The following is a 62,008-nucleotide window of genomic DNA, read 5'->3' as shown; positions in this document are numbered from 1 at the left end:
ATTATTACTGCTTAGTGAAATTATTTCTGCTTAGCGAAATTAGACATGATGTTATAGTTACCACTTAATGGATGTCAACATGATTGTTCGGAAAATACTTATAGATTTGTCAAACCCTTTGATCATTTGCTGCAAGAGTTGACAGAATATTGCTTAGAAAATGACTACTGCTTAGTGAAATTAGACACGATGATTAATTTTCTGCTGAAATTTTGCTAAGTAGGATTTGAAACTTTGCATGGTGGAAATACGACATAGTAAAGATTTGCAGTAACACAAAGTAATGATAATCTTTAACTGAGTTAGGTTTTAATAGAATATTGCTAAGAAAATGTCTGCTTAGCAAAAGTAAGCAGGATACAAATAACAGACGGTGTATGTGACAGGATGTTAAGCTGGTAGCCATAATCTCGGCCCAGTTTTGAATTGCTGCTTAATTATAAAGAATAATGCCTGTAAACAGGTCAAACAAGTATGCCCTGAAATTTCCCAGGAAAGTGTAGTGTGAAGGGGGCTTGAAAACTGGGGTCCTGTGTGAAGGGGGCCTATAGAAACTTGGGTCCTATCATTCATTCTGTTAAAGTTGTTCGTCTTTCAAGGGAGGGAGGGGTCTCCAAAACACAATATTTTACCAAATTTCCCATGGAATGTCCCAGGGAAATTGTGTGTAGTGTGAAGGGGGCTTATAGAAAACTGGGGTCCTGTTGCTGAAGGGGGCTAATAGAAAACTTGGGTCCTATCATTCATTCTGTTGAAGTTGTTCGTCTTTCAAGGGAGGGAGGGGTCTCAAAAACACAATATTTTACCAATTAAAATCTGAGTCGTTTGGGAATTAAGGGCCCCCACCCAACTGTAACCACAGTTTATACTGACAGATATAACTGAGACGTAATTCTACAACAGTTTTAGGAAATTATTAATTATGGTAACCCAAATGTGTTTCATGGCCGTCGTAAACCCGAAGAATTGCTCGTAGGAAATGCGGTCATTGATTTGGAATTCCGGTTGACTGTCGGGGAGGAATAATAAGTCCAGCTTTCTCCGGCCTGATGCTCCTTTGTAGATTTAATAATTCGAGGGGAGGAGAACTATTTTGGAGCTTACTGGAGCTAAATATAGCAATTGTGGAAAAATGAAAACAATTTTTTTTTTTGAGGGAAACGTCCATCTGTTTTGAGTCTCTGTAATTAATCTAAGATGTTTTATTAACTTTAGAAGATTAATTAGTTACATGAGCTGTTTTATTGACTTTCACTTCTTTGAGAAGTTGTTTCCCTTGGGTTTTTTTCTTATTGATTCGAATAACCTTGTCAAATTTGGAATGCGAATCGGCTTTTGTAAAAAGTTTAACTAACTTGATTAGCCGAGTCAAGTAGAGGTTTAATTAACTGAAAACTTAGTTAACTTGATAAGTTTAATTAACTTGAGAAGTTTAATAACTTGAGAAGTTTAATTAACTTGAGAAGTTTAGTTAACTTGAGAAATTTAATTAACTTGAGAAGTTTCAATGACTTGAGAAGTTTAATTAACTTGGGAAGTTTAATTAACTTGAGAAGTTTAATTAACTTGAGAAGTTTCAATGACTTAAGAAGTTTAATTAACTTGAAAAGCTGATCAAGTCAACTGGAGGTTTATTTAACTTCAAACTTAGTTAAAGCCATTGGACACTTTCGGTAAACAGTTTTGTCCAAGGCCCACACTTCGTGTATCACAACTTATATATTAAATAACAAACCTGTGAAAAATTTAGCTCAATTGGTCATCGGTGTCGGGAGAAAATAACGGGAAACCCACCCTTGTTTCCGCACGTTTCCCCGTGTCATGACATGTGTTTAAAATAAATCCGTAATTCTCGTGATATTGTTTTAAAGTTTCCTCAAAAAGTAACGCATTTCATGAAATACTATTTCAAGAGAAGTCTTTCATCATTACCTTCATACCCTGTAAGCTATTTGTAAATCTGTGAACTTTAAATTTTTTGTTTTGTTCCGAAAGTGTCCAATGGCTTTAACTTGAGAAGCTTAAATTACTTGAGAAGTTTGGTAAAACAATACAATACTAAACGACCAAAGTTTTCTCAAGAACATCCAAACACTTTTAAATCCTACCGCTTTGGTCAAACTCTTTTAGTCCGGCTCAAGTTTTGAGTTTCCTCAGCCACATCATGTGGTCCCTCACCCTGTCACATCTTGTCCATACTCCCTGCAACAAAAATCAATTCTGTTGGAGTATCTTTTCACAAAATGGTTATTGTTTTATACTGAGTAGACTTTTGCCTTCATCTTGACTGCTGATGCGAACACCCTTGAGCAGTTTGACTGTGGTTTCCCTCAAAGGGGGAAAAATCCAACCAAACCAGGAAAACCACAATCAAGATATAAAGTGTTGCGCGAAATGAGCTGTCAAAAACCACAGTGTGTGCGGACAAGTGTTTCTATTAATGTACTGATGAGATTGCAAAATTTATGAACGCCAATAGTCCAGCAGATAGGGTCTATAGTTTGACAGATCCGTGCACTTGTTTGTTCGTCCCATCAAGGGAGCTCATCAAACTCCCACAAGGGGATATAAACACCAAGCTGGCAACAACCAATCTCTCTCATACAAACATTGGTTTAACAGCTAATGATTATGAATTACACCAATCAAGAAATTGTGATTCGGTAACTAGCGACAATAATTATTATAGTAATTGTGAAATCAGTGGTTAGCTGGGGGATTTGAACCCACAACCTTGTGATTGCAAGTGCAGTTTAACCACTTGACCCACTTGGGGAGGGGGAGGGGGAACATCAAGGGCAAAGAAATATTATTGAGAAGATATTTGGGGTTGTCCGATTGGTGTAGTGGTATCATATACGTGGCTACCACCTCTAAACTAGGACCCTGGTTCGAATCCTGTTGAATGCACTAAGTGCATTGGGTTTTCAGTCCCTATGTGCGTTGGTTTTCCCTGAAATATTTCTCTGTGAATATATTTTCTATCTAAAACTAAAACTACCTTCATTGATTTCTCTCAACAGGGTTATTGAGTCCTTGGCATCACATTCAGAATAAAACAATTAAACAAAATATTTGACTTTAAAGCCATTGGACCCTTCGGGTTCACAGATTTACAAATAACTTACAGGGTTTACAGAAGGTAGTGGTGAAAGACTTCTTTGAAATATTTTTCCATGAAATGCTTTACTTTTTGAGAAAACAGTAAAACAATATCAATTCTCGATATCGAGAATTAAGGATTTATTTTAAACACATGTCATGAAACGGCGAAACTTGCGGATACAAGGGTGGGTTTTCTCGTTATCTTCTCCCGACGTCGATGACCGATTGAACCTAAATTTTCACAGGTTTGTTATTTTTGATATAGAAGTTGTGATACACAAAGTGTTGGCCTTGGACAATACTGTTTACCGAAAGGGTCCAATGGCTTTAAATCGGACCAGACATTTTCTTAAATCACATTTTGGGGGAAAGAGGGGAGCAAGATTTCTGAGCGGGGTCTGCCACTTTGTGATTTCCATTTCAAAGCACTGCATGTAAAAAGGTGACATAACCGAGGGTGAGGGGGCTTGTGCACCCTACCTACCCCCCCCCCCCCCCCGATTTTTTTCCAATGTCCTCATTCAACTGTGAACCTAAACACATTCTCAACTAATAAAGAACAAGGGAAACTGACTGTAAAAATGTTTTCCCCCTCAACGAAAAAATGCGTATATAATTTTGGCTTAACTGTCTTTACTGCTACCTAGAGATAATGACTTGTATTTTGCAAAATATTTTTGTAAAAACAAACCCGTAATTGTACTAGGCCCAACTCTTTTTCTCTACTGTCCAATCCTTGTTTTGCGGGAACAATAACTGTCCCACCCTTTCGTAGAGGTCGCCTTGTATAATTTATGCCCCCCTGGGACCTCGCACAATGGGTAGTTTCCACCTACGAATTTCGCCACGAGGAAGTATTTTATTAACTTGATTACAGGTTAGTCTAGGAGTTACCTCTCTGCATATAAAGGTTTTTTTCCTTATGGTTAAAGGTCCTGGATACGTTTAGTATTCATTCAAAATATTTAGCAAAAATAAGTTTCACGGCGTAAAGGTTAAGACAATGAAACAGCGACCTTGATAGATGTGACATTGAAAAGAGGTCACCGGAATGTTTCTACGAGTGCTGTTGATCTCAATTTTAAAATGCCTTATAAATAGTTTTAAAGTTGATGATCTTCGTGAAATTCAAAATAAAATCATTTAATATTATGTCAAGTACCTTTAAAGGCACTGGACACTATTGGTAATTGTCAAAGACCAGTCTTCTCACTTGTTGTATCTCAACATATCATAATATCAAACCTGTGAAAATATTAACGCAATTGGGCGTCAAAATTGCGAGAGAATAATGGAAGAAAAAACACCCTTGTCTCACAAGTTGTGTGCTTTCAGATGCTTGATTTCGGGACCTCAAAAACTAATTCTGAGGTCTTGAAATCAAATTCGTGGAAAATTACTTCTTTCTCGAAAACTACGTTTCTTCAGAGGGAGCCGTTTCTCACAATGTTGCTTTTTACCATTGCTTGCTACCAATTATTTTGAGTCATTACCAAATGTGTCCAGTGCCTTTAAGAGAGGACCTTCTAGTTTCTAACATTGTGTCATCATGGCTAGCTTATAGAGGCTCTCCGTAAGAGTGATGTCCATTCTAAATCTGAATTACCAAGTTATGGCAGGTTGATGATTTAAAGATTAGCTTGTTAATCACCAAGGCTAAGGGTAGCTAGCCGAACGGACGGCCTGCGATTCGATGTAGGAAATGACACATGCATGAAGGGTGCTCTAGCAAAGGATCTGGGCCCACTTTCATAAAGCCTGTAAGCACAAAAACTTGCTGCTAAGCACAGAAAAGTATTGCTTAACAGAAACAGGTCTGCACCGATTTTCATAGAGCCTGTTAGCACGAAAACTCAAAAACTTGCTAAGAACAGAAAGTATTGCTTAATAGAAACAGGTCTGCACCCATTTTCATAAAGCCTGTAAAAATGTTTGTTGTTAAGCACAGAAAAGTATTGCTTAACAGAACAGGTCTGATCCCATTTTCATAAAGCCTGTAAGCACACTTGCTAAGCACACTTGCTAAGCACAGACAAGTATTCCTTAACAGAAACAGGTTACCAGCTAAAGTTACATTAAGTTTACATAGTAAACTGGTGCCCCACTCAATTTTTGCTTGCCAGAGAAATTTTTTCAAGCAGTATTTTCTGCTTATAACACTTCACAGCTTAATGAAACTGGCCCTCACACCAATTTCATAGAGCTTTCCGCTCTACCGGCCTGGCTTCGGATTGATGATACCCAAGCCTACGTCAGTATGGACTGTAAAAGGGGTAACCCTGTTTCAGCCCTAGGTGGCAACGGAAAAAAAAGAAGTTGTAGCCCACACCTTGAAGTGGCCTTCAGGCCTTGTGTATCTGGCAACTTGCATTCGAAATTTAAACCTCTTCCCATTACTCGTTACCAAGTGAGGTTTTATGCTGAGAATTATTTTGAGTAATTACCAATAGTGTCCACTGCCTTTAACCGTTATGATTTGTCCTTCGGCATAAAGCCGTTAGTTCTGTGTGTTGTGTAACTCACGTAAAGAACCCAGTGCAGTTATTGTAAAAGAGAAGGGGTTCGCCCGGTGTTTCTGGTTTGATTGGCTGCATATTGCGCCACACCACCTTGTAATGGTGCTATGTAAAAGGAGACCTATGTAGGTCTCATCATTCAAACGTAGTCCCACATACCTTGCAGGGCAAATACTGTATGTTTCAGCGCCTTGAGCATAATAATAATAACAAGTTCTTATATAGCGCATTTCACAATAAACCGTATCAATGCGCTTTACATTATAGTCCCCTGGTCATTGGGCCAATAACATCCGTTTAATCTTTCTCAGCTCCCAATAGGGAGTATACAGCCCCTAGCTGCCGTGGCGCTCCGAAGGCTTTTTCATACACAATATCAACCTCTACCCTCTCAGGTACCCATTTATACCCCTGGGTGAAGAGAAGCAATTATAGTAAAGTATCTTGCTCAAGGACACAAGTGTCACGACCGGGATTCGAACCCACACTCCGGTGACTTAGCATCAGAACTTGAATTTGATGCTCTTAACCACTCAGCCGCGACACTCTACAGCGGCAACACTCTACCTGAGTGATGGATAATGGATTGCACCCCATATGAGAAGCCACTTTTAATGAAGGAAGCCATTATGGCCGCCAGTCTCTAATTGCTAGACTTCTTGGTCTACTTTTCCTTGTTCCAATTTCTAAGAGGTCATCTATATAGCCTCAGGGAGCGAACCCGGAGGACACAGTCAACCACCGCCCTAAAGAAAACTAAGCTCAACCCCTCTGAAGAAGGAAGCTTGAGAGAAAAACCAGAAGAAAAGTATTAAAAGAGAGGGAAATTAAAACATTTAAAGTTTGAAACATTTATATTTAGCTGGAGTCACCAATCCTAGACTTGAACATAACAAGGGAGTGCTAGACATTTGAAGATGTTAGGGCTAGGGCCCAGATGCATAAAGTTGCTTAGCAGAAAATACTGCTTGACAAATTTCTTTGCTAAGCAAAAGATTAGCGGTGAACTGTTTCTGTTAAGCAATACTTGTTTTTGCTTGCAAGTTTGTGTTCTTACAGACTTTATTATGAAACTCAAAATTGGGCAACCAGTTCCAGGCAATCTCCAAGAAGAAAATCCATTAAGATTTTAAAGGCAGTGGACACTATTGGTAAATACTCAAAATAACTGTTAGCATAAAAACTTGGTAACGAGTAATGGGGAGAGGTTGATAGTATAAAACATTGTGAAAAACGGCTCCCTCTGAAGTGACGTAGTTTTCGAGAATGAAGTAATTTTCCACGATTTTGATTTAGAGACCTCAAAATTAGATTTTGAAGTACCGAAATCAAGCATCTGATAGCACACAACTTCGTTTGACAAGGGTGTTTTTTCTGCCATTATTATCTTGCAACTTCGACGGCCAATTGAGTTCAAATTTTCACAGGTTTGTTTTGAGATACACCAAGTGAGAAACTGGTCTTTGACAATTATACCAATAGTGTCCAGTGTCTTTATTGTTCACATTCTCAGGAATTGGAAGACATTATTTGAAAAAATAAATCATGTGATACCAGAGCGGTTTGCATTTTTTAGTTGGTTGCATCCAAGTTGCCTGTAAAAAGTGCCTCGTGTGACAAGGCGATAAGGCTCTGTTTGAAATTTATGGCTGTGCTCTGCCCCTAAGGACAGTCGTAGGCTCAATTGTGTGATTTTTTTGTTTTCGATCTTTGCTTTGTTCTGCACACCCTAAAATCATTTTAAAGTTATGCACTGTTTAACGGAACTGGACACTTTTGGTAATTGTCAAAGACCATGTATTCTCACTTGGTGTATCCCAACATACGCATAAAGTAACGAACCTGTGAAAATTTGGACTCAATTGGTCGTCGAAGTGGCAAGAGTTAATGAATGAAAAACACCCTTGTTTGACAATTTTTTTGGCTTTCAGATGCATAATAAAAAGCTTCAGCTGTAGTCTGTTATTTATATAAGAAACTACCTCTTTCTCAAAAACTTTGGTACTTCAGAGGGAGTCGTTTCTCACAATGTTTTTTTATTCTGCTAACATCTCTCCATTGCTTGTTACCAAGTAACTTTTATGCTACAATTGTTTTGAGTAATTACCAATAGTGTCCAGTGCCTTTGCTTATTGCAGACCGTAGACATAAATAACAAGGATGCACTAATTAGAACAATTGCAAAACCTTTTGAAATCTCGCAGACCGAACAAACCCAAACGATGACCAGACCATGCGGCCACCACGGTGTGGGTGATAACAGTTGAATTACAGCGTGCTTGGGTGACCATGTCTGGGTAGTGGTATAGTGTGTTGATCTGGCCGACCACAAACCTTGGGCAGGGCTTTGACCCCGCTCTCTAGCCTAGATTATAATGACCACAGATTCTGATCTTATTAACCTATTACAAGGGTCATAAAGAATTGTTACAGGTACTTTGGTAAAGGGTCATTCAGAATAACCAATTTTTAAAGACACAGGACACTATTGGTAATTGTCAAAGACCAGTCTACTCACTTGGTGTATCTCAACATTATACATAACATAACAAACCTGTGAAACATTGAGCTCGATTGGTCGTCGGACTTGCGAGATAACTATGAAAGAAAAAAACACCCTTGTCACACAAGTTGTGTGCTTTCAGATGCTTGATTTTGAGACCTCAAATTCTAAACCTGAGGTCTCGAAATCAAATTTGTGGAAAATTACTTCTTTCTTGAAAACTACATCACTTCAGAGGGAGCCGTTCTCACAATGTTTTATACTATCAACCTCTCCCCATTACTCGTTACCAAGGGAGGTTTTATGCTGATAATTATTTTGAGTGATAACCAATAGTGTCCACTGCCTTCAAAAAGTTTTATTTTCTCTTGAAATTATTTGTTGGTGGTCAGAAGAAAATCAAAAATAACTAAAAATCAAAATGTAACAGGCACTGTGGTAAAAGGGCCTTCAGAAAAACGATTGTTTAAAAAAAAGTTCTATCTTTTTCTTTTCTCTTGAAGTTATGGGTGGTTGCTCAAAAGAAATAACTCAAAATCAAAATTAACTTTACAGTTAAATTTTTTACCCATACACCGATGTGTGTTAGCACTGTATACTCAGTACTGTCCAGAGTCCTGTGAAAAAAATATCACAGGCATGTTACTCGGGTGGGATTCGAACCCACGACCCTTGCAATTCTAGAGCAGTGTCTTACCAACTAGACTACCGAGGTTGCCCGGTAGCTAGAGGCAGTTCGAATCCTATGTTTTGGCAGCGGGTACCGCAACGATATAAGAGGTGTTAAATTTGCATCGGGATAAAGAAAAAAAAAGAAAACAATTAATTCTATTAATTTTGGTTTTACCCTAGTGAATAGATCTATATACTTGATAAAAATTACTCAGGTGGGATTCGAACCCACGACCTTTATAATTCTAGAGCACTGAGATTTATTTTATCTGAAAGTTGATTGAGTGCAAAGATTATTTTATATTTATTTTTTGGGGGGGAGTCTACTTACAATATGTCTGGTCATTTAGTACAGTCTCCTGACGATGACTAGAGCAAGCTAGTCGAAACGTTGAGACCAATTCAGAACTGACTCCGCGGCAGTACAGTTAATTACGATCCTATAAGCTAAAGTAGTAGTCCAGTCTGTTTTCTATACCATCCGCCCTGGTAATAGTTAAAAGCAGGACAGTTCTTTTCAGAACTGAGAAGTCTCCCGACCCTCCGATTATCTACTCCATGGCAGTAGAATAAAGCAAGACAGTTCCCTAAGAACAACTCTACCTGGCAAGTAGATACACACATGGTGTTACCGCAAACCAAATACATACAAAGATTAATTTATATTTATTGTTTTTGGGGGGAGTCTACTTACAATACGTCTGGTCATTGTTCAGTTTGAAGGCCATTTCCTAAAGTTGACAAACTTTGGGTTTTTCCCCAGGGGTAGGGGGGAGTGAATAAAGGGGGATAACCCAGGTCCTGTTTGAAACTCAACTTTAAAGATGCTGTGTCAGATTTTTGGTCCCAAACATTAAACTTTTTTGAGTGAATGGTATTTCAAAGAGTATCACCCGCTCTAACAAAAAAAAGTTTAACTTTTACTTTTAATGGTCAGGAACCATGACAAAAATTTAAAACGTTTCTTATAAAACACATAAGAATTGGTCACGTGATATATTGTCGGGATCCCGACACAAACTAATTTTGACCGCTTTATTTCATTGCTACTAATAATTGGCAGACTTTTTCGAGCAATGGCTCAAATGAAAGCTTGTAACTTTCTCGACCCCCATCAAAATACCTTGGGTCAAATCGGCCAAAAATCTGACATAGCATCTTTAATATAATAGGCAAATGAGTAGTGGGGGGGGGGGCTGGGGTCCCACGTGGCAACAACCACATTTGGGTTTGTAACTGTGCTTCTTAGAGCAGACAAGAACTAAAATTATGGGGGGTGTGGGGGGTGTTTTGGGGATTTGGGAAATTGTGATTGGAGGGGTGGGGGGGGGGGGGGGTTAGAGCCCTGCTAACTTAGCCCATGTGGGGTCGACGTTAACTTTGTAACCCAATTCCGGAATAAAGAAGAGAGCTATTAGATTAAGAAGGAAGTATTGAACTCGGATGTCCTGAATAACCATCCCCCATCCTGGCCCGGCATTCAAGAATATTATCTACAGGAAATAACATGAATTATTGCATTAGAAACGGACTAATGCAGCGCAATTACCACATACCTCTTTGTGCGCCCGCAGGCTAAGTTCTAATCTTGGTGATCAGCGTCTTCTTTTCTTCCAAGCAATTTCCTTTGTTTAGTTTTTCTTTATAATCAATATTTCAAATTGAGTGATTTGTATCCGTACATCAAGATTGTTTTTTTTTCTCACAAAGTTGTAAAGAAGTAATACAAAATTGTCAGATTGAAATTGGTGTTTTATTTCTTTTTCTTGTCCTCTCTGTAGGTATATACTAGCAGCAATTGTGAACCAGCACATATCATTAGTCCTTCCATACATAAGGTAAGAAGCCAGGGGTCGATTTCACAAAGAGTTAGGACTCAGGTTTGAGTTAGGACGAGTAACTCGTGAGCATGATCTTTGGTTTGCATCATTGCCAAAAGTGTTTCTTATTGCTCCATTATATTTTGAATAGTTCTCAAAGAATTGCAAATAAAATAATCCATAGAATAGTTACGTTTCCGATAACCATCTAAAAAACTGGAAAGCAAGAAGCGTTAAATCTCTTTTGAGTGATTTCAGATTTACTATACTTATACACGTCGCAAAAAAAACGACGCCTTCGTTGCGCTCAATCAATTAAAAGGTAAACATTATCTTTGCTAACGATCAAAGAAAGCTCATTGATTAGGGTAAATAAACCCATGTCCTTTATAGCGGATTAAATAAGGTTTAAAAACAGAAAGAGATTGATTGGTAGGAACCAACACTTAGCCGAGTAAAAATATCCTTTCCGAACGTGAGTTGGCAAAAATTGCTCATTGTATGGGTTCGCCTATTCAAGGTTTTTTATCCCGATTGGTGATGAAAATATCCTGATGAGGGTGTTTCTGATTGGAGGATTTGTTTATCCCGATCGGGATAGTTTTGGTGACCAGGGCCCAACTTCATAGAGCTGCTAAGCATGAAATTGTTGCCTTGATAAAAACAGAATTACCAAACAAATTTCCACATGATTTTCTGGACAAGCAAACAACAGCTGAATACCAGTAACAAGCAATATGCAACAAATGGAAATTTGGTTGGTAATCCTGTTGTTTTCCCGGAAGAAATTTCATGCTACGCAAACTTTTGTGCTTAGCAGCTCTATGAAATCCGGCCCAGACCCAACGAGGAGAAACAATTTCTGATTTGGAATCAGAAATTGTTTCTTCTATCATTTATGACTACTGTATAAATAAATTAAATGTGTGTCCTACCAGCATATGGAGCAGTAACATGGGCAACAACTAAACTGATAGAACATAAACTCCGCACAGTACACAAAGAGCAATGGAGAGGCAATTGATACAAATCACATAGAAATACAAAAGAAAACTGGAGTAATACTGGCTTGGTCACACAGGCCTCAATCACATGAACGAAAACGAGAATGTTAACAATGCACTCCCTTGATTGGTTGAATGAGCGCGGGCGTATTCTGCGTGGAGCAATTCAACCAATAGAATGGGTGCTCTTTGCGTCGTTATTGTTATCGTTTTCGTTATCGCTGCAGTTTGACTCGGCCTTTAGAGGCATCATAAAACAAACTAAATGGAGATGGGCTCGTCACACGGCCTGAGACTCCAACCCACACTTCGATGACTTTACTATTAGAACTTAAATTTGATGCTTTTAACCACTGGACCATAACACCCTACTATCCCAGTATTTTCACACTTTCTTCCCTTTGCATTTTCCTTTAAAGACACTGGACACTATTGGTCGTAGAAGTTACGAGATAATAATGAAAGAACAAACACCCTTGATTTTGAGACCTCAAAATCCAGTTCTGAGGTCTCGAAATCAAATTCTTGAAAAATTACTTCTCTCTCAAAAACTACTTTACTTCAGAGGGAGCCGTTTCTAACAATGTTTTATATCAACCTCTCCCATTACTTGTTACGCAAGTAAGGTTTTATGCTAACAATTATTTTGAGTAATTACCAGTAGTGTCAAGTGCCTTTAAACCTACCCAAAAGGTCCCTGAACCCTTCCAATCATTGCCCCGTGATACGGGTTGAATGACTGATGCAAGCTTTCTGATCGGTGGGTTCCGTTCTGCACGCCGGCTTAAATGCAGCTGTTGCGCATACAGGGCAGACCATCATACATACGCAGTACGCACTGCACTGATTTTGATCAAACGACCTTTTTCGTTCCCCTCAACTTCGTCTTGTTTCGTCCAATCAGATTGTCTAATTTTACTGTCTAGGCCATCCATCAATAGTTTGAGAATGTCTGAGTGGTTTCATTGGTAGGTAAGAGTAGAAAATTGCGGAACTTTTAAAAGTAGTGAGGGGGAGGGGCTGAAAAAGTGGGTTAAAAATGGGTGCAGAACCGGGATTTTTTTATTGTTATGGGTTTGGGCGTAAGGTTTTGGGGTTTAAAGGCAGTGGACACTTTTGGTAATTACTCAAAATAATTATGAGCATAAAACCTTACTTGGTTACGAGTAATGGGAAGAGGTTGATAGTTTAAAACATTGTGAGAAACGGCTCCCTCTGAAGTAACGTAGTTTTCAAGAAAGAAGTAATTTTCCACGAGTTTGATTTCGAGACCTTGAGATACACCAAGTGAGAAGACTGATCTTGGACAATTACCAATAGTGTCCAATGTCTTTAAAATATCGTGTTGCTTTAGGCTAGCAGGACCAGTCTTGAAGGTTCACTTAGTTTTTCATTGGGCCATAGAACTTCAACTAGCCAGCTGGGAGCACTTGGTGTAAATTTTGTCTGAAAAATGAGGGCGGTTTTTGAGAGGGTGATCAGATGGGTGTATGAGTGAACCCTCGTGTGCCAGTCACATTCTGTCAGGTGTATCTTTCTTTGAAATCTTAACCTGATGAAACCCTTAGCGCCGGGACAAAACAGCTGAGCATGACCTGCGTGGCTGATACTGCGAGTTCTTGCTTGGTGATGACTGCTTAGCAATAATGAGCAGGACACCAGTCACAAATTGTACATATGTGGCATGGTATTTTGGCTGTTAACCTTATTCTAGTTAGCTTAGTTTTGTTTTGCTGAGCAAAATTGTTGGCAAACAAAACAGCTGAGCACGACCCGCGTGGCTGATACAAAGTGATATACTGCAAGTTCCTGCGTGGTGATGACCAATACTGAGTCATTATAGTCTTGTCTACGTGTTATTCAAATCAGCGGGTATAGCTCAACAAGTAGCAATCACTTTCATATAAGGCCATATACAAAAATAAACATGTTTAGTGTCCTCACCCGCTGTCTTTTTAGAGGCGCCTCCTTTTGTTCTTTTCTTTTTAAATTATGAAAAAAAAATTGTTTTTTAAATAATCTCACACACACAAAAAAGCCCAGGCAGTCTTAAAAAAAAAAGGGTAAAAAGGGGCCCTCCTCATTCCTTAAAAAAAAGGCAAGACGCTAAACATGTTTTATTCTTATTTGGCCTAATCAAGTAGGGGGAAATACGACTGGGGATTCATGGGGATTTCCTAGTTTATTGCTACTCTCCCTGGAAACTTGATCCAGTTTTTGTTTTTTCTTGGAATGTAGCCAGGTGAAGGGATTTCTTGCTGGCTTTGACTTTCGGATTCTTGAAATCCAATCTTTTTTTGTGACTTCTCCTGGGCACAATTTCATAGAGCTGCTTAAGCACAAAAAGTAGCTAAGCATAAGCACAACGAGGTGATACTTATAACTAGAAGTAACTATAAAGAGTAAACCTGCGGCCACAACCATGTGTAATATCACTTTTGAGGGATTGTTGGCTCTGAAAACAGCCGGTGTGGACTTGATGTTTCAGACTGCTTGTCTTGAGGAGAATATGCTGTTTGAAACGTCGAGACCACCCCCGGCTCTTTTCAGAGCCAACACTCCCTCAAAACAGATGTTATACATGGTACCCACAAAGTTACTATTTAGTATTTATAAATACTTCTTATTCTTCACACCATGCTAAGCTTCAAACACCATTGATACTTACCAGAAAAAAAGGTTACCAGCCAATGTCACATGTACAATTTGTGACTTGTTTCCTGCTCATTTCGGCTTAGCAGAAAATTGTTAAGCAATATTTTCTGCTTAAGCAGGTCTATGAAATAAGGCCATGCTGCAACAACTTCTAAAATGCAAGGAAAATTACAAATATATTTTAACAAAATGTGATTTTTTTTCCTAGCTAGATCCTTCGCCTTATAAAGGCAAACAAAATTAATAGTGAAGTGGTTGATAGTTTTAGTTTTAAGTTGCAGACTTTGTCTGTTGGATTCTGATTTGAAATCCAATCCAACAACTTCTAAAGGAATGTCTCTTTTATTAATTTTCAACTTTCTTTTCCCTATTTTTAAATCTCAGTGATACAGGCGTCCATTTCCCAGAGAGCAGTATCTTCAGTTTATTCCTTGATGTCTCGGCAGCATTTTGTAAGTTTCTCTACTTATAATTTTTTTTTTAACAAACTTTTTTTTCTCTACTTATCCTATGTTTTTTTTTTGTTTAATGATGTGACTCTCGTTTAAATAATGGGTCATGTTATAGAATTCTGAGGCTTCAGCTGTTGTTTTAATATCAATCTAAAATAATGAAGACAATCAAAGTACGGTAGACGGCTGTCTGTCTTCATTGAAATTATGGACCAACTTAAACACTTAACAATAAATCATATCAAAGTTACTTAAAATAAATGACTGGACGAGAGCAAATGAATAATCAAAACACTTCCTAAAAGCAAACGACTTAAATACATTAGCGGTTCCCGCCACGGCTTTCTGGGCCGCGCCATCTCGAAATGCTATTTTCATCGGCAATATTTACAAAACGGTAAACCAAACTAGATCATAAATGGCAGATTCTAAAGGCATTAATTTATCAAAGTCATGTCTTATGAAAAACAAGCTAAGATAATAAACTTACACAACTTTAGAAATAGAAATATATAAAACAAAAAGGGGAAATTTACCTGAAATAATGAAGACAATCAAAGTCCGGTAAGATGGCTGTCTGTCTTCATTGGAATTATGGGAGCACCCGAAAAATATACATAAACAAAAAAGAAGAAGAAGAAAAAAGCCATCTGATTGTCATCATTTCTGACTAAACCAAAAAGTTGTTTGTTTAAGCTAGTAAAAGCCATTGAAAACAACTGATGTTGAAGACAAATAATACTACTAATAATAAGTCAATAAATGAAAAATAATAATAATTTCAAGTGCCTGACGATTTGACCCTAGCAGAGTTTTTCTCAAAAACTAGAGCTCACATGATCATACATAACTAATTAAACTATCACTTTCCGTTTACATTTGATTGATATCTGTTATTTGATTTTTCTCAATTCTTAGTTTTACTAACAGCATACGTCCGTTACCACCACGTCAGACAGTTCCAGGACAGATTCCAAGAGAATCGATTATGGCGTTTCCGTCGAGTGAACATCGCTGGTATGATGTGCAGTCTGGTGGCAGCAGCCGGCCTGGTGGTCCTATCCAACTTTCCGGTAAGTGGGATTATCTCCAACCATTTTTATTATATCACTTGTAAAAACCCTTTATTGAATACCGCAATTCAAAATATAGTGTGGCTGCAACTATTTGCTTTGAATAGCAAGGCCATTTTGGCAGTGCATGTTTGGGCACAGTTTCGGCGAGATGAAACTACAGTGTCTACATCACTCTACTTACCTGTAGAGCAACTACAACAATTGCATCGGTTTTGTACACAATAGCGCCCTCTTGTGTCCTATCCCCGGCGCACTGTGACATGCGCACTACGTTAGAGTCCTCCTTTTCTTTTAGCGCAGCATAAAGGCTGGCTTATAGTCGGTCGCGCGATGGACATTTTTTAGTCATCGCTGGGGCCTAAAAAATATGTCTTTTTTGGATCGCGTGTCAAGATTTCCCTCGCCTGACCATCGCGCGACCGACTATAAACCGGCCTTACAAGGTTTTTTAAGGCTAGCGAATGTTAGCCATGATATGATAGCCAAAACTACCTGTGTTTTTCTGAAATCTATGTTTTTACTACGCTGCTCTTCGGAAAAGGGGCTTCTCCTGGATTAAGTATAATATTGTGAATTGTGACTATATCATTGTATAGTGACACCATTTTCATTTGGGAGGCAAGTAAAGGCAAATATTTGAGGAGCCTTTTTGATAATATCAATAATAATATCAAAGTTTTGTATAGCGCACGTATCTACCAAACAAGGTGCTCAAGGCGCTGAGTACATACAAACTTTCAGAATGATAGGTAATTGCAGTGATGAATTTTGAGACCCAATTATTTAGCACCTTATAAGGGTTTTTACAGGGTGCTACGGCGCATACAGCAGCCACAGCCAGGAACACCGGGACAAACCCCTTCTCTTTTCGGAAAGTGCACTGGGTTCTTTTACATGCGTTACACAACACATGGGACCAACGGCTTTACGTCCCATCCGAAGGACGAAGCAATGGTTAAGTGTCTTGCTTAAGGACACAAGTGTCACGGCTGAGGATTCGAACCCACACTCTGCTGATCAGAAACACCAGAGTTTAAATTCGGTGCGCTTAACCGCTCGGCCACGACACTTCCACAAACATAGGACTATGTTTGATGTATTAAAGCTTTTGTTTAGGGGGTCAAGGTGGGAGTGGGCGGAGGGTTCTGAGCTAGGGGGTGGGGTGCTCTCTCCCCTGCCCCCACTGCTGTTTACGCCACAGTTTCTAAGGTAATTGTGTATGTGGGTGACAAACATTATGAGTAATGAAATGCCTGTAGTGTGCGGTCAGTGGCTGCAATAGGAGTAGGTGTTAACTGGACCAGACCTACTATCCCACAATGAGTCAACAATAATAATAAAACCCCTTTCACACAGGAGCAACTTAGCAAGGGTCCCTTGCTAAGTTGTAGCATGGTTGTACACATTATACAAAATGTAACTCGTGTGAAAAGACAACAATTGTTTCTAGCCAACGTGCTAGCTCAGTAGTCTATTGGTTTAGGCTTCTGCCCTAGCAATCCCAGGTCGAAATTCCAGTTGAACCTAGTGAAACTGGGTTTAACAATTTCAACCTAGTTGAACACAGTTAAACCTAGTCCAAACCAGTTGGTTAATATGGAAAATGAACGAGTTTGATCACTATCCAGTTGAACCAGTTGACCCCAGTTAACTAGGTTCAACTGGAATTTTGACCTGGGAACGCAAGGTCATGGGTTCGAACCCTACCCAAGTGATATGCATCTGGATTTTTGTTCACAGAACATGGGAAAGCACTGCCTACAGTTCTTTATATAAGGGTGTTTACAATACAATACAATACAATGGGTTTTTATATAGCGCCATTTCATTTACACCACATGGGTAAAAACAACCTAGGCCCCTATATTATTATTATTAAAGACAGTGGACACCATTGGTAATTGTCAAAGACCAGTCTTCTCACTTGGTATGTCTCAACATATACATAAAATAACAAACCTGTAAAAATTTGAGCTCAATTGGTGGTCGCAGTTGCGAGATAATAATGAAAGAAAAAACACCCTTGAGGTCTCGAAATCAAATTCGTGGAAAATACTTCTTTCTCGAAAACTATGTCACTTCAGAGGGAGCCGTTTCTCACAATGTTTTATACCATCAACCTCTCCCCATTACTCGTTACCAAGTAAAGTTATATGCTAATAATTATTTTGAGTAATTACCAATAGTGTCCACTGCCTTAAATATTATTATTACCTTAGCTATTGAAGACATTTTCATAAAGCTGTACAAAACAATGAAAAAACGACTACTCTCGCTTGGTCACTACTTGACCTAACAATCCAACCCCCCCCCCCTCCGCTCCTTTCACTAAGGAAATCTAAGGATGAGTAATAAGCGACAGCGTCAATCCAGTTCCCACGATGTTCTTGTTTAGATCAGAAGAGTCGATCGAGCCCCATTGAGGAAATTGCAATCAATTTTATTGCAAAGAGACAATTTCCTTTTCAAAATCCCAACAAAGTTAAACTGATGGTTTTTAAGGTCAGATAGTTTACTGTTGAACTATTAAGGCCATTCCGAACAATCAATGTCCAAAATATCTTTAATTTTTTTAAATTTCAGTAAAGACTAGTCTTATCTCGAGTTAGGACGACTAAGGACTTGCCTAAAGTTTTTAATAAACCATAAGGAGTCCAGGGGTCGATTTCACAAAGAGTTAGGGCTAGTCCTAACTTAGGACTAGTCCTAGGAGATATACAAATTGCATGGATAGTCCTAAGTTAAGATGAGTACTGGTCCTAACTCGAGATAAGGCTAGTCCTAACTCTTTGTGAAACCCACCCCTGGGACTAGTCTTTGGACTATGTTTGTGAAAATCGACACCTTGACACTTTCGGTAATTGTCAAAGACCAGTCTTCTCACTTGGTGTATCCTAACAAATGCATAAAATAACAAACCTGTGCAAATTTGGGCTCAATTGGTCATAAAAAGGCTTCATGCTTCATGCCTGATGTCTTTTATTATTTGAGTGAGAAATAACCTCTTTCTCTAAAACTATGTTACTTCAGAGGGAGCCGTTTCTCACAATGTTTTATAATATCAACATTTTTCCATTGTTCATTCATCTGGTAGGGGAGCATAGTCCTATGCTTTGAGGAAATTGTAAGTTTGTATTGGAACTTTGCAAAGGGCATCACAGCAAAAGCACAGAGCACCACAGCTGTTGGCTTCCATGCACAGGTTTGGTCACACAAAACATTAAAGGAACACGTTGCCCCGGTCGAGTTGGTCTTTGAAAAGCGTTTGTAACCATTTGTTATAAAATGCATATTGTTAGAAAGATGTTTTAAGATGAGAATACAATGATCCACACACATTTGCCTCGAGATTGCGTGGTTTTCCTTTTACTTTGCGAACTAACACGGTCGGCCATTTCATTATGGGAGTCAAAAATTTGACTCCCATAAATGGCTGACCGTGTTTGTCGACGAGGTAAAAGGAAAACCACGCAATTTCGAGTGATACTCGTGTGGATCATTATATTCTACTTTTAAAATGTCTGTCTAATCGTTTGCATTTTATAACAAACGGTTACAAACGCTTTTCAAAGACCAACTCGACCGATCAAAGGCAACGTGTTCCTTTTACACAGTCTGCGACTATTTTGTCAGCTTTGCCAATACTGTGTAAAACACTAAACTACAAGACAGAAATAGCATCAATTTTCTTCTTCTTTTTTTCTGTTTTTTTGTGTTGAAATCTCCTTTAATTTAAAACCAGACAGACTCTAATTTACCAAAATGGGAGGCTATAAAAGAAACTTACTTAGCATTTCACTTCAGACACATCAATCAATCCATTCCTTCATTTCCTTTCTTTTTGGGGAGGGAGGTACTTCCTAAAAAAAGAGGAGCGCACCTGGGGGCAAACTCAACATCATAAACTATCTTCACTTTTGTCTGTGAAAGCAGTTTAACTTATACCATTATTCCAGTGCCCCTGCAATTGGAGACTTTTGAGACGCTGGCAGCAGTGTACATAACAGTCCTTTTCTTGCAGCTCTTAGTGTTTAGTTTTATTAGACTTAACACTGGCATAAAAATATAAATAAACAAGACGATACATAAAGAAACAATGAATCAAAATAGCTTAAAAATACCAAGCCAGTGAGTGGCGAGGAGGAACAGGTGACCGGAACCTCTACAAAGCCGTCCTAAAGAGCCGGTGCTACATAGGCCCTAGGCATTAGTGTTTTGAAAGCCCTAGTGTATGTGCATATGCTCAGTATTGCGCTAGTCTAAGCGTGAGCACTACTGGCAAGAACTGTGAAAAATGACCGGGCCAAAAGTCTCCGATTGTGTGTTTGTTTTTAATTTTGTTCGTCTTGCCTCACACCGAAAGTGAGGTGAGCTGTTAGGACCCAAGTGTTATATTCAGACACTGGTGTTCTGTAGGCCCCATCAGGTGTCAGAGAAGGCCCTGATGAGGAGCCAGTGTTACTTAGGCCCTAGGCATCAGTGTTTTCAAGGCCTTAGGGGTGCAAGTGCATTATAGGTCCTAGGCACCAGTGTTGCATAGGTCCTAGGTACTAGTGTTGGAGGCCCTAAACACCAGTTTTCCCAAAGGCCCATGGTACCATTAATTTGAAGGCCCAAGGCACCAGTGTCCCATATAGGCCCTAGGCACCAGTGTCAGTAGGCCTTTAGCACCACTGTTCCGTAGTTTCATTGGCCCTAGGCTACAGTGTTCAATCGGCACTAGGCACCAATATTTTGAAGACCCTAGAACACGCCTTTTTTTTCATAGGCCCAAAATGCACCATTACTTTGAAGGCCCCAAGGTACAAGCGTTCCATAGGCCCCTAACCTCCAGTGTTCTATAGACCAATCGAAACAAAATTTGTAGCGCCCTCTATTGAAAATTGCCAACTGCGGTGTCTGTTTGTGCACAATCTAGGCATTGAAGACACAGCAGAAAATGGCGCGCGGTGCTAAAACACTTGCGCGCCCGGTGCGTGTCGGATTGGTCTATGGGCCTAAGGCACCCTTTTTCAGTAGTCACTAGGCCATTAGCACCAGTGTTCCATAGGCTTTAGGCTTCAGTGCTCCGCAGGCCCTCAGGTATGTTCCATAGGAACACACACTACGCCTTTAAAGCAACTAATTCACACAGGTTTTGCCATCATTCGTATGACAAACCAGCTGTACTGGTACGTGCTCCATCCAGCTTAAGGGAAGTACCGGTTTTGCTCTTCGAATTATTACAAGTTGAGTCTTGTCTGAAGTTTTTTTTACTTCAGACGTGCTTCGTTGGTGTGCCATGATACTGCCTGGTTGTCAGGACATTTGCTTGGTTTGTCAGCCAGATGACTAACGCTGATGTATCGATACGAGGCACATCGCCATGGTAACTGCAACGTCAGTCTCCATTCTTGTATGACCCATTGAAATGTTAGTGTCAGGCGGTGAGAGGTGGGATAAAAAAGATTTCAGGAAGAGAATGTTTTAAAGTTTTCATTCCTTGACTTTTCGAGCCGATCAGCTGCACCCAATTTCATTACTGCTAGACAACTTTGTTTTCTAAGCAAAAATTTATTTGGGTTTAAGTCACAGCAATGTAAATCTAATGCAATTTCGGCTGGTAACCTATTTCTGTTAAGCAAAACTTGTCTATGCTTAGCATGTTTTTGTGCTCACAGGCTTTATGAAATTTGGCCCTGGCCAGTGGACTAAGTATTGGTGCACAGGTTGCTATGTGTTGTTGCCACAGTGGATGGTGCTGGGCGGGCCTGCCCAGAACTAACAAATTTCACCCAGTATTCTGAGCGAAATACATTGTGCAGCCCAGCAGAGATTACCCAAGAGCTCAAAATCACAAAGCAATAAACTCCATCGTAAGACAAATTGTCAGTATCGCTATAGTGATTTGCATTATGACATTACGCTTTACTAAGCAACTATAGGATGATTGATTGCAGTTAAAGCCATTATACACTTTCGGGAAACAGTATTGTCCAAGTCCCACACTTCGTGTATCACAACTTATATATAAAATAACAAACCTGTGAAAATTTAGGCTCAATCGGTCATCGGAGTCGGGAGAAAATAACGGGAAAACCCTCCCTTGTTTCTACACGTTTCGCCGTGTCATGACATGTGTTTACTATAAATCCGTAATTCTCGTTGTTGAGAATTGATAATTGTTTTAATGTTTTCTCAAAAAGTAAAGCATTTCATGGAATAACATTTCAAGAGAAGTCTTTCACCATTACCTTCCGTAAACCCTGTAAATTATTTGTAAATCTGTGAACTTTTTTTTTGTCCCTGTACCGAAAGTGTATAATGGCTTTAGATCAATTTATAGCTCTTTGTGAAATTGACCCCAGATTGCACTTCAACAATGATGGTCCCATTTTGAAACTTGACTCGTTTTGTTGAACCGATCGCCATTGGTGGACTAAATTGGTTTCAGAGCCCACCACTAATACTTTGTCTAGTTACAACACCGATTGCTATGATCATTCACATCAACAACCCCTCACCTTCAAAGGCAGTGGACACTATTGGTAGTTGTCAAAGACTAGCCTTCATAGTTGGTGTATCTCAACATTATATATGCATAAAATAACAAACCTGTGAAAATTTGAGCTTAATTGGTCATCGAAAATGCGAGATAATAATGAAAGAAAAAACACCCTTGTCACATGAAGTTGTGTGCTTTCAGATGCGTGATTTCGAGACCTTAAACTCCAAGTCTGAAGTCTCAAAATCAAATTTGTGGAAAATACTTCTTTCTCGAACACTACATTACTTCAGAGGGAGCCTTTTCTCACCATGTTTTATACTATCAATCTTTCCAAATTTTTCGTTACCAAGTAAGGTTTTATTAAAAGGGGCCTGTTTACTCTTGGACGATGAGAAGCAATTAATGTTAACGGTCTTCCTCAAGGATATGAGTGTCATGACCGAGATGTAATCCGTAGGCTTAACAGACCTTGAGTTTGATGCTCTGAGACCTTTTGGCTACGACACGCCACCCAAAACCAATCCCGATTTCAAGCTAAACATGTCACAAATGTTTTACCGAGACAAACACACAGATCGCACCAACTGCACGAGGTTTCTTGCCAAACATTCAAAAGTGATTTCCAACTTCGGAGTTGAGTCAAGAAGTATTTGGAACAGTTTCACATCCCATCTAGCCTTTTGTTAAGGCTTTGTCAAGGCCTTTGTCCCAAGCGACTGGTTCGGGAGACCACACACGCGAGTGGCGAAGCCACGAGGGCCTTTTCCAACTTGTTTGCAGTTTCTTATGTGTTTCTTTATAATCTCGACTTTTGCTACCCAAAAGGGTGAGTAAGAAATAACTTTATTTATTTGGTTTGCGGTAACACCATGTGTGTATCTACTTGCCAGGTAGAGTTTGTTCTCAAAAGAACTGATAGGCTACACATTCTACTACCGTGGAGTTGATTTTTCGGGAGACTTTAACTATATTAAAGCCATTATACACTTTCGGCCAATTGTCCAAGGCCCACACTTCGTGTATCACAACTTATATATCAAATAACAAACCTGTGAAAATTTAGGCTCAATCGGTCATCGGAGTCGGAAGAAAATAACGAGAAAACCCACTTCTGTTTTCGCGCGTTTCGCCGTGTCATGACATGTGTTTATAATAAATTTGTAATTCTCGCTAACGAGAATTGATATTGTTTTAATGTTTTCTCAAAAAGTAAAGCATTTCGTGGAACAATATTTCAAGAGAAGTCTTTCACCATTACCTTCTGTAAACCCTGTAAGTTATTTGTAAATCTGTGAACTTTTTCTTTTTTTTCTGTACCGAAAGTGTATAATGGCTTTAAAGGGAAGGTACACGTTTGGTAATTGTCAAAGACCAGTCTTCTCACTTGGTGTACCCCATTATATGCATAAAACAACAAACATGTGAAAATTTGGGCTCAATCGGTCATTGAAGTTGCGAAAAAATGATGAAAGAAAAAACACCCTTGTTGGACGAATTTGTGTGCTTTCAGATAGGAATAAAAGACTTCTAGCTAGAACATTTCTCCAGAGGGAGTCGTTTCCCACAATGTTTTATACTATCAACAGGTCTCCAATGCTTGTTACCAAGTCAGTTTTTAAGTTTATATTTGTTTTAAGTAATTACCAAACGTGTATCTTCCTTTTAACTACTAGCTGGGCGGAAGGTAGAAAATTGGCTGGGACGACTACTTTAGCTTAAAGAGATGTTATTAACTGAACTCAACGTTTCGACTAGCTTGCTCTTGTCATCTTCAGGAGACTGCACAAGGTTTCTTGCCAAACTTTCAAAAGTGATTTCCAATTTTGGAGTTGAGTCAACTTCAAGAAGTAACACTTTTGGAACAGTTTCACGTCCCGTCCAAAGAACGGATGCCATAATGATGTTAAATTGCTCTCTCACACACCGTCCAAGGTTAAATTCACAAATTTCTTACACTATGCTTGTTTTTCCGCATGTGGTTTTAATATTCCAATTTTTACTTACAATTTATACAAATCCCATGCCAATTCATATTGACTATGTAAGTCTTGTGGGTATAAAGAGAAGAGAAAGCAACCAGACTGTGAAAATAAAAGTAACATAGGCTCATGAAAAAAAAGTTGAAACTTTTCAAGTTCACTAACAAATTATATTGTGAAATAGTTTTTTTCCGTCTTGTATGACTATGCAATGTGTTTGGCTAATCCTTTACTTTTTTAGTCATCATTAATATATTATGAGCAGTGGTCTTGCCTACCAGAAAGGTCATGGAACAAACCAGGTCACTCTCTTTGTGAAAACATAAGTGACATAGGCCCTATGAAAAAAAAAATTGAAACTTTTCAAGTCCACTAGAAAAATTATATTGTGAAAGTTTTTGCCGTCCGGTATGACTATGCAACGTGTTCGACTAATCCAAGGATATGTGACTCACAACATTGCGGTTTTTCTTTTCTTCGGCGTGCCGCTACGTCAAAGACTTGTCGTACTCATCACTTATGCTGGAATCCTCCTCAGCAATTTCAAGTATTAGAAACAGACCTTTGAGCAGGTGGATGGTGAGTGTAGAAGACGGCAAACGGAAGACGTTGATGGATTTCATAAAATAGACATGAGTTTGCTAGGTTCCAAAAGGGTGGGTCTTTTTGATATGAAAAAAGAGGGCCGCTGTTGGTTTGGATAATTAATACAAGTACTTGTAGAAAATGAAAATGGCCTTGTCCTCTTAAAGATAAATATCCAGCCGATGATTTTACCAAACTCTTCCTAACTAAGGATTCATTTTAAAGCCATTGGACACCTTCAGTAAACAGTATTGTCCAAGGCCCACACTTCGTGTATTACAAACCTGTGAAAATTTAGGCTCAATCGGTCATCGGAGTCGGGAGAAAATAACGGGAAAACCCACCCTTATTTCCGCACGTTTCGCTGTGTCATGACATTTGTTTAAAATAAAACCGTAATTCTCAATATCGAGAATTGATATTGTTTTAATGTTTCCTCAAAAAGTAAAGCATTTCATGGAACGATATTTCAAGAGAAGTCTTTCACCATTACCTTCTGTAAACCCTGTAAGTTATTTGTAAATCTGTGAACTTAAACAAATTTTCTGTACCGAAAGTGTCCAATGGCTTTAAGGACTTTCATAGATGTTAGGGCGCATTGAACCATCCTATTACTCGTCCTTGTTCCTAACTCGAGATAGGATTAATCCTAGCGCTTCGTGAAAGTGCCTGTATGCTTACCCTGTATGGACTTGACCTTGGTGCCTTTTCAAAAGTTCCAAGTGCCTTTTGGAAAATTTCAAATTTAAGTTGCTATCTTTTAGCCTAAATCATCTCCTTGCTCTGGAAATTTTCCACAAAGGAAATAATAATCAGATACAAATTGTCATTTTTATGAGCTTTTTCCTTGAATTCTTTGTACCACAAACTCTTAATATTGAAGTAGACGGAAGCATCTGTGTGAGCGCTGCATGCATTCTTGTCAGTTTGCCGACCGTAAAAATGTGTATAAGATAGCTCAGTTCGTGGAACTCGGGTTAAAATCCAATTCTTGAATATTTGCTAATTCCACCTAAAACAATAAGTTAAATAACTGTTATTGGTTCAAAACTCAATACCAGACAAAGTATGCTTAGCTGAAATAGTTACCAGCTAAAATGGCATCTGTTTGCTCCAGTTGTCGGCTGGTGCCCCTTTTCTTTAACGAATAGATTAAGAATGTCCTGCTTAGCCTCTACGTGAATTTGGCTGACGATCGGGACAATCATTCACAGCAACAAGAACTGATTTTCACAAATTGCTTCTGACATTTCAGACTCTTAAAGGGTCCGGGGTCGATTTCACAAAGAGTTAGGACTAGTCCTAGGAGATATACAAATTGCATGGATAGTCCTAAGCTAGGACGAGTAACTGGTCCTAACTCGAGATAAGACTAGTCCTAACTCTTTGTGAAATCCACCCCTGGGTTCCTTTTGTCCAAAACACAATGTCCACAGATTTAGATTAAACAGTGTTTGAAGATAACGGTGGTAAAAAGCTTCCCTTTAAATCTATACTTTGCTGAGGTGCCGCAGCTTTTGAGAAATGAGTAAAACAATGTCACACAAATATTGCTGGCAGTGTAAGCACTAAATGTAATCCACCATATACAAACTGACTATGACTAGGAGTTTGAGATCGATCGGCCATCTGGGTCACAAGAAAATAGTGAAAAAAAAAAAACGATTACATATTTTGCATGACGTCGATTAAAACAAAAAATGAATAAAACGGTCACTGAGCGATAACACCAAATGGGAAATTAGTTTATTTATTTCTCATCAAATATTACATTTTTGACAAAAAAATTTCAAGGGATGTTTTCTACTATCATCATCAAAAGAACGTGTAAGTTTTATGTAAATCTGTGAACTTAGCGATTTTTGTTAACCAATTCTTACCAGTTCCTTTAAGAGCTTCAGACAGGGTTTTTTAAAAGTCGAAACGGCCCCGTCCCAGGGTTGAGTGACTTTTTATCCCCGGGCAACACGTCTTGCCCTGGGGCCGTTCGGATTGTGTGCAAACTTTGCTCCGCGGGTTTGTTAACAAACAGGACGTGGTTTGATTATTGGGCCTCATATCTCGACGTGTTTGCCCTCGATTTATAGGAAGAAAAATTGGATGGAATGTTCAGTTAAGCATTTGCCACAATGCTGATGTCATTATTTGTGACATGCAGGAATCCTGTTTGCCTACACAATGCAGCACCCCCCCCCACCCCCGATTACATTTAAGGCCATAAAATATAAAACAAATTTTTGTTATGAGTACATTCATTCAAATCCATTTAAATAGTTTTCAAGAATTATACCATAAAAGGATGTAACATCATTGTTATTTTGAGGAGTACAAATCAGTTAAAGGCAGTGGACACTATTGCTAATTACTCAAAATAATTATTAACATCAAACCTTTCTTGGTGACGAGTAATGGGGAGAGGTTGATGTTATAAAACATTGTGAGAAACGGCTCCCTCTGAAGTGCCATAGTTTTCAAGAAAGAAGTAATTTGCCACGAATTTGATTTCGAGACCTCAGGTTTAGAACTTGAGGTCCTGAAATCAACCATCTAAACGCACACAACTTCGTGTGATAAGGGTTATTTTTCTTTCATTATTATCTCGCAACTTCGATGACCGATTGAGCTCAAATTTTCACAGGTTTGTTATTTTATGCATATGTTGAGATACACCAACTGTGAAGGCTAGTCTTTGACAATTACCAATAGTGTCCACTGCCTTTAAAGGCACTTGACACCTTTGGTAACTGTCACAGACCAGTATTCTCACTTGGTGTATCTCAACATATGCATAAAATAACAAACCTGTGAAAATTTGAGCTCAGGTGGTCATCAAAGTTACAAGACAATTGTGTGCTTCCAGATGCTTAAAAAAGGCTGCAGGCACGAAGTCTTTAAATATTTGAGTGAGAACTTACCTCTTTCTCAAAAACTACATTACTTCAGAGGGAGCCATTTCTCACAATGTTTTTTTTAATATTTTTTTTTTACTATCAACAGCTCTCTATTGCTCAGTACTAAGTAAGTTTTTTTTAAAGTAAAAACCAAACGTGTCCAGTGCCTTTAAAGGCAGTGGCCCTTATTGGTAATTACTCAAAATAATTATTATCACAAAACCTTTCTTGATTAATAGGGAGAGGTTGTTAGTATAAAACATAGTGAGAAACAGCTCCCTCTGAAGTGACGTTGATTTCGAGAAAGAGGTAATTTTCCACGAATTTGATTTTGAGACCTCAGATTTAGAATTTGAGGTCTCAAAATCAAGCATCTGAAAGCACACAACTTCGTGCGACAAGGGTGTTTTTTCTTTCATTAATATCTCGCAACTTCGACAACCGACTGAGCTCAAATTTATACAGGTTTGTTATTTTATGCATATGTTGAGATACACCGAGTGAGAAGACTGGTCTTTGACAATTACCAAAGGTGTCCAGTGCCTTTTAAGTGTAGCCCTAGTCTCACCTTGAAGTTGCTGCTCCGAGGGTTAAAGATTCTGAATTGTGGTTGCAGTGGTTTCCTTCCTAGCCCCATCAGTCTCAATCTACCTGTTCTCATCTGTCTTCTTGTCTTCTGTAAAAGTGGAACTAAACAATCAAGGAGAACAATCGTTGACTCAAAAGTTCCGAAGGGTGTAAACCGCCCAGCTGTAATTACGCCCAAGGAATCGTTAGTGAATCACTTAATTAATAAACAATTGCACTGTTATAATTGTACTGTTCAAGTAAGGCCGAGTAAAAAAACAAAAACATGTTTCACGTCCGGGTTTTTCAAAAATAGGAGGAAGAGGGGCTTTTTATTTTTTATTTTTTATTCCAAGATGGCCGCCATTCTTTGTTAAAATGTCAAATATCCATTTTTTTCCTCCGCTGAAATACACAAAACATAAATGAAACAATTTAGTCGAGGCATTTAGACAAGACATTCAGATTGTTTTTGCTGAGATCATTTGAAATAACCCTATTTAAAAAATTAAAAAAGAAAAGAAAAAATGTGCATAAAAAAATAAAATAAAAAATAAAATAAAAAAGGAGGCGGCCTGTAAAAAGGAAGCGGGCGGGGACGCTAAACATGTTTCTTTTTTTACTTGGCCTAAACGCCTGTGAGTAAATTGTTGTTCACTTGACAATGACCTTTCAGAAAAGATTTCTTGAAATTGGTCTTTGCTCTTTTTGCTGGTGCTTAAAATACTCTGTTCGATCCACTGTGGCCCTGGTTCGAATCCCAGATTTGCTGGGTCGTACCTGACTTTTTCAGAGATTTTTTTTTTAAAACCTGACAAGAAATGTAAGATTTATATGTTGGAGTAGGAAATCACAATTTGGCAAAACCCAGACAATCAGGTAAGGACTGAAAACCAAATCAATATGCAAGTGTCTGGCCCATGGTGGGATTCGAGCCAGTGTCCACAGAAGTGAAAGGTGGGACGAAACCACTTATTGACCAAACTCACCTGACGTCATCATCAGAATAATCTTGGATGCGCCAATTTGGTGGTCAATGTCAACGTGTGTTATTCAGAGAAGTGCATATTTTTGTTTGACCACCAACATGGTGAGCACGGCACCAGTCGCCGCATTGGACGCCTGTGCAAGGGGTCAATAGGCCAACCATCCTTACAATCAAGTCTTTTAGTAGATTAATTGTTGTGGGGTGCTTATAATAATAAGGGAATCAATGTGTGGTGAAGAGGTTTTCAACTAGTGGTTTGGCCTGGATCGTGATAATTTTATCGAGACGAAATCGGGTTTAAACCACTGGTTGAAAACCGACTCAACACACTTTGATTCCCATTCATAAACACTTTTTCGGTTTAGAAAAGTCAACACTTTTTGGTCAAAAAGTCAAATAAATGCAAATTTTTAAATTTGTTCAATGATTTCTTTCGACACAACACCCCTCCAGCTATGAAATGGTAAAGCTCTCCGTCGCCCTCGGGTAAACACCTCCTTATAAGGGAATGCTGTGTTCGTATCGCGTAATGTGGCACAACTGTTTCAGCCGACGTTGCTCTCGACCAATAGGAATGAAGAAACTGTCTTATAAGAACAGGTGCAAGCTCGCGTGTCATGCCCACGTTTCATAACTGTTTACTGGTCATAAACAAAGGTTTATACACACCCACGTGACGCGCTCTCCACCAATAGGAATAGAGAAACTGTCTGAGGTATTTATGAATGTGTTTTTATGACCTTATGACTCTGATGACTGATTGAATCTAAACTTTAATTTTGTTTTGTTTTATAGGAAGATGAGAACCTCTTGATCCATCTCCTCGGAGCGTTCTTCTGTTTTACGTTTGGTGTGGCCTACAGTCTGCTTCATACATGGTTGTCATTCCGTACTAGGCCCAATCCGAGCCCTACCTGGATATGTGCAATCAGACTACTACTAGCTTGTCTCGGAGTCATCCATACGTCACTCGGTATCCTTTGAAAATATCTACAATGATAATAAACTAACAACAATAATAATAGAACGCCTTATATGGGAGGGCCTCAAGGTAAAAACAGGATAAACTTGAGTGACCAGCAAAAGGTAAGCCAAAATACAAGTCATTATTTTGCCAGCTCTACCATTCTTGTGTGACCTGAAAGGGAAGGTACACGTTTGGTAATTACTCAAAACAAAACAAAACTGACTTGGTAACGAGCATTGGAGAGCTGTTGGTAGTATAAAACATTGTGAGAAACGGCTCCCTCTGAAGTAACGTAGTTTCTGAAAAAGAGGTCATTTCTCACTAATAATAAAAGACTTCTAGCTAGAAGTCTTTTATTCCTATCTGAAAGCACACAAATTCGTCCAACAAGGTAGTTTTTTCTTTCATTATTTTCTCCCAACTCCGATGACCAATTGGGGTTCACAAATTTTCACAGGTTTGTTATTTTATGCATATGTTGAGACACATTAAGTGAGAACGCTGGTCTTTGACAATAACCAATAGTGTACATTCCCTTTAAAGGCATGACAACTTTGGTGATTGTCAAATTCTCACTTGGTGCATCCCAACGTAACGCATCAAATAACAAATAAATCCCTGTGAAAGTTTCGACTCAATTGGTCATTGAATTTGCAAGAAATAATGAAAGAAAAAACACCCTTGTTGCACAAGTTTGTGTTCTTTCAGATGCCTAATAAAAGGCTTCAAGCCTGAAGAGTTTTAATATTTGAGTGTGAAATTACCTCTTTCTCAAAAACTACGTTACTTCAGAGGGAGCTGTTTCTCACAATATTTTAGTCTATCAACAGCGCTTCTTTGCTCATTCCCAAGTAAATTTTTATGCTAATAATTATTTAGAACAATTACCAATAGTGTCCAGTGCCTTTAAAGATGAATCTTATGGTTTGTGAAACTGAGCTGACGACTGTAAACAATTTTTGTGTATTACAGACTACCTCATCTTTGATAAGAACTCATTTTTTCAGTCATCACGGCCTTAAACTGAGCTATGATAAAAAAAACACGACTGAATTAGCGAGGATTGAGAAACAAAAACAGGAAGACTGGAAAAAAGGGTCTCTGCGTGGGTTCAAGACTGGAGACAGCGATTAAACAAACTGAACTGTTATGATGCCGACTGCATGTCATTCAATACATGTGACTAATCTAAAATATTGGACGATTGGGGGGGGGGGGGTTTAAAGGCACTTGGGTGTATTTCACAAAGAGTTGAGTCTAGTCTTATCTCAAGTTAGGACGAAGGACTAGCCTTATGCTTGAAACAACTCCTACCACTAGTCTTAAAGCCATTGGACACTTTCGGTAAACAGTATTGTCCAAGGCCCACACTTTGTGTATCACAACTTCTATATAAAATAACAAACCTGTGAACATTTAGGGTCATCGGAGTCAGGAGAAAATAACGGGAGAACCCACCCTTGTTTCCGCGCGTTTCGCTGTGTATGTGTTTAAAATAAATCCGTAATTCTCGATATCGAGAATTTAAATCGTTTTAATGTTTTCTCAAAAAGTAAAGCATTTCATGGAATAATATTTCAAGAGAAGTCTTTCACCATTACCTGCTGTAAACCCTGTAAGTTATTTGTAAATCTGTGAACTTTTAATATTTTTTTTGTACCGAAAGTGTCCAATGGCTTTAAGTTGGATTAGCTTTGTGAAATCAACCCCTGCTACCATATGGACTGGGAGGGCTGTCTAATTCACCTTTTTGCCCTCACACAAAGAGTATGAAAGGCAAAGAGTTTGGAGACTGTTTGACTTAAAATGTTTGAAAATGTTGACAATGTGCATCAATTTGCACAGAAAAAGTACTTCTTTGGGGGAGGGTTTGGTCCTATTTCTGTAGGAATTTTTGCATGGTCCCTTTATGAAACCTAAAATGGGGGTTTTTCGTTGCCAAGAAAGAGAAAAAACAGGTCCCTAGAAAATAGAAGGGAAGACGTGGGGGGCTGTCTGAGGGAAGTGAAGTTGGGTCCACTGGAAAAAACTTTATAATTGGAGAGAAATGACAGACTTATCGATTGTTATTATTGATATACTCCAACAGAGATTAAACTACTATAGATTGGGGGATTACGTGGTGTGCAGTTACTAGGGGTGTGAATTGTTTGGAAAAAACTGAATAATTGTAGCTACCATGATGATGGAAAGAAATGACAGACTTATCGATTGTTATTATCGATATACTCCAACAGAGATTAAACTACTATAGATTGGGGGATTACGTGGTGTGCAGTTACTAGGGGTGTGAATTGATTGGAGAAAACTTAATAATTGTAGCTACCATGATGATGGAAAGAAATGACAGACCTATCGATTGTTATTATCGCTATACTCCAACAGAGATTAAAGACTTACTATAGATCGGGGGATTACGTGGTGTGCAGTAACTGGGGGTGGGAATTGATGCAGAGGAAATACAGACTAACGTGTAATACTCAAGCGTTTCTTCAAAGTCTAAACACAAACCTCTACATCTTTACATTTAACTTACACGGTTTAAAGATAATGATGATAGAAAGCTTCCCTTAAAATATTAATTGTAGAGGTGCTGTAGTTTTAGAGAAATTAGTAAAAACAATTTCACAAAAATTATATTAGCACAGACATCGGATTTAAAGGCAGTGGACACTATTGGTAATTACTCAAAATAATTATTAGCATAAAACCTTTCTTGTGGACGAGTAATGGGGAGAGGTTGATGGTATTAAACATTGTGAGAAACAGCTCCCTCTGAAGTGACGTAGTTTTCGAGAAAGAAGTAATTTTCCACGAATTTGATTTCGAGACCTCGAGTTTAGAATTTGAGGTCTCGAAAGCACACAACTCCGTGTGACAAGGGTGTTTTTTCTTTCATTATTATCTTGCAACTTCAACGACCGATTGAGCTCAAATTTTCACAGGTTGGTTATTTTATGTATATGTTGAGATACACCAAGTGAGAAGACTGGTCTTTGACAATTACCAAAGGTGTCCGGTGTCTTTAAGAGACTTTGAAACAAAAATGATTTAAGCACATTCAATGGTTAGACCTGACTATCTTAAAAAGAATGCTCTGTGATTTTCATTTTTTTTTCCCCTCAAAAACTTGACGACTTATGAAGCTGAAACTTTTATCTTCATTCATAGTGAGTATAGAGATTCATGGCACGGCCAAAAACTACAAAAGGTTTCAAAACCCTTTAAAAGCTTGAGTATACGTGGTTATTGTTTCTTTCTCGCCAAAAAGATCAGACAAGCTTGAAGCAAGCCGGCATGGACACAAGAGATATTTCAGACGGAACTGGGAAATAACGAATACACGCAGTCGAGCCTGCAGATAAAAACGGCTAAAATAGAAGAATTTTGCCCCCAAGGTTTTGTCGCAAGTTCTAATAAGTTACAGAGTTGGTTGAAAGTATAAAAAGCACCTTAACAAGTTGTTTTGTTAAAGGCACTGGACACTATTGGTAATAACTCCAAATAATTTTTAGCAGAACAACAACTCGGTAATGAGCAATGGAGAGTTCTTGATAGTATAAAACATAGTGAGAAATGGCTCCCTCTGAAGTAAGATAGGTTTGAGAAAGAGGTGATTTCTCACTCAAATATTAAAAGACTTCAGGCCTATGAAGCCTTTTATTATGCATCTGAAAGCACACAAATTTGTGCAACAAGGGTGTTTTTCCTTTCATTTGTTCTCTTGCAGCCTCAATGACCAATTGAGTGCAAATTTTCACAGGTTTGTAACTTTATTCATAGGTTGGGATACACCAAGTGATAATACCAGTGACAATATTTAAAAAGATGTCCAGGTGTTTTTTTATGCAAAAAATGGTAATACGAAGGCAACATTCAGTTTCTTTGTCATACAACATTTGAACAGTCGAAAACTATCATTCATCAAATCTTGATGTTGTTTTTGTGAAAAGATTTGTCTGTCCACTACTTTGTCGGCTCAGTGTGTTAGTGACACATCCTTGTAACGTCATTTAGGTAAACACCAAATACCACATAGCTCAAGGGTGTGTTATACTCACCTGAAGTGAAGGGGCAATGTTTTCCCAATTGTTTGACGTCCTATTTCAACCATGTTTATGACCACAATCATGAAATTGCATATTTCTAAACAAATATTCTTCAAAACACAGTGTGGACGTGTGTATAAGTCCACATTGTGTTCAAAGTCCCTTCAGTGTGTGGACCTCTTTCCATGCATGCATACAGAGCATATTGACTGGAAAAAAGCCAAAGAGACGCACAATCGCGTCGGCGTCACGCAGCCATTAGCCGCGCACAAATAGCGTGATGTGCAAGTTACATTTCATGGGAAGGGTTCTGTTGTTTATCTACCATCATAATCACTGACATAAATACTTGGGGATCCGGTTGCCTCAGGGGTTTTCTTTCCCCGCCTTTCATCTCTTTGCCGGACCCCTGGTTCGAATCCAGCCTCAGACCGGAGCCTTGCATGTGGATTGGGTTTTCAGTCCCTGATTGTGTAGGTTTTCCCCCATGTGGGTTTCCAATTCATATCTAAAACTGAACATTCCCTCGCATTATCGCCATCTTGTTTATTTTGAGTAATTACCAATAGTGTCTGGTGCCTTTAAGGCATTCAAACTAAGGGTACATGACCTTTTTGGGGCTTGACTTTAATATCCAAAAAGCACAGCAGCCACTGTGCCTACCGAACATTTAATCTAGCCATGCCTCATTGATGTTGCTTCGTCACCCATCAATATGCAGCATATGCCAAGCCCCTACCACTCAAGGACAGTTGTGATTATAAAAATGTTTCTAAACTCTTTTGAAGCACTCAAACATTTTATTGAAAAGTTTCCAAAAGTTGATGGTATAATACAGTATTGGTTAGGATCAAAAACATCCAAGGCCCTAGCAGAGTCTATTGACCCCAGCTAAGTCTCTCAAAAAAGGTCGTAGCAGTGTTCTCGACTCCAGCAAAGTCTTTCTCAAAGGCCCTAGCAGAGTCTTTGAACCATAGCAAGTCTTTCTTAAGGGCCCTAGCAGTGTTTTTGACCCAGCAAAAAAAGTCTTTCTAAAAGGCCATAGCAGAGTCTTTTGACCCCAGCAAAGTCTTTCTCAAAGGCACTAGCAGAGTCTTTTGACCCCAGCAGAGTCTATCTCAAAGGCCATAGCAGAGTCTTTTGACCCCAGCAGAGTCTTTCTCAAAGGCACTAGCAGAGTCTTTTGACCCTAGCAGAGTCTATCTCAATATCCATAGAAGAGTCTTTTGACCCCAGCAGAGTCTTTCTCAAAGGCCATAGCAGAGTCTTTTGACCCCAGCAGAGTCTATCTCAATAGCCATAGAAGAGTCTTTTGACCCCAGCAGAGTCTTTCTCAAAGGCACTTGCAGAGTTTTTTGACCCTAGCAAAGTCTTTCTCAAAGGCACTTACAGAGTCTTTTGACCCCAGCAGAGTCTTTCTCAAAGGCACTTACAGAGTCTTTTGACCCCAGCAGAGTCTTTCTCAAAGGCACTAGCAGAGTCTTTTGACCCCAGCAGAATCTTTCGTAAGGGCCCTAGCAGAGTCTTATGACCCCAGGAAAGACTTTCTCAAAGGCCCTAGCAGAGTCTCACAGCGGAGTATTTTTCGAAGGCGATAGCAGATTATTAAGACCCCACAGAATTTCAAAGGCACTAGCAAAGTCTTTTGACCCCATAATTTTTTTTCTAAAAGGCCGTAACAGGATCTTTTGACCTCGGCAGAGTCTGTCTCAAAGGCTAAACAAGTGTTTTTAGAGTTAGAAAAATGGTTAGGTATCATTGATGACTTTAACAAACTTTTCTGTTGCTATGTTTACCAAGGAAATTTTAAAGCTCAAGTTTCCCTCGTGAACATAAATTTACCAGGAAAACGGCACTAATCAAATCTCGATCAAATTGCATCCTGGAATGTATACAAACAAGTATAGAGTTACTTGAAGAAAGAAAAACATGTCGCGAGAAATCAAAAACAAGTATATATTTTGGATGAATTGCAAGAAAAACCGGAGAGGTCAAAAAATGAGCGTAGGCGTGAAAATTTGGAGCAGACATCCTTTGAAGGATCTCAAGTTGAACTGAGAACCCAAGGATGGCACGCATGTTAATGTAGCGCAGATGTGTTGACGAACGCAGCGTGCAACGTGTTAATGTTTTATGAAGGGATTTGGGTTTGCACATGAATCAGGGACTTAAGTCTGTGGTTAGGAAGGGGGCCTTGGATGGGGGAGGGGGGAGGGGGTAGGGGAGTCTAGAGAGAGAGGAGCTGTGGTGAATCATGGTGAGGGAATGAACGAGGGTTTGGGGGCCGTTGGAGGCCTTGATGTTTGGGCAGGTTCAGTCTGCCTCATCAAGGTAATGTTCCTTGGGGCTCGCCAAAAAATGGGGACCAACACATTAATTTTTAAGCTGACAGAACTACAATAGAGAAGAAAAAAACATTCACCCAATTTAGCTTGATGATCTCTAGTCACTCTCCTTTGTTCAACTCTTTTTGTCCGGTCAAGTGGTCCCCCATTGTTTTCCTTTGTTATAGCAATCATGTTCCTAGTGTCTTTTGTTATAAGTCCTCAGTTTGATTGTCACTACAAAATCCACCCATCCTCTGTGTCGCAGTCACTTTGTGGACACTCCTTTGTTCTGATGTGCACTTAAGGACAAGCCTATTCTTCAACACTGTAAAAAAAAAATGTGTGGATGATGTGGGTAAGTCCACGTGCACCCCTTTGGTTCAAATTTCATAGAGACACAGTGTGAAATGGTTTGGGGAAAGCTTTTGTACAGCAGCCATCATATTATGAGCAAACCCTGGTACCATTGTGTGCCGTACCAATTATTCAAAATTGTGTTTTGGTGGCGAAACTACGCAAAAGCTTACTGAATTGTGTGCCTTAGCAACCGTCTCCCATCTGAGGAGTTAAAATATAAGTGCTATCTTGTCATCAAGCAAGTCATTGTTATTTTTTTTTTTTATTATTATTATTATTACTGGTTTATTGTAAAAACATCTGCTTGTCGCAGTCCAGAGACTGAATTAACGAACGAACGAACGAACGAACGAACGAACGAACGAACGAGCGAGCGAGCGAGCGAGCGAGCGAGCGAGCGAACGAACGAACGAACGAACGAACGAACGAACGAACGAACGAACGAACGAACGAACGAACGAACGAACGAACGAACGAACGAACGAACGAACGAACGAACGAACGAACGAACGAACGAACGAACGAACGAACGAACGAACGAACGAACGAACGAACGAACGAACGAACGAACGAACGAACGAACGAACGAACGAACGAACGAACGAACAAACAAACAAACAAACACTCCACCAGACAAACAGACACTCCACCAGACAAACAAACACATTAAAAACACACAAACAAAAAACCAAACACACACGCACAAAAAGGTAAAAAGACAGAACAAACACGCAAACAAGAAAATAAAAACTGGGAATAAAATTGGTGGTAAAAACATGAGGCCTGCCAAAATGTACCAGACTTTCTTCCAATCTATCCTGCAATTGGCTTAAACTTGTCTTCATCCTTAACGAGCACGACAGAGTCGTCAAAAAGGTGTATCATGAAGCGTTTGTTTGAGACTTGTGTTTATGGCTTATATGCTACTGTCACTGTGGCACCAAAAGGATTGAAGCAAGATTGTGGTATGGTGCCACGTGTACTTCCCCAAGGTCAATGACGGATTGATCGATATTGCATCATGTTGATGTCATCAGTCATGGCTCATGTCAGGGAATGTCACCAGACTATTCCATGATTGAAGACTTGACACATATGAAGTGCTCAACTATAAATTGATTTGAAACAAATTATATTATGTGCTTTCAAAATGATTGAGAATAATATTTTGGTTTGAGAGGAAACTGTAGAGCTTAAAGACACTGCGCACTATTGGTAATTGTCAAAGACCAGTCTTCTCACTTGGTGTATCTCAACATATGCATAAAATAACAAACCTGTGAAAATTTGAACTCAATTGGTCGTCGAAGTTGCGAGATAATAATGAATGAAAAAACACCCTGGCATGTCACTTAACCCTTTAATGATTATTATGATCTGTCAAAATGATTGAGAATAATATTTTGGTTTTAGAGGAAATTGTAGAGCTTAACCAGTTAGAGACCGGGGCCCAATTTCATGGCACTGCTTACCGCCGAATTCTGGGCTTATGATCACGATTCCCCGCTTATACTTGCAAGCGTCGAATTTCTGTGCTAGCCTTGTAAGCGTAGAATGCCTAATAACGCGGAGTAGGCACGCGCAGAAGCCAAAATTCGCCGCTAATCTGTGACATACGCTTGCCGTAAGCACAGAATTCCCTGCTTCCGTTAGCGCCGATTCTGTGCTTACGGTAAGCAGAGCCATGAAATTTTGCCCTGGTCTGCAAATGGCTTGTGCCAAAATGCTGGAAATTGACTGCAATATCTGACGTACTTCTATAAAAAAAAAATGGTCATAGTAATGATCACGACCTTAAATGATATTTTGTATTGTTTACATTGGATCTATTTTTTTTTGTATTCTGTTGTGTTTTTCTCTAGAGTGCATAGGAACATGTTTTGTGTTATTGGCTTTATAAAAATCGTTAATTATCATTCATATTGATTTTTTTGATACTTTTACGTAACTTGTGTTTTTGGTTATTGTTTCTTGTTACTTGTATTTTGGCTTATATGTTTAACTTAACTTGTGTTCTTTATTTCTATCTACGAAGGCCTTTAGGTCCTTACAAAGGCACTTTAATAACTCTATAAATATTTCAATTTTTTGGTTATTAAAAAGTTGCTTGCAAATCTGTGCACATTTATATTTTCAATCTCGGGCCTGGAATTACCTGTAGTGTAGGCCATGGCCCATGGCCTCTGTTGCCCCTGGTCTTGGCCTTGGTGTCCCTTCAAAAGTTTCCCATTGACTTTAAGATTTTCCAATGGAAGTGCCCTTTGCAAAATACAAATAGCTTCACCCTTTCAAAGATAAAATTCCAGGGGACGATTTCACAAAGAGTTCGGACTAGTCCTTACTTAGGACTAGTCCTAGTTAGGACTAGTTCTAAGTTAGGGCAAGTAACTCGTCCTAACTCGTGATAAGATGACTTACCTCTTTGTAAAATCCACCCCCAGGCCTGTTATCTGAACAATAATTTGTGCACACCCTTTAACTCCATGACTTAAAGGGAAGGTACACATTTGGTAATTACTCAAACAAATATTAACTTACAAACTGACTTGGTAACAAGCATTGGAAAGCTGTTGATAGTATAAAACATTGTGAGAAACGGTTCCCTCTGAAGTAGCATAAATTTCGAGAAAGAGGTAATTTCTCACTAAAATAATAAAAGACTTCTAGCTTTTTATTCCTATCCGAAAGCACACAAATTTGTCCAACAAGGGTGTTTTTTTCTCTCATCATTTTCTCGCAACCTCGACAACCAATTTAGCTCAAATTTTCACAGGCTTGTTATTTTATGCTTATAAAATGTTGGGTTTCACCAAGTGAGAAGACTGGTCTTTGACAATTACCAAATGTTATACCTTCCCTTTAACTTGGCCAGCATGGTGGTCGAGGGAGGCCAGTTAATTCGATCCCTGTAATTTAGAAACACAGGTACCGCAAATGAATTTAAGAACCAGCAGAATTGTCTTCCTGCTAACCCCGAAACACACTTACTCATTCTCTCCAACGGGCCTCATGGCCGATATATGTTGCAATTTCCTTAACATGCAATTTTTTTTCTGCCAGTCATTCTATTTGGGACCATTCTACGATGGCACGCCAACGAATGTAATCCGGTAAGTTGCTATGTCTTTAGTTTGATTTGGTTAAAGGTGAAGTATACCTTTGGTTTTTGGACGGGTTTGATTGCTTTAATCCTATAAAAATGTCAAGATGATGTAAACAATAAAACTGATGAGCTAAAATGTGAATATTATTTCATTTCAAAAGGTGATCCTGTTTTTTTGAGATATCGCCAAAAGTAAATATTTCCATGCAGGAAGAATAATCGGAAACTGTCTCAGATTCAAATTTTCTTTTTAAAAGTCTTTTTATACAAAACCACATAAGTGTCAACGCAGGAAGATTAATCCGCAGTTGGAATACACAATCTGAGAAGCGTAAAGCCCGGTTCATACTTCCTGCGAATGCGAATGCAAAGCGAATTTGACGTGAATTTGACGTCACACCCTCCTTTCGCAGCGATTATTCGCAAGGGAGTAGAGCAGAGTTCAACTGCTGCGAATTGTTCGTTGCGAATTTGTGACGTCAAGATTCGCTTCGCATTCGCAGGAAGTATGAACCAGGCTTTACTCTCAAACAATTTTTTGTTTGTTTTGGGGACAAAAAGCGATATAATTATTTTGGCTTAACTGCACGTATTTGAAGGGAATTTTTTTTCAAATTTTGGGGCATAGAAACTATTTTGGTTGTTTTACGTAACCACATTACTGCTTAGTGTCAATGCAGGAAGATAAATCCGCATTGGAATACGCAATCTGAGAAGCATTACTCTCCATTTGAAATTTTTGCTTTGGGGACAAAAGGTGATATCTTTTGGCATAGTTGCAGTACTTCGAAGCAAAACATTTCTCAAAAGGATTTTTACTATCAAAAGCTGTTGTAGCGGCTTCAAGAGTGATTACCAAACACTGTAAAAAAAAAACTTAAAAAAAACGTACAATTTACGGTGCTTTAAAGTGCAGTAAATTTCACAATGGCGAAGTTTTGTAAATTGTGCCATTTTGTAAAAAAGGGAAAGTTTGCAAAACTTTAGCTGCCAGGTACAGCACCGTTACAGATTTTTTTTTTCAGTCCCTTTAATGACTTTCCAAAGCTTTAAGCTAATTTATTCTCTATTAATATAGCTTTAGAAGGTACCCCTGTTTTCAGGAGGCTTTCTGACTAAGTGTATTTGGGTTAACGTATTTAGTCAATCGGCTAATTTTGTATTCTGGCATTGGACTTATTAACAGAAATGTCCTTCCTTTTAGTCTTGTCTGGGTATCAGACTGCTTCCATACAAATGTTCCAATCAAAAACACTGGAAGCTGGTATTGCCTGAAGGTCTGGGTCCCGATGTCGCATCTGTTTAGCATAATAAATTGTGTAGCACAGACAAATATTTAGCAGAAATTGGTAACCATTTAAATCTACCTTTGTACTGTACATAGTTGATTTCTTTTGGGTAGTTAATTTTGGTTTAGCAAATTAATTTTTTTAAACACTATTTCTTTGCTGAAGCAGTCATTTGCAAAGTTTTTTTTTCTCACTTGTTCAAAAAGATTTGGGTGGATGGTCAAGGACATTAGTTGAAAATCAAAATTAGATTGTCATAGAAAATATTTTAAAAACAAAATCCCCCCTAAAATAAAACCTTCACAGAAACGCAGAAAAAGATACTTTGAAAATTGAAAATTGGGGTGGTGGGTAATAATTTTGAATGGCCCCTGAACTGAAGCGGCCAGTGACATAAAATAAGCAAGGGGCAAAGGTACTGGAATTTACCCTAACTCCCCTTACAGTAATTGCCTGCGCCTTTCAATATGTAACACATTTATTTTATTTCCATACTCCTCTGAAAAATCAAGTCCCAATTTGTAGGACATGAATTTTATTTCCACACTAATGTTACAAACAAGTCCGTTAACAGCAGAATAAATATGGTACCAAGTGGAGCAGCTTATTCCAAACAATCCACTTCCAGGTATAATTCTCTCTAAACTGGATTGAGGAAAACACTGAAGTTGGACATCCCCCCTTTCCCCTTTAACTGGCAACTATGTGCAAGATACTCTCTAAATGCAAAAGAGTGAAAAAGCACTCTTTGAAGAGCCATATGAGGGAAAACTCTTCTTCGAGTGGTCTTCCACTCTTTGAGATTGAAGCTTGCATCGCTTTGGGTGATTTTTCACTCTGTCCTGGAGTGAAACCCCTTAGAGTAAAATAACCACCACTCTTTTTAAAGAGCCATTTGAGGTACAACTCGAAAACGTAAAGAGTGGCGTTTTTCACTCTTTTACATTTAGTACTGTGCTAAAAGCCATTTTCCCATTAGATTTTTTTTCACTGCCACGCGGACACTTACCATGACTTGGAATTTTTAGTGTAATTCTACCATGCGTTCCGGCCTGGGCTTATATTACGCGACGTTTGTATAGCGTTTGACAGCAGGGCCTCTGTAAATGCAGTGAGAGGTTTATTACCAAAGCTATGAAGTAGCAATACAAAAAATACATTATACATTATAGAAAACAAACAAATAAGTACGTAGGCCCTAGAAACAACATCAGTAGCAAGTGTGAAACTGGGTAGTATATCTCATTTGTCGGCCTCTTGCAATTTAAAAAAAAGTTCTCGTAGCATCCAGCTAAGCTGCCCTCGGGGTCCTGTTTAAAATGTCTGGAGGACATCCCGGCAGTTGGGGAAGTATGGTTCCCTGACTCCCATACTCTAGGGGACCAGTGGATTCGTCCAGTTTGGTTTTGCCAAGCAATCATATCCTTCTTTTTAAATGCGATGTCCATCAATGCTGCAAAACAGCTTCTTGTGTTTTATTGGAGCGGTACACAGTGTGGGGGTCGTTAGGGATAGGGCAAGCAGCGTGGGTGAAGGATTGAAATTTTAAACTTGTAGTGAAAATACTTTCTCAACTCATGTCACTTTCTTTTAGATTTGTTATTGGTAAATACTCTTAAAATCTGGATTGTTAAAAGCATTTGGGAATAATTCCAAGAAATGTGCAAATTTTTATGTTTTTCGCCTCAAAAGTTTAATTTTGAGAAGCGTTTCTGTCCGTAACACTTCTCAGGTGGTAATTTTCCTTTTTAGGGATATTCTTCCTGGTAGCTCAAAATTTTCTGCGATATCTCAAAAACACGACCACCTTTTGAAATGAAACGTTCACAAAATCATTAGTGCCCAAAAATTAAAACAAAACTAAAAGAAGTAGTAGTTTTAAAGGCGCTGTACATGTTTGGTAATTGTAAAAGACCTGTGTTCTTACTTGGTCCCATCATAAGCAAAAAATAACAAGCCTGTGAAAATTTGGGATCAATTGGTCATCAAAGTTGCGAGAAAATGATGAAAGTTAAAGCACCCTTGTTGGACGAATTTGTGTGCTCTCGGAATAAAAGACTTCTAGCTAGAAGTCTTTTAATATTTTAGTGAGAATACCTCTTTCTCAAAAACGACGTTACTTCAGAAGGAGCCGTTTCTCACAATGCTTTATACTATCAACAGCTCTCCGATGCTCGTTAACAAGTCATTTTTTAACTTAAGATTTGTTTTGAGTAATAACCAAACGTGTACCTTCTCTTTTAAAAGTTGTAGTTTGATCAAAAAGAGACAATGTGTGTCTGTCGAATTCAAGAGTGAAAGTGTAGTCTTGACTGCCCAACCAAAGCCCAAGCTAAAGTTCTTGGCTTTCTAATGTGATCCTTGGTTATAATTGTGCATGTTATAATTATGAATGACTAAAACAAAATAATTAATGCACGAAAATGAAGTTGAATGTGATATATTAGCTTAAAACACCGAGTTTGATCAAAGTGAGAAAAATGTATGTCTTTGAATGCATTTTAATGAATTTTACCAAACTGTAGCTGAAATAGTAGTATAGAAGTTATTTGTAGCATGATCAATTGAAGCTGTCCATATTTCTTAAAGGCAGTGGACACTATTGGTAATTGTCTTCACAGTTGGTGTATTTCAACATATGCATAAAATAACTAACCTGTGAAAATTTGAGCTCAATCGGTCATCGAAGTTGCGAGATAATAATGAAAGAAAAAAACACCCTTGTCACACGAAGTTGTGTGCGTTTAGATGGTTGATTTCGAGACCTCTAGTTCTAAATCTGAGGTCTCAAAATCAAATTCGTGGAAAATTACTTCTTTCTCAAAAACTATGGCCCTTCTGAGGGAGCCATTTCCCACATTGTTTTATACCATCAACCTCTCCCCATTACTTGTCACCAAGAAAGGTTTTATGCTAAAAATTATTTGGAGTAATTACCAGCAGTGTCCACTGCCTTTAGAGAGACACATTTTTGATTCTCTTAGATTTGTGCATCAGAAAGGCAAGATGCTGTGAATCCAATGAAAATAGATAAGGTAGCTTTAAGATTTTTTTATTTTTGACTCTGGGTTATTGGGCCAAATTTCATAAAGCTGTTAAGCAGCAAACACTGCTTAGCAAATACTGCTTAGCAAATTTGTTTGGTAAGCAAAAGATTACTGGGGCACCAGTTGCAACAATGAAAACCTAATAGAAATTTGGCTGGTAATCAGTTTCTGTTAAGCAATATTTTTATGTGCTTAGCAAGTTTTTATACTTATATCTCATAAGTTGCAAAGGTTGTGGGTTCAAATCCCACCTGAGTAATATGCCTGTGATTTTTGTTCACAGAGCCAGCGAAAGTACTGAGTATACAGTGCTAACACACATCAGTGTATATGGGTAAAACCAAAATCAATATTCTTTATCCTTGATGCAAATTTCCATCTTCTCATAAATTGTTTTTTTTACCAAAATATATTTCTTGTATAATTATTCTCCTTTTCTCTTCTCCTTTCATTAGCAACTGCAGTTCCGTCAAATCAGCGCCCTCTTCGAGTGGCTGCTCGTCATCAACTTTAACCTTTACACCCTGACCTTCGTCTACGAGTTCCGGCACATCCAGATGGCCACCATCCTCCGACACTGGACTGGAGAATCCTGGGAGTTCATGGCGTTGCCGGCAGACGAGAGCCAAGTGACGACCGGGAGTGACGTTGTCAAGCAGATGCTCGGGGACGAGGATAACAACGAGCTGAGGTTCCCGTGTTTGCATCAGGACGGGAGGGTCCACACCTTGTCAGTGAGCGAGACGTGCTCGGCGGAGGGCAACGCATGTCCTGTGTAGAGGTCACAATCATCTTGCAGCTGGTGGCCTGATCTTCCGCCCAAACGTATCAAATATAAATAGGTATTTTTAAAACCATTTTTAACACAAAAGGAAATCTCTGTGCATCATCAACATTCGGCAAAGACTTGCACCAAATGGTCGCCTCAGTCGCTGCCATCGCCTGTTCTCTTTCAGCCTCTGCTCTTCTCAGCTCTCCTACGGTTCTACCACTCCACTTTGTCACATTGTCTATCCAGCGCAGCTTGGGGCGGCCTCTGCCGCGAATTGTACCTGTAGGCAGACCATCTATACCTGCACCTGGGATGAGCGCACCACTTCGCCTTCCGCTCTTACACCTCGTCACTCGTGAGACACCACCATCTACCGATCAGCTCAGCCAGTATTTCATTCGTGATGAAGTCTGACCGCTTTATGCCCATAAGAGAAATGAAACCTCATTAGTGGCTTAGCTGAGTTGGGGGGGGGGGGGGGGATATGCCTACGGGTGCCAAATCTACCAACTTGTTTGTTTGTTTGTTTGTTTGTTTGTTTTTTTTTTTTGTCTAGATGATCTTCCCGCCAAGGGAACTCAGCAAACAGGGATATAAACACCAAGCTGGCAACAACCAATCTCTCTCATACAAATATTAGTTTTACATCTAGGGTTATGAATTGCACAAATCAATAAATTGTGATTCAGTAACTAGACAACAATACTTAATCTGGTCATCAGCAGTTAGCTTGGTAGGATTCAAATCCACAACCTTGTAAATTTTGTTGTGCTTAGCATCTTTTTGTACATCTCTATGAAGTTGAGCACATTAGACCTGGAAAACTCTGCTATGGTAAAGGAAATGGTTTTAGAACTAGTTTCAGGAACAAACTTTGTTGAAAGGTAAAGAAGTTTCAGGAACAAACTTTGTTGAAAGGTAAAGTAGTTTCAGGAACAAACTTTGTAGACGGTGAGAGTTGCTGAAAGATAAGGAGCCACATCGTTCTCTGACACATTGACACGTGTCAGATCTGTAGGAAGTATCTTAAATTTCTTAATGACTATCATCGGGGAATACCGATCAAATCGTTGACTCATTTTCACAAACCGTTTCTTTTCTGAAAGAGACACATTTTCATTGCTTCCTTTCATTGTGCTTTGAAAATTTGAAACAGCAATGCAAAGAACTTCATCTTAACTTAAGATAAGATAAGAGTCTTAACTCTTTGTGAAGTCAACCAAAGGGCCCAGATTCATAGAGCTGCTTAAGTACAATAGTAGCTAAGCACAACAAAATTACGCTTACCAGAACAAGGTTACCAGTCAAAATACCATTTCACATGCAATTTGACTGATATACAGCTAATTTGCTAAGCATGTATTTGTAAGCGCAATCGTCTGCATAAGCAGCTATATAAACTTGGGTCCTGGATCAAGAAGGCCAGGATCCGCTATGCTCTTGACAACTTAGGGGAAAAAACTCTCTCATTTTGTAAATTTTAAGCGTGCGCCATAGCATTAAAGTCCCCATTATGGCTACTGACCTTTGCTTGCATTGTTACTGTCTTACAAAGCCACAAACTGTACCACAGCCAAGTTCTGTGTTTTGAGACAATTTGTTACAAATTGAAATGTTTTAAAAATTGGGCCCAATTTCATAGAGCTGCTTAAAGGCAGTGGACACTATTGGTAATTACTCAAAATAATTATAAGCATAAAACCTTAATTGGTAACAAGTAATGGGGAGAGGTTGGTAGTATAAAAACATTGTGAGAAATGGCTCCCTCTGAAGTGATGTAGTTTTCGAGAAAGAAGTAATTTTCCACGAATTTGATTTCGAGTTCCGATTTAGAATTTGAGGTCTCAAAATCAAGCATCTGAAAGCACACAACTTCATGTAACATGGGTGTTTTTTTCTTCCATAGTTATCTCGCAACCCTCCAGATTAATGGGCCAGCGCTCTACCAACTGAGCTGTCAAGCCCTTATGTTGGCAGACCTTCTATTTTCTCAATATCTTTCTTCAGGGGTGCCATTCAGAATCAACTCTCGCTCTATTAAATTTCTCATGTTCAACCCAAATTTATTTCAAGTTTACCCAGTCAGCTTTTTCCCTTATGGTTTATTAGGAAACAAAGTTCCTATGGCACACTTGCATCGTACCCTCAATCATTGTGAATCTTCCTGAACAGCAGTTGTAAAGTTGAAACAAAGGGGAGGGAAGGTCATCCGCCAAGGAAAACTTAGCTCAAAGCTCTGTAACAGTTTATCTTGTCTATACTTTGATCCTTCTTCATCTTCATCTAATATGTTGTGCATCAGTACTGTAAGACTTTTACCGCTCAAAATAACCATCATGGTTGAAAGTTTATTTGACTGTCCGGTTGGGATTCGAACCCTGATTCTGGTACTTGAGTTTTAGGCTTTGTGGCTTTTAACCCAGCATGAAGGAATGCAATGGATGACCGATGGTCAAGTTGGGATTCGAACCCGCATTCTGGTACTTGAGTTAGGCTGTATGGCTTCTAACCCAGCATGAAGGAATGCAATGGATGAGCGATGGTCAAGTTGGGATTCGAACCCGCATTCTGGTACTTGAGTTAGGCTGTATGGCTTCCAACCCAGCATGAAGGAATGCAATGGATGACCAATGGACCGGTTGGGATTCGAACCTGCATTCTGACACTTGAGTTGGGCTGTATGGCTTCCAACCCAGCATGAAGGAATGCGATGGATGACCGGTGGTCAATTCAGGATTCGAACCCGCACTCTGACACTGGAGTTGGGCTTTGTGGCTTCTTACAAGCTTAGTAGTTCAGTTTGGGGATTTTGGGATTAATTGGGTGCTTTAGAGGATCATCTTATGTCATTAAAGGATAACTTGGGTGCCTTTGGGGGTCAGTTGGGTGTTTTGGTGGGGATTAATTGTGTGGCTTTAATTATGTGCTTTTTGAGATCATCTAAGTTCCTTATGGAACAAATTGGTGCCTTTGGACCAGTTGGGTAATTTGGGGGATCAATTAGGTGCTTTAGGGGAGCGTTTGTGTGCTTAGGGATCAATTGGGTGCCTTTGGGGTCAAGTGGGTGCTTGGTGGGTGTCAAGTGGGTGCTTCTTGGGGGTCCCTCGATCAATTGTGTGCCTTCAATTAGGTGCCCTGGGGGATCATTAATTTTGTTTACTTTTGGGATAAATTTTGGTGCTTTTGGGGGTCAAGTGGGTGTTTTGGGGGGATCCCGCTGATCGATTGGGTGTGAGTGCCTTTAATTGGGTGTTTTGGGTGATCGTTTGTGTGCCTTTATGGGACCAATTGGGTACCTTTGAGGTCAAGTGGGTGCTTTTGAGGATTATTTGGGAGCTTTCGTGAAACGCACTTTCTAGATAACGGCTTTGTAATTGAGACATAATACATTTTTGCTGTCATTAATTTTAATAAAAAATACTAATATTAATACTAAAGTGCTATTTAAAGCTATAATCAGGGTATTATACAATACAGAAGTTTTGTGCCTTTTTAATCAAGAGAGTTCTGCATCTTTGTAAATACTTGTATACAAAACAATAGTATCTCTATATTTGTATTTAATAAATCTATTTTCTCAAATGAAACTTATTTATAGTAAGAAAGTGTAGACTTGCAGTGGGAGATGATTTGTGTTGATACAATGTAATTGTAGACGTGTTTTGAATTCTGTAATTATTCTCTTAGGTTTATTGGTTCGAAAAGGAAGGTACATCATTAGTTTTTGGAAGAGTACATTTATTCAAGTCGTAATCTTCCTTAATGCATAAAGTACAGGGTAACATTTTAACTTTGCTGTAACCAATCTTGCATCATGCCTTAAAACCAAAGTTACCCGTAACCGATTTTCACCAACAACACTACATTTTTACTGTAGACTGTACAAGTTTGGCACTTAGATTTTGAGTGTTTGGACCAATCAGAGTTTCCCTTAACTTTTTCTGCTCAGAGAAAAATAAGCAGGATACCAGCAGAAATGTCACTTGTGACATTGTAATTTGGCTGGTAAGCAAAATTGTTTTGTGTAAAGTTTCTTGTTGTGCTTAATCAGGAAACGTTAAACAAATTTGTATATTTTAGGAGGATACCAGTCACGAATGATACACATGACATGGTATTTTGGCTGGTAACCATGCTTAGAAAGCAAAGCTGTTTTGTTCTTTAGTTACTTCTTGTGCGTACTGGGCCCGATTTCATAGAACAGAATTACCAACCAAATTTCCATTTGTTGCATATTGCTTGTTACTGTTATTCAGCTTTGTTTTGCTTGTCCTGAAAATCACATGGAAATTTTGGTTGATAACCCTGTTTTTATCAAGGCAAAAATTTCATGCTAAGCAAATTTTTTTGCTTAGCAGCTCTATGAAATTGGGCCAAGGTCTTTGGAAATGGCCTGCGGGTGACCGAGTGAGTGAGTGAGTGCAGGTCTAAAAAAATGTTTGAATATTAATATGCAAGACTTGCACGGCCTATTTGTTATTATATTGAGATGGATTTAAGTATGCGGACACTATTTACAAAACAGTGCGCTCTACAGTCCCGGGAGAAGCTATTTTTCATGGGAAAAGGTCAACTTAATTTTTAGTTTCTGGCAGTGCCCGCTTCTTGACCAAGATTTTCTAGGTTTGTCATGCTTTGCATGGCAGCAAAAACTTTGTTTGTGTGTTAACAGTGCTGTGCGGAGTTGTGAATGTGATTGTTTATTAGTTGACCTCGTTTGGAGAAATTCGCCTCTCCTTGAAACTGTAGAGGGCACTGTTTTGTTTTTAAATTTTTTAGAAAGAGTATAATGTGTATAAGGTAAATAGTTGTTAAGGAAACAAAGAAAATGTGAGTGTGAGAAGATTTTGACTTCAGAAAAAAAGTATGAAATTTTTCAACTCGAGAGGGCGCTATAATTGCAGTGGCATGAAATTTCGGCTCTTTATGATACTTCGGCTTTGGATTGGGCTTCAGGCTATGTCCTCTCGTCTAAAGCCCTTAGCGAGTAAGCAAAACACGCGCAATTTTCAGAACAACCGCGGGGCCAAGCTAGCCTGAGCCGAATCTGAAGCTGAAGTTGTGGTTTTGAAAAGGCCCCAAGTTTTAAAAACAGAATAATGTCACCGTGGGAATTGGGCCCCATTTAAAGCTGTACTTTCAGAATACCAAGGTGTATTTTGAAACAGTTGCATGAAGCAACAATTTTTACCATTACCAATAATAATATGTATAGCCTATTTATAATTTATGTAAATTTTATTCTATACTCTCCCTCATCCTACCCCCACCTAAAAAGGCCACAAGATTTGGCCTAGTTTGCAACCAAACTTCCCCTTGGAAGCCCTCTCTTCTCATTATGATCAGAGGGCCCAGTTTCATGGCTCTGCTTAACATAAGCAAAGCAAAACAAAAGCAGAAGCTTTGGCGCTTACATCAAGCGTATTTCACATGTTAGCAGGGGCTTTTTGCTTGTGCGCGTGCATACTCCACGTTACTAAGTATTCTTCGCTTAGACAGCTAGCGCAGAAATCCAGCACTTGCCCTGTAAGCAATGAAAAGTGATCACAGGCGCAGATTTTGCCAGTGAGCAGAGCCATAATGGGAACCAGCGGTCACAAAGCTAAGCACAAAGTACTGCTTAGCACATTTCTTGGCAAAGCAAAAAAAAATCATCTGGTTTTCCTTTTACCTCTTCCACAAACACGGTTGGCCATTTATGGGAGTCAAATATTTGACTCCCATAAATGCCTGACCATGTTAGTTCGCAAAGTAAAAAGAAAACCACGCAATTTCGAGGTGTGGATCATTGTAGGCCCCTATTCTACTTTTAAAACATCTTTCTTACCATATGCATTTTATAACAAACGCTTTTCAAAGACAAACTCGACTGATCCAAGTCAATGTGTTCCTTTAACTGGGTGAGAGTTCATAGTTCCATGTACAGCCGCAGGTAATGAGGATTGTCCCTCATTAAATAACTTATCCTATAAACAAGAACTAGACAGATGAGTTGAAAATTTGTACATATATTTCAGAAGTCTAAGAGATCCACTTGAGAAAATAACCAAGTGGAGAGAAATTATTTATTTAGTAAAGCAAGGAGTAACTTCCAGTGTAGTAAAACCTGGAGGAAATAGGTTAGAGCTTTTTATGAAAGTATTTATGTTGGCTGAATGTTTTTAGTTTTTCTTTTTTAAGTTTTTAAATAAAGAATTTTCAAGAATTCATTTGTGATTTTAACAATTTAATGTCCTAATGATTGAAACGGCTTTTTGTAAATGTTCAAAAATGTTTATAATGTTCAAACATTAATATTGTAGCAACATGTATCACTTGCAAGTTACAGTTTGCAATCCAGTGTGCTTTTCTTTTACAAAAAAAAGCTTTGAAATCTCAAAGGTGGTTTTTAGGCATAATATTTGGTTCTAAAAGGGCACTGGACACCTTTGGTAATTGTCAAAGACCAGTCTTCTCAATTGGGGTATCTCAACGTATGCATACAAAACTAATCTGTGAAAATTTTGACTCAATTGGTCATTGAAGTTGCAAGAGAATAATGAAAGAAAAAACACTCTTGTTGCACAAATTTGTGTGCTTTCAGATGCCTAATAAAGGCTTCAGGCCTGAAGTCTTTTATTATTTGAGTGACAAATCTCAAAAACTATGTTACTTTAGAGGGAGCTGTTTCTCACATTGTTTTATACTATCAACAGCTCTCCACTGCTCGTTACCAAGTACATTTTTATGCTAACAATTACTTTGAGTAATTACCAAAAAGTGTCCAGTGCCTTTAACAGCATCTGTTTCGCTTAAAATCCTCACTGCAAAGTGATGACTACCAAAATGGCACAAGCAAAATTTATTGAGACACGTCAGTTGAATTGGATGAATTGGTGAATCACAACTTAAGATGTTAACTTATTTTTATTTAAATTGTTCTGTTCATTTGTCAGTGTACTTTAATTAAAAATGTAGCTGTTTATGTTGTCTGAGAAGTGTGAAAGACAAAATATCTGTTTAGCAGAAATAAACCAGTACTAATAATTAGCAACAACAAAGAAAAGTGTGATTTTTAGTTCTTGATGTTGATTCTTTAGTCTTAACCCTGCAGGAAGGGACCTAGTTTATAGTGGTGTGTCCGGAGCGGTCTAGTTCACCAGACCCAAGCTCTGGGCCCAATTTCATAAAGCCTGTAAGCACAAAAATTTGCTTAGCATGAAATTTCTTCTTTGATAAAAACAGGCATACCAACCAAATTTCCAAGTGATTTTAGGAGAAACAAACAACAGCTGAATACTAGTAACAAGCAATATGCAACAAATTAAAATTTGATTGGTAATCTTGTTTTGATCAAGGAAGAGATTTTATGCTAGGCAAATTTTCGTGCTTATAGGCTTTATGAAATTGGGTCCTGGTGTCAGCAACAGAGTGGGGGTTTGAATCCCGGTCATGACACTTGTGTTTACTGGTGGGCTGAAGTTTTAAAACAGACGCTGATATAGGACATGTATGTTCAAAATCATACGTAGAATGCCTTAGGAACTTTGGAAGTGCAAAGCGCCCTCAATTAATCCAGAAAAATATTTTATATTTTAGTTTCTCTACTCCCATTTGTGGAGAGCGCGTCACGTGGGGGTGATTAAACCTTTGATAATGACCAGCTGGAGCTGTTTATAACAAGCTGGCTTCCGCGTGTCGGGTGCGCAAGATTATCACGCAATTCATAGCTATAGTAACAGAGCTTAATCTAACCAACGCGCATCGAACAGAGTATTCGCAAAGTTTTTGAAAAAAACATTTCAAACCTCGTTTTTTAACAAAAGGGCATTTATGAACGGGAATAAAAGAGTAATGACTCCTTTTTAAACTTCCGTTTAAAACCTTATCATTTATCACCTGGCCGCCGACCCTGTCGGCTTTAAACGGCCGTTGAAGAACTCGTCGCTACCCTTTTATTCCCTTATTAAAGATCATACTTTTAAGTTGGGCTGTTTAGCCTTGGAAGGGACGTGTAGGAGGGGGGAATTTACCCATTCTTTATTTTTATATGCATAAGGAAGGCTCCCCAAATAGATTTTCAAAAACAAGTATTTGTAGTGCAGTCAAGGGCTTAATTTCACAAAGCCTGTAAGCACAAAAACTTACTAAGCACAGACAAAATATTGCTTAGCAGAAACTGGTTATCAGCCAAAAGGCCATAAAGTTTACATTGTTGTGACTGATGCCTCACCCATTTTCTGCTTAGCATATTTGCTCAACAGTATTTTCTGCTTAAAAGCTTTATGGAGATTCGGTTAATTTTTATGGGTGAGTCATTGCTGACAAAAAAAGTCCAAAACTTAGTATCCACATTTTAGTAAACCATGTGGTTTATATTTCACAAAGCTTGCATTTACAATGTCCTCGACCTCAGAGAATTTAGATCAAAGAGCAGGGCCCAATTTCATAAAACCTTTTAGCGTACAAGTTTGCTAAGCACAGATGAATCATGCTTACCAAAATGCGAGTATAAGCAAAAATTCCATAAAGTTTCAATTTGGATTCTGGTGCCCCAATCATTGTTTGCTTAGCAAGGAAATTTTCTATGCAGTATTGTCTGCTCAAAAACTTTATGATATTGGGGCAAATGTTTGCGATTTGTCTTCTTTTTTCTCAAAGTATTTTTGGATTTTGCCAAATATAAACTTTTTTTTCATTCATCCAATCAGATTTTTTAAATTCATCCAATCGATTGGGGTATACATCCTCAAGAGTAACAAAAAAAGAAGAAACCAAAAAAGCTGAGAAAATTGTAGCGTTGAATTGAAATTTGTCCTTGAATTCAGATAAAAGTTTGAAATAAATCTCACCCCTGAGGGCATCCTTAGTTGTGTGGTACCCATACACTTCAAATGGACCAATAAAGTAAATTTCATCAGGGCGCCTGACTATTCCTAGCACTGACCAATGCAAGCTGGTCATTAAGCAGTTTGGCAGCAAAGAGTAAGCATCATTGTTGGACACTCCCTGCCTAAATTCCTGTCCTTAATAATCTGGTGAGTTTCTTGTATAAGTTGCATTTCTTTAGTTTGTATGGTATAAATGGAGGAAAAGTTTCCGTATGGCGCCACCACTTTTTCATTCGATTTAAAATAATATAGGAACTTATTTACCTGATTGATATATCCCTTTTTGTAAAAATGAGTGAAAAAGTGGTGGCGCCATACGGAAAGTTATCCTAAATGGATTCATTTTATGTGCATAATCACAAGGAGTATAATTTGAGGAATTTGTTGCCAAAGAAGTCAGGTTTAGTGTTATTGTCTTGCCACGCCTTCCACCTCTTGGACCCAAGTTCGAATCCCACTAGGGGGCACTATATGGATCGGGTTTTCAGTCCCTAAGTTCCTTCCTCCATGGTCAAGTTGACTGTGTTGGTTTTCCCTGGAAAAATTCTTGGATAACTTTGCGTTTGGCGCCACCACTTTTTCACTCATTTTTACAAAAAAAGGATATCTCATTGAGGTAAATTAGATTTTATATTATTTCATATCGAGTGAAAAAGTGGTGGCGCCATATGGAAACTTTTCCAAATTCTCTAGGGCTATCCTTCTCTAACTTCTCTCATAGTTATCAATGTTGTTATTAATCCAAGTAATAATCAGACAACAGACGTCCATATGAAATTCAATAATGTTAACGAGTTAGTTTTTTAATCATCTATTATCAAAGTTTTAAATACAGAATACAGTGCTGTGGTATTGCAACCATCAAGTACAAAGTCGTTCATCAAAATGCCGCCCCCCCCCTATAACTACATGTAATAAATATATATTTGGTTTGCGATAACATCATGTGTGTATCTAATTGCCTGGGATGGATTTCACAAAGAGTTAAAGGCAGTGGACACTATTGGTAGTTACTCAAAATAATTATTAGCATAAAACCTTACTTGGTAACAAGTAATGGGGAGAGGTTGACAGTATAAAACATTGTGAGAAACGGCTCCCTCTGAAGTGCCGTAGTTTTTGAGAAAGAGGTAATTTTCATTGAATTTGATTTTGAGACCTCAGATTTAGAATTTGAGGTCTCGAAATCAAGCATATGAAAGCACACAACTTCGTGTGACAAGGGTGTTGGATAACTTTCCGTATGGCGCCACCACTTTTTCACTGATTTTTACAAAAAGGGATATCTCATTGAGGTAAATTACATACTATACTGTTTGATATCGAATGAAAAAGTGGTGGCGCCATACGGAAACTTTTCCAGTGTGTTTTCTCTTTCATTATTATCTCCAAACGTTGATGACCAATTGAGCTCAAATTTTCACAGGTTTGTTATTTTATGCATAATGTTCAAATAAACTAATTGAGAAGACTGGTCTTTGACAATTACCAACAGTGTCCAGTGTCTTTAAGACTAGTCTTATCTCGAGTAAGGATGAGTTTTACTAACCTAACTCTTTGTGAAATCGACCCAAGGTAGATTATGTTCTTTTGAGAACTTGTCTTGCTTTATTATCTACCTGGCTAGATACACACATGGTGTTGGTGTTACCAACCAAATATATATTGATACCTCACCAATGCAATGCCTCAAATCTCATATAATTGCATTAAAATAAATTTAGAGGGGACCAGACTATACAGCATCTTAACCCCTTGATTTCATATTCGTTATGTGCATCAGGTGCCTGGGACCCACACACTGGCTAGTATGGTCTCGGACTCTGAGGTCCATCTTTCAGACCTTGGAAAACCAAGCAGTTTCAACTTCACCTGATATTTGTCCACCTTATGTCTTCCATGGTAAGACGCTATTGACCCCTTGCACGCGCGTCACATGCGGCGACTGATGCCACGCTCACCATGTTGGTGGGCAGTTAGGTTTACGTGTATTAACGCCGCGTCGCCTAAAATGCACACTTCACTGCATAACGCACAGCATAGAGTTATATATAAAAATGCACAGTGAAATTGCCCACCAGTATGGCGCATTCAAGATTTTACTGATAATGACGTCAGGTGAAATGGGTCAATACATCACTTTATCACAGTAACTTTCACATAAAACCAAGCGTTGTAAAAAATAATCCACAAAAACAAAAACACTTTGCGTTAGCTCACAAAAAAACGAAAAAGGAAAATTTGTGTTAACTTTTTTTTCTACTTTTAAAATATCCTTCCAACCATATTCATTTCATAACGCTTTTATAGTCTAAAGCGCCCAATCTGATGACAACATGTCATCAATTCCAGACTTGGATAAAATATGCCCAGCCAGCAACTAAAAAACAAATACATTGTTTAATTAAGAATTTAGCACACATTGATAATACTAATTACAAAATACTTGGCCCAAATATTTGTGTTGTTGCATAATAAATAATTAACGTTTGAAGACAAGCACATGATAAGCATTGTTGTAAACTTTGAGCTCGATTTCATTGTAACTCTCGTTAAAAATTAACAGTAGCAAATAATTGTTGCTATTTCTGTAAAAATCAACATCAAAATTCCATTATTCTAGTTACGGAAGCATGGAATTTCGCACTTAGGTTAAGCGTTTTTCATGGGATAGCAAGGAATTTTGGCTTCTGTGCATGTGTACTCACTGTTTCTAGGCATTCTTTGCTTGCACAGTTAGCGCAGAAATTTGGTGCTTGCACAGTAAGCGGCAAATGGTATGTAAATCATAAGAGTAAATGTAAGTTTGAATTTTGGCTTCTGTGCATGTGTACTAACTCACTGTTTCTAGGCATTCTGTGCTTACACAGTTAGCGCAGAAATTTGGCGCTTGCACAGTAAGCGGCAAATGGTATGTAAATCATAAGAGTAAATGTAAGTTTGAATTTTGGCTTCTGTGCATGTGTACTCACTGTTTCTAGGCATTCTTTGCTACACAGTTATCACAGAAATTTGGCGCTTGCACAGTAAGCGGCAAATGGTAAGTAAATCATAACAGTTATTGTTAGTTTGAATTTTGGCTTCTGTGCATGTGTACTCACTGTTTCTAGGCATTCTTTGCTTACACAGCTAGCGCAGAAATTTGGCGCTTGCACAGTAAGCGGCAAATGGTAAGTAAATCATAAGGGTAAATGTAAGTTTGAATGAATGAATGAATGAATGGTGATCGAAAGCGCAGAATTCGGTGGTAAGCAAAGCCATGAACTTGGGCCCTACTCTGATGTACTGGACATAGAGCTACATGCCTTTCCCAAACCCAGGATTGCCTTTGTCGTAAATTTTGGGGCAATGTGCCTTTTTGCAGGGTTTCGACATCTAGCAGTGAGTAGAGTCGGAACCCAAACTTAAGCCTAGGTTTTTACCATAAATGTACATTATATTGACCGCAACACTAACTTGCCCTATACTTTGAATCGCTAAGTTTTGAAACAATAATATCTTCCAATGAACAAAACATGAGTAACTTAACATCACTAACAAAACTCCGTAACAATAAATACAAAGACTATCAAAACAATCGACAGGTTAAAAAGTCTCACTGTGTAAAAAATATACAGTGTAGACACAGGTGAATTTAGAGTACTTGGTGTAACAGTAAGAAAAAACCAAAAAACTTGGAAATATTTACAAATATTTACAGAAAGAACAACTTAAAGATGTCCGAAGCTACGTGTTGAATTTGAATAAATTCACTTTCAATAAAACATGAAACTTATTGTATTGAACTTCAATGAGTCAGAAATGAATGGACGATAAAGGGTTAACTGATACTTTTTGGCCCATAGGCATAACGTTAAATTTGTGTGTGTTGACATATTCATATCATAAATCTATCCGCCATAGAAATAGAACCCGGAGAACGTTGAGTGAGACATGTGCGTGCGCTTTTGACCACTTTTATTGATTCGCGTACACCATTTTGTTTTGCCATGCAGTAGACGTCATGAACATTGACTTATGAAAACACATAGAAACGGGTGATCATTTTGCCAAACACTTTCTCATCAAGTGACTTCATCCACACAATTAAGCCTGACTTGTGCTAAGTCCCAAGATTAATCCTAAGTTAGGAAGAGTTTGGTGAAATCGACGGCTGGCCTACACTCAATTATTTACGAGTACAATTTAACCGAACTGTCTGACTACTATTTCATTCTAGTCAGATTTGTTACTCAGCATTGGACAAAAATATCAATTATAGCCTGGATAAATATCGAAAAAGAGACCCGTTGCCTTGGATCGGGCGAGTTGGTCTATGAAAAGCGTTTTAAAACCATTTGTTATAAAGTGGATATGGTTAGAAAGATGTTTTTAAAGTAGAATATAATGACCCACACAAATATGACTCGAAATTGCATAATTTTATTTCATGTCGCGAACCAACACGGTCGGCCAGTTTATGGGGTCAAAATTTTGAATACACAAAGTGGCCGAACATGTCTCTTTGCGATGTAAAAGAAAAACCGTGCAATTTCGAGGCATGTTTGTGAGGCTAATTATTTTCTACTTTTACATAATCTGTCTAACCATTTGCATTTCCTAACAAACGGTTTCAAACGCTTTTCAAAGACCAACTTGATCGATCCAAGGCAACGTGTTCCTTTAAGTAACTCACTCACACAGACAGATCCATGCCATGGACATCAATCTATAGATGGTTTTTTATGGCTGGTTTAAAAAAAGGCGGGAACTTTCAGAGGAGTGTAAAAAAATATTTTATATAAAAAGTTAAACACTAAAGGCCTGTTAAAATAAATATGTTACTGTTATTAAAAATTTATGTTCTGCAACATAAATTATGAGTTATAAAGGTGGTTTACAAATACCCAAGATAGTTTTTTGGTTGAAATGTGGTCACATGACCAAGTTCCCTGTTTAAGACCAATTGGCTTGAGCACATTCAGCATTCATAGCAAATAGACTGTAACGAATATGACATTAAGCTTGGGCGATATCTCGATATAATCGAAAACAGTAGACACTTTAGAAGACACTTTATGTGTGTGTAACTCATAGAGCTGTAACACCATGGGTGGACAGTACACCTCACAGATTCATACCTCGATTTGTTTAGATTTTAGAAGTATAAAAATTGGGCATAGTAAAATGTCAGCATTTTAGGCTCCACATATAAATCGCGATTTAATCGAATATCGCGATACTTTTTTGACGATATATCGTGGGATAATAAAAGCATTATCGCCCAAGCTTATATGAAATTACCATTCAAATACCTGCCCTTCAACATGGCGTCTGTGAGCTAGGCGTGTACGTGTGCGTGCACGTGCGTGTTCCATAGAAATCAATAGGTAATGCTGCATGCTTCATTGCGCGTTTAGACACGCATACGGCCTGCTTTACAATATGGCCTCTTTCATAGAAACAAAGGTGTTATTCGATACGGTCTATTTTGAATTAGTATGCAAGCTTACGCGGGCGCTAAATCACGCATACACTCCTAAAATCAATGAGTGTGGCATGCAATGTGACCCCTTAGAAATTGAGCCTGAAGATCTGACATGAATTGAAAATTTACAAAGCAGAAAAGTTTTACCATTTTACCATTTAAAGGATTTGGGTACTTTTTCAAAATGTCCATAGATTTACATTAAACTTACAGGGTTTGAAGATAATGATAGTGGAAAGCTTCCCTTCAAATATTACTTACTGAGGTGCTGTAGTTTTTGAGAAATGAGTAAAACAATGTCATGAAAATACGTTTGTAAATGATTAAAATAGTTTTCGTCTCATGAGACGAAAATTCTTTTCATGACATTGTTTGACTCATTTTCCCAAAAGTACAGCACCTCAGCACGTAATATTTTAAGGGAAGCTTTCTACTATCATTATCTTCATTCTGTGTAAGTTTAGTGTAAATCTGTGGACATTGTGTTGCTTGTCCTACAAAAGTTACATAGACCCTTTAAAGGCAGTGGACACTATTGGTAATTACTCAAAATAATTATTATCATAAAACCTATCTTGATTACGAGTAATGGGGAGAGGTTGATGGTATAAAACATTGTGAGAAACAGCTCCCTCTGAAGTGACGTAGTTTTCGAGTTTCAACAAATTTGATTTCGAGACCCCCTAAATCAAGCATCTGAAAGCACACAACTTCGTGTGACCATGGTGCGACAAGTGTATTTTTTATTTCATTATTATCTTGCGACTTTGACGACCGATTGAGCTCAAATTTTCACAGGTTTGTTATTTTATGCATATGTTCAGATACACCAACTGTGAAGACTAGTCTCAGATTTTGAATTTGAGGTCTCGAAATCAAGCATCTAAAAGCACACAACTTCGTGTGACCATGGTGCGACAAGTGTATTTTTTATTTCATTATTATCTTGCAAATTTGACGACCGATTGAGCTCAAATTTTCACAGGTTTGTTATTTTATGCATATGTTCAGATACACCAACTGTGAAGACTAGTCTTTGACAATTACCAATAGTATCCAGTGTCTTTAAGCTTTCTAACAAAATCTGTCTTTATGAATACGAACTAAAGAGCAGTGACTCGGTTTTTAGCAAATAATAAAGGACCTTGCCTTCAGCTTGGTCTGTTATCACATGGCCATGACCAAGAAAAAAAAACCACTGCAGGATTTAAGATCAAAAATAAAACTCAGTTTAGTATCCTATACTTTAGTATTGTTATTGCTTTGCACATGACATAAAAAAACTGAGAGAAGAAGGTGAATAATAATAACAACAAAAACTAGACATGCGGTACCTTCTAGACTGGTGCCGATTTACAACTGGTGCCCTGTTCACTAGCATTTCAGTAATCTGTCAACCAAAATGGCCTGTATTTTTTACTTGCATGATAGAGGGCACTAGTCAAATATAGTGTAAAAAAGTGTTCCTCATTAAATGTGCAGAAGAAAATTCACAGCACATCTTCAACTTGTAGATCTTCGTAGGCAGGGGGCGGAGTTTCGTTCCCTTGCATCATGACCATGCCAGCAGCGGTGAAGCCAGCTCCGACGACCTCCAGGTACGTCGGCGGGACCTCGTCCCCGACATCATCCTCGTCCTTATCCGAGGTGCTGATTGGCTGAGGGATCTGCACGCCATTGTTCAAGTTGTACGAGACCAGTAAATTTGTCCGGGCGGGGCAGCGATGTGGCGGGAGGTGATGGCAGAAGTTTGAGTGCTGCGTTAGGCGGTAGGGCGTGGTCACCGTGTCGATCTCGCCGTTGGCGTCAATGACGTCGCCCATTCGGCGGGAGCGGCTCCGCCTTCGGCGACGCCCGCTGTGATGATGATGGTGGTGGTGAAGGTGGTGTGGATGACCGACTGCAGCAAAATAGCGTTGCTGCATACGCCGTACACGACGAACGTAAACAAATATTGTGATGGCCATGAAGGTCATGAGCATAGCACATGAAACGATGAGTATATCGATGAGGTTGGGGGAGGTTTCTACTGGACGGAGGGGTGTGGCAGGTGGCTGTGTTATATCTGTAATTAGATATAGAAAAATTTATTTCAAAATATAGATGACTTAAATATGGATGATTTATAATGTGTGTTCCTTCAATCAAATGGCATGGATCTGTCTGTGTGAGTGAGTTACTTTAAGGAACACGTTGCCTTGGATCAGACGAGTTGGTCAATAAAAAGCATTTGTAACCGTTTGTTATAAAATGCATATGGATAGAAAGATCTTTTAAAAGTAGAATACATGTACAATGATCCACACAAATTTGTCTCGAAATTGCGTGGTTTTCCTTTTACTCTGCGAACTAATACGATTGGCCATTTATGGGAGTCAAACACTTGACTCCCATAAATGGCCGACCGTGTTAGTCGACGAGGTAAAAGGAAAACCGTGCAATTTCGAGGCGTGTTTGTGT

The 62,008-nt window shown here is 38.6% G+C and overlaps 2 protein-coding genes across 2 annotated transcripts in view; one reads left to right on the top strand and one right to left on the bottom strand.

Moving 5' to 3' along the window:
- The first annotated feature begins 7,910 nt into the window (after positions 1 to 7,910).
- LOC117305441 (DNA damage-regulated autophagy modulator protein 1-like) lies at positions 7,911 to 45,651 on the top strand. Its single transcript, XM_033790310.1, has 7 exons — positions 7,911 to 7,918; positions 10,578 to 10,634; positions 14,660 to 14,727; positions 15,646 to 15,800; positions 30,096 to 30,273; positions 40,061 to 40,110; positions 44,895 to 45,651. The coding sequence occupies exons 1-7, from the start codon at positions 7,911 to 7,913 to the stop codon at positions 45,216 to 45,218; spliced, it is 840 nt and encodes a 279-aa protein (XP_033646201.1). The 3' UTR covers positions 45,219 to 45,651.
- A 14,897-nt stretch (positions 45,652 to 60,548) lies between these two features.
- The window catches only part of LOC117305255 (low-density lipoprotein receptor class A domain-containing protein 3-like), a 12,281-nt gene continuing 10,821 nt past the window's right edge, over positions 60,549 to 62,008 (bottom strand). The window contains exon 5 of the mRNA XM_033790085.1: positions 60,549 to 61,613. Within this exon, the coding sequence (XP_033645976.1) occupies positions 61,039 to 61,613 (575 nt within the window). The 3' untranslated portion in view covers positions 60,549 to 61,038. The remainder of the gene's footprint in view (positions 61,614 to 62,008) is intronic.

Source organism: Asterias rubens, chromosome 22 (assembly GCF_902459465.1).
Source record: "Asterias rubens chromosome 22, eAstRub1.3, whole genome shotgun sequence".
NCBI classification, from domain to species: Eukaryota; Metazoa; Echinodermata; class Asteroidea; order Forcipulatida; family Asteriidae; genus Asterias; species Asterias rubens.
The sequence above is the reverse complement of the archived record's forward strand: the minus strand, read 5'-3'. Positions and strand labels throughout refer to the sequence as shown.

What these genes read in the sequence shown, in the direction of transcription:
- LOC117305441 (XM_033790310.1), top strand. An exon ending in TGGTCCTATCCAACTTTCCG is followed by an intron (nt 15,801 to 30,095) that starts GTAAGTGGGATT and finishes TTTGTTTTATAG; the next exon opens with GAAGATGAGAACCTCTTGAT. An exon ending in AGTCATCCATACGTCACTCG is followed by an intron (nt 30,274 to 40,060) that starts GTATCCTTTGAA and finishes TTTTTCTGCCAG; the next exon opens with TCATTCTATTTGGGACCATT.